This window comes from Lepus europaeus, chromosome 12, assembly GCF_033115175.1.
Source record: "Lepus europaeus isolate LE1 chromosome 12, mLepTim1.pri, whole genome shotgun sequence".
Lineage (NCBI taxonomy): Eukaryota > Metazoa > Chordata > Mammalia > Lagomorpha > Leporidae > Lepus > Lepus europaeus.
In genome coordinates, this window is record NC_084838.1 from 65,246,901 (window position 1) to 65,318,989 (window position 72,089).

Sequence of the window (72,089 nt, forward strand, 5' to 3'; positions counted from 1 at the left end):
AATAGCATCTACTTAAACATCTTCCAACAGTAACTCCTTCCCCAAATTGTATAGAAGACACTGCTTATCAAACCCAAGGAGACACACACACACACACACACAGTACTAAAGCAATGAACAATTCTTTAGTTCATTGAAGCCAAAATAAAATGTACTTGGGGCCCACACCTAGTAGGAAACAGCAAGTTAATATCAAAGAAGATCACGGTATGTTATATCCAGTTTTTAAATACACATTGTGCTTTGGTTTAGAATTACACTGAGAATGGTGAAATCCAAATTGTCAAATTTTGAAGTTATAAATGAACTAATCATGTGAAGGGCACATGCTATTTTCATGTAAATTCTAGCTATTAACTATACACTAAGAAAGAAGTGAAAATCTTTTTTTAACCTCAATCATAAAACAGACAGTTTCAAGCTTCCAATATAATTTTCTTGTCAATATCGATCCAACTGTCAGAAATTACTCTTGATCTCTAGGCTGTCTGAAACAAGATGAACTAGGAAACTCAAGCTGTTCTTCAACATTAAGCTGATCAGAACAACCCAAGAAGCAAGGAATTTTCCATCCCTTTAAGCTTTTTATCTCTTGATAGTATTTTATCTCAAAGATATCTTATCTCTTGATCTTGGAGCTTTTGTTCTCTTAATCAGAAAGCAGCCTTTCTCTTAAGTACCCCACCAACCTTATTGTGATGTAAAGAGGGAATTTGCAGTGTTGGCAAAGTTGTATAATTGTTGCAGTAACCAAATTACCTGTAAATTTAAATTTTAGTTCTCAAATTCAGGATTTAACTTGTTTTATTAATTTTCAAAAACAAAAGTTTGCTTACTCTAAGATACAAACTGTTTTTGTTTTTGTTTTTGTTTTTAATTGTTTGAAAGGCAGAGTTTCAGGGAGGGAAGAAGAGAGAGGGGGAGCACAGGAGAGAGAGAGAGAGAGATCTTGTATCTGCTGATTCACTCCCCAAATGGCCGCAATGGCTGGAGCTGAGCCAATCCAAAGCCAGGAGTTTGTTCAGGTTCTCACACTTGGGTGCATGAGCCCAAGTACTTAGGCCATCTTCCACTGCTCCCAGCACATTAGCAGGGAGCTGGATCAGAAGTGGCGCAGCCAGGACTCAAACCAGCTCCCAGATGGGATGCCAGCACTAAAGGCAACCGCTTTACCCACTACGCCAAAGAGCCAGCCCCAAACTATTTTTGAATTGAATGTTGTTGAAGTACAGTGTTGGGCTTGTATTTGGGGAGGGATGTTGCCACAAAGCATAATTGTCTGTATTTGGAGACAGTTTTCCTTGTCATAAGTGAGAGTGAGGTAAAACAGACTTCTAGTGGATAGAGATGGGAGTTGGAGATGCAACTAAACAATCTACAATTCCTAGGACAGCCCCTGATAACACAGATTCAGTCTCTCAAATGTTAATGCTGAAGAGGTTTAGAAATATTAGTATAAACGAAGAAGGTAAATACTGCTCACACCAGATTTTTTTTTAATTCCTTGATCTTATATATCTATGGAGAATGGAGACAAAGGCTAAATTACAAATTTACATTTAGAAAAGGACTTAATCATTATAGAACTGCAAAACAACATATAAAATATATTTAGAATGTAAAAGGTGGAGGCTAGGTAGAATATCTAAGGCAGTTGGAAAAAACAAACCTTACACATGCATTCAAAACCTATATTGAGCTATGTGATTGGGGAGTGAGGGGTGGATTTCATGTTATATAGGACACCAGTTATGCACAAAACCTATTATCAATGTGATGTTGATGAAGGGAGGATAAAGAGAAAGGAGAAATAAAGTGCCTTTTGGTCTCCATATTTTTCTGGTTGTAGAAATTCTAATAACACAAAAACCTTGAAAGTAGAGGAATGTGGGTAGAGGAAAAAGGAAGGAAGAATTAACAATTATGAGCAACATAATGTGTTACATTTGTATTACATGAAACAATTCTCACAATAGTCCTGTTTGAAAAGGAAGAAACAAACAAAAACTATTTTATTCAGAAATGTGGTGAAGACTTGCCTTGATAACCAGCACAAAGTTTTGTAGTTCTCTACTTTCTAAGTCTCATATTCAAGTTAATAGTCTGCAAATTTATCCACCTCTATCCTCTTTCACCTAGAAAATGCATATCCCTCCTTTAGGTTTCTACTTAGAGAACTCTATCCTGTAAGCTTTCTCTCCAAGTTTGGACTCTCCTGCAGTGTGCTCCTTCCAACTTTGGCCCACAGCTTATTGTTTTGTAGTGGACTGTGTCCCCTCATATTTCCACTGGAACATAAACTGTAGCTCGATTAAATTCTAAGTAACTGGAGAATTGGTAAACATTCACCCCTTGAATCTCAGAAATTGAAAAATTTTATTCAATGTCTTAGTAATTGCAGTTTCGAAAACACAGATTCAGATAACTGAATATTGTGAAAGTGAGAAAGTAGAAGTTTATATATTCAATAATTTATTTCAAAGCAGTAAAAATTCTTTGTGGTGAACTTCTACTGAATACTGAATAAAAATAGTGACTATAGTAAATTAAAGAATACATATATGGCAAAAATGTCCATAAAATCAGAATTCGATAACCTTTTGACACACATGAAGTCTCAAGACACAAAATAATTGTCTAGTAGTTTCAGATGCCTGTATTCAAAGGGTGAAAATGTCTAATAGCTCACATTCCTACAGTAATTTGAAGCATGAGTTTAGTCATATGCCTTTAATGGGCTCCTGACTCCATTTGGAAAGCTCTGTCAATATTGGTTTATTGTAATTTTTCTTTTATTTCCCACATAAAATATGGTACATAATAGTACCTGACGTATAATAGTTCTGTATGTTCCTGTGTGACTAAATTAACTTTCTGAAAGACATTTTCCATATATTTTAAAGAGTATATATTTCATAAGAATAAGCACAGCAAAACAAAGGTCACTCTTCATAAGGTAGTTACTTTTACCTAGGTGGCATGCTAAGAAGGAAGTGAAGATCTCCCTGAATACCACAGCTTGCAGAATTCTTTTTTCTCAAACCACTAATGAAATTATGCTAGAATTCTGGAGACTATTGGATGGGAGTAGTGGGAAAAGTAACCAAACATTCTTTCAGAGTTCTTTCACTTAATCGCATTTTAGAAAAATAAATTTGGATTATCTAAAAATCTACCCAATACCGTGTTCAAGAACTGTTAAGCCTAGATCAGAAAATATTCTTATTTCTCTTTTTTTCTGGGATTTCATCTTTTTTTTTTTTTGACAGGCAGAGTTAGACAGAAAGGTCTTCCTTCCATTGGTTCAACCCCCAAATGGCTGCTGTGGCCAGAGCACTGCGCCGATTCTAAGCCAGGAACCAGGTGCTTCCTCCTAGTATCCCATGCGGGCGCAGGGCCCAAGCACTTGAGCCATCCTCCACTGCCTTCCCGGGCCACAGCAGAGAGCTGGACTGTAAGAGGAGCAACCAGGACAGAATCTGGCGCCCCAACTGGGACCAGAACCTGGGGTGCCAGCGCCACAGGCAGAGGACTAGCCAAGTGAGCCGTGGCCCAGTGGGATTTGTTCTTAAAGACACATAAAGAATTTCAACCTTGGTGTAGTGCTCCCAATATATCATCCTCAGGTTGCTTATTTTATCATTATTCGAATTTCAAATGAAAATTTCTCCAAGATAATAGTGAAGGGGAAATGAGCTTTGACGTCTTTGCATCAAAAGTCCCTCATCTACTTGAAGCTAATAATTATTTTTCCCCCAAGAGTTTCTGTATTGTCTGTGCTGTACAAGAGAAAAATTAACATGAATTATAGTCACTTGGAAGATGCATAACTGTGTAGTTAACCAAGTTTATATTCAGGGATTATCATTACATCCTAAATATTACCATGCAATTCAAATGATAGACTATCTATTATAATTAGATCTTCATAGTGATTGAATTATGTAGAACTTTTACATGTAGATTGAGCAATGTAACTATAAACTTAAATTTTACCAAGGGTAACTAGTTACTTAATTTTTACCAAGCAGAACTTACTCATGCAACCTATGTTTTCTTGTTTTTAAAAGTAGTGTATTTAAATTAAATCTTTGTGATACAAATGAGCAAAACAGTTATAATTTTCTAGGATGACAGCTTGTCATGAAAACATAAGTTAGTCATCCTTAATAGAAGTAATTCCAGCACTTATTTTCTTTTTTTTTCCCCAAAGAAACCTTTTATTTAATGAGTACAAATTTCATAATTATAACATTGGGAATATAATTATTCTTCCCACTATACCTGTTCTCCTACCCCCACTCCCATCCTGCCTTCTCCTCCCTCTCCCATTCCCAGCCCCACTCATTTTCAATTAACTTTATACACAGAGGACAAACTCTATACTAAGATTTCAACAATTTGTGTGTGTATACACACACACACAAAACTGAGAACAAGTTTTAAAGTTAATTCTCATAATGCAATTCATTGAGGACAGAGGCCCTGCAAGGAAAGTAAGTGCACACTGAATCCTGTTGTTATTTTAACAATTAATACTCTAATGTATGATATCAGTGATCACCCAAGGCTCTTGACATGAGCTGCCAAGGCTATGGAAGCCTTTTGAATCCAGTCTCTGTCAGTATTTGGACAGGGCCATAAGCAAAGTGGAAGTTCTCTCCCCTCTTCAGAGAAAAGTGCATCCTTCTTTGATGGCTCATCTTCCCACTGGGGTCTCACTCTCAGAGTTCCTTCATGTAGGATATTTTTTTTTTGCCACAGTGTCTTGGCTTTCCCTGCCTGAAATTCTCTCGTATACTTTTCAGCCAGAGCAGAATGCCTTAAGGGCTGATTTTGAGGCCAGAGCCAGCATTTATTCTCAATTTTTAACTTGAGCAGGGTTGTGTTGCCACAATCACATAAGATAGTTTTATGATATCTCATGGTTCCAATACAGAATTTTTGTAAAGCAAATTTGAGGGATCTACCAAAACTACAAATATATGTAAAGAAAATATCATCAAGTGCAAATATTTTCCAAAATTAGTGTCATTGCACTGATTCTCATCTAATATGCCTTTAGAAATGCAATGATCTCATATTTGTCTTATTGTTAAAAATGCGGAGGTGGTTTAACAAGTGTTTTCACATCATGTGTGCTTTGTTAGATGTTAAAACAGTTTTCTCCCCCCAGTGGCATCATTAAAATAGAATAGTAGGTGCCCTGGGGAGACATTCACAACTCTGTTTAAATATAAGTGAAATTTCACAGATGTTACCCAAATTTCTAAATGTATGCTGGCTTCTGACGTCCTACTTTAAAAACAGATTTTCAAAGTATTTTCTGAGTTTTTAGTGATTGTTTCACTGAAGGAAGGGGGGGTAGTTAAGGGAAGGGTGGAAGTATAATTATCTTCTTAGAATTTTATCTATGCAATTGTTTTTATGTTAATAAAAATTTTAAAAACATGTAGAATTAAACATTTTTTTTTTTAAGATTTATTTATTTGAAAGGCACAGTTAGAGACAGAGGTCATCCATCCTCTGGTTCACTCCACAGATGGCTGCACTGGCTGGATCAACACCAATCCAAGGCCAGGAGCTTTTTCTTGGTCTCTTACATGGGTACAGGGGACCAAGAACTTGGGCCATCTTCTGCTTTCCCAGGCCATAGCAGAGAGGTGGATTGGAAGTGGAGCAGCTGGTACTCAAATCGGTGCCCATATGGGATGCCGGCACTGTAAGTGGCAGCTTTACCTGCTATACCACTGTGCTGTCCCCTAATTAAACATTTTTAATGAAGCAAGAGAAGTCTGATTTTTCAAAACTAAATGCAAAATTATCTACACTCAAGGTGAATTCTGACTCCCCCATCTATGCCATCAAATTTGGAACTCTCATGTGCAGAACTGTATTGATAATTCTTCTAACACAGTTGTTGTTACTGTCACTGGAGATAAGGCCTTGGATGCCTTGGGGTTCTTGTCTTCATGCAAGAAAGAATTCAGGCATGAGACAGAGAGCGAAGTGTTAAGGTTTTATTGGAGATAGGGCATCCGTCAGAACAGAAGGGACACATAGAGTGCGCCTAGTCACTCAGACTGGCAGAGAGTGGGGTTACATGGTTGAATAGAGAGAATACACCTGGACGAGTCAGGTGGGCAGCCCAGCAGAGCAGAGGCCTGAGAGTCCATCTGTTTGGACCCCCTAGGGTCTATAAGGGAGTCTGTTTACCCACCTCCTCCAGGGCAAAGGATGGGAGTCCTAGTGGATGGAAGGGCTCATTGAGTGTAAATTAGCAAATTCCTCCCCAGATTTGCTGGCAGAGTAGAGGGGCTTCCCTTAGGGCATCTGTGAAGATTTTATTGCCCTATGTTATCAGGTCCTTAGGAGAGAATTCTCCTGGTAGCTTTCCTTGGGGGAAGGGCTGGGACCACCTGGGAGGTTATCAGGGTCTGGGCAGGACTTTGAAGTGCAAAATGCTGGGCTTCTGGAGCTTCTGCAGTAGGTGCTGGTCTTCAGGCCTTTCTCACACACACACAGGCTAAATTTGATTTCCTAGTAGGCCTGCGCTGAGGTGTAACATGTAAAGTTGTCACCTTTAGTGCCTACCTAACAGTACATGCAGGATGCATCTTCTTTTCTTTCCTTCTTCCCTCCTTCCTTCTCCTATATTAATAAAATGAGCACCTGCAAACCCTTCATAAAAAAGGCAGAATTTGTACATTATCCTGACTGATTCATGTACTCTTAACCAATTTCCTTTCATCCACTGGAGAAAATGGTTATCTTGGATGCTGTATTCATCAATTCCTGGGTTTTCTCCTTAAATATAAATTGGTACTCCAACTTTTTATCACAATTAAGATTAGCTGGTGGCATGAACTTTTTTAATCTGTAGGTTTTCAGTTAATAAGGTTTTAATATTCCAAAGTTTCAGTTTTTAGGTTAGCTGTCTGGAGTGTAGATCCTTAGAATGTATTGTTAGTGATCACAAGGTTTCAGTCTATGTTTCCAAACTGATGAAGTATTATGAACACATTGTCACTTGCCTAATTTGGTAGTTCTAGAGGTAGAGCATATGCAAATTACAATAAGAAGGGAGTATAAATGTGTCACATAATCTTTGGTTTGAATATTTTTTGTTATTAGTATGTATTCAGCCCTTCCAAAATTATTCATCTGTTTAAAAAATAATTTTTTCTAAACAATTTAATAACATAAATATTTAACTTTGACCAGGAATGCTTTGTTTTTCTCTCATAGAACATAAAGATTAGGAATCTCAAAAGCTGTAGCATTTTAAGAAATTAACATAATTCACAAATATTTGGAGAACTTGAGGGGAAAAGGGGCCAGAGAGAATGCAGGATATCTGTAAAAGCAAAATACTGAAGAATTATAATACCTAACAATTACAACCTCAATTAGTTACATAAACTTAAAATTTAATAATTTTGCTTAATTGTGTTTAATGATTGTCTGAATTCTTTATGGCCAAAAGCATAAAATTCTTTTTGTGTATTGGAATCATAATCTTTTATACAAGGAACTATTTTTTTTTTTAAGATTTATTTTAATTGGAAGTCAGTTCAGCAGAGAGAAGGAGAGGCAGAAAGAGAGGTCTTCCATCTGCTGGTTCACTCCCCAGTTGGCTGGAGCTGCAACCATCAGGAGCCAGGAGCCAGGAGCTTCCTCCAGGTCTCCACGTGGATGCAGGGACCCAAGGACTTGGGCCATCTTCTGCTGCTTTCCTAGGCCATAGCAGAGAGCTGGATTAGATGTGGAGCAGTCAGGACTCGAACTGGTGCCCATGTGGGATGCCAGAACTAAAGGTGGCAACTTTGCGTGTTACGCCACAGTGCTGGCCCATGAGGAACTATTTTAGATGTCTAAGCTACAAATTGCACCCCACTTACCTTGCCACTAATCACAAATTCCCTAGAAACAAGTATTAGGATTCAGATTCATCCTGCCTACCTTTCTGACTTTCTGGGAACTATATAAGAAGTATATGTGTATTAAGCATCAATTCTATGACCTTCCTGCTATGAGTAATTAAGAAAAAAGTCCCTTAATCTGTTGCTGGAGGAATAGGATACTTGATAGAAAACAAAATTTATTTCAGTGTTTCTTTTTTTTTAATTTTTTAAATTTTCTTTTTGCCAGGCAGTTAGACAGTGAGAGAGACAGAGTTATAGACAGAGACAGAGTTATAGACAATGAGAGAGAGAAAGGTCTTCCTTTCCGTTGCTTCACTCCCCTAATGGCTGCTATGGCAAGTACGCTGCGCTGATCTGAAGCCAGGAGCCTGGTACTTCCTCCCGGTCTTCCATGCGGGTGCAGGGACCAAGCACTTGGGCCATCCTCCACTGCCCTCTCGGGCCACAGCAGAGAGCTGGACTGGAAGAGGAGCAACTGGGACTAGAACCCGGCGCCCTAACCAGGACTAGAACCCAGGTGCTGGTGCCGCAGGCGGAGGATTAGCCAAGTGAGCCACGGTACCAGCCAGGGTTTCTTCTTTAAACTAGGAGAAAGATGAATTTGAGGAACTGGGATGATTTTTCTAATGTTGGTGTCTTGTAAAGTACCACTCCTGTGCAGTGGTTAGTTGTTGTCTACAGACATTCAGTGAAGATTTGGAGGTGATGGTTGGGAATTATTTCAGTTTCAAAACTGCAGGAGTTGATAATCCCCAACACGTGGTGTGCTTGCCTGATGAACAAGAGTCAATCACTGACCTGAGGTGGTAGGAGACAGAAGATGTATATTGCAAAATATAGATCAAGGAGCCAGAAAGCTATTGCTTGATTTCCAGGCTTGTCAGGGTATTGGGGCAAAGATTCTTATACACTGAAGCTGGGGTTGAGTGGTACATGCTCAGCTTGTATCCACATAACTGGCTGGTCTGCAGTGTTTGGTATCCTCCTTTGATTGTACAGTGATATCATGTTCTTGAATTTTGATGATGGGAAAGTGGGCTGTAGCCAGTTGGTAGTTAATGCTTGCTGGAGTTCCTGGAAAAGAAACTCTTCGATGCAAGTCTGAATATCAAGGCATTAGTGTAGGGAAGATAAATGATCTCATAAGTTTGATTTCACAGACTTGCCTGGTAGGACTTGCCACTCCCTCAGTTCAGGGAGGTAATTTTATTTGCAGTTTGATTTGCAGTCCTAAAGCATGGCAAGGAAGCATTATGGTAGGGTAGGAGTAGGGATCCTTGAAGACTAGGACCTGGGAGGCTACCTTGGATTTGCACCTAAGGCCCTGTAGAAAAGTTGGCTTTCGATTACATCATCAAGAGTAGTTAATTTAAAAAGTAATAGTACATAGGTTTCCCAATGGACTATTATTTCCTCCCCAGAATAAAACTCTGAACTGGTGTCCCCCTACAATATCTCTAACCCCCTTCCTCATCTATAGCCACCTTTGTCATACAACATAAACCACTGGGAGCTCTGATTGACAGATTTCTGTGGACTTACTAAATATAGTAATTTACCTTTCTGTTTTATCCTTGCTTGTCTAGACTACTCCTTAAAGGACTTTGCAGTGGTGGAATATTCAAGAAGCTATTTAAAAAAAAAAAAAAAAAGACTTTGTCGGGAGTGCCTGAATTCCAGTCCCAACCCCTTGTCTTTGCTTCAGCTTCCTGCTTGTGCACACCTTGGGAAGTAGAGGTGATGGCACAAATAACTAACAAATAATTAAGTTCCTGCCACCCTTGTGGGATACCTGGGTTGTACTCTAACTGTTGCAGGCTAATGTGGAATGAGCCAATATGTGACAGTTACCTCTTGCTCTATGCCTTTCAAAACCATTTTCAAATTTTTTTGTCCCTAGGAAGTCTCTACTTAATATTTTTCTTGCTATTTATGTATGTATGTATATATACACATTTGACACTACCATTTTAATATGTGCCAGTTATTTTAGTTTCAAACATATTTTTTTAAAGATTTATTTATTTGAAAAGCAGAGTTAGAGGTGAGACAGATCTTCCATCTGCTGGTTCACTCCCCCAAATGGCTGTAACAGCTGGGGCTGGGGCTGGGCTAGGCCAAAGCCAGGAGCCTCTTCTGGCTCTCCCAGTGAATGCAGAGGCATGGGCCACCTTCCATTGCTTTCCCAGGTGCATTAGCAGAAAGCTGTGTGGGAAGGAGTTTGGAGGAAATAAGGCCACAACCAGAGACAAAGTGAGAAAAGCAAACCCCTGACTCTATCCTTGAAACGTGGCTGCTCCCGATTATTTGGTGAAGCAGCTGTGCGTGGTTATCTTGTCTAGTGAGGAAACAGTCCTCAGCTCTTCCTTCTGTAACTGCAGTCATAAATCTGTCCTATAAATCTGCCCCAGGTATCTTTCACATTGTGGTGTTCAGTCACATAGGCTGCAATTTAAACCCACCAATGTTGTAACCGTTAAGGTATGATGCTAGTGAACCTAAAATACTGTAATAAACTTGGGTTTGATGCTCAGTTCTCAGGAAATGATTCCAGCTTAGCCTACTTGCATTAATAAACTGCTCTCTATTCTCCATATCTGTGGTGCATCTTTGAACAAAGGTAGTTTTCCCACCTCAGATTTCTATAACAGTAAAGCATCCAGGACTCATAGTGGCACCCATATGGGATGCTGACACTGCAGAGAGCAGCTTTACCCACTATGTATGACACAGTGCTGGCCTCAAAATTAATAGGATTTATTACATTCAAATAAGATTTCCCCCAGAAAACTCTAATCCATAGGACCATTTTAAACAAATAGGAAACATGAGTAAGCAGGTGTTTTTGTGTTTTAAAATACATAATAGAGACTGGGGCAGTGCTGTGGTGTAGCAGGTGGGGCCACCGCCTGCAATGCCAGCATCCTATGTGGGCACCAGTTCAAGTCTTCGCTGCGCCACTTCCAATCCAGCTCTCTGCTGTGGCCTGGGAAAGCAGTGGGGGATGGCCCAAATACTTGGGCCACTGCATCTGGGTGGGAGACCTGGAGGGAGCTTCTGGCTCCTGGTTTTGGATCTGCCTGACTCTGCCTGTTGTGGCCATTTTGGAGAGTAAACTGGAAGATGGAAGATCTCTCTCTCTCTGTGCTTCTGTCACTCTGTAATTCTGCCTTTCAAATACATCTTTAAAAAATACATAGTAGAGAGAATTTAACATGTCTAATAGAATTTACTAAATCTGTCACTATGGACATAATAGAAGAAACACATAAAATCATTTATTTTATAACCTGCTTTTTAAAGAGCTTAATTTTTATAAGTCTTCAAAGTATCAACTAGGCAATAAACTTTAATTTGAATAATACCTCCTGTATTGCAACATGCTTAGGAAGTGTATGTTAGTACATTTTTTAAAAATATTTTTTTATTGGCTGGCGCCGCAGCTCAATAAGCTAATCCTCCGCCTTGTGGCACCGGCACACCAGGTTCTAGTCCTGGTCGGGGCGCCAGATTCTGTCCCGGTTGCCCCTCTTCCAGGCCAGCTCTCTGCTGTGGCCAGAGAGTGCAGTGGAGGATGGCCCAAGTCCTTGGGCCCTGCACCCCATGGGAGACCAGGAGAAGCACCTGGCTCCTGGCTTCGGATCAGCACGGTGCACCGGCCGCAGCGCGCCAGCCATTGGAGGGTGAACCAATGGCAAAGGAAGACCTTTCTCTCTGTCTCTCTCTCTCACTGTCCACTCTGCCTGTCAAAAAAAAAAAAAAAAAGAAAAGAAAAAAAAGAAAAATATTTTTTTATCTATTCTTTGCAGGTCACAAATCTGTTAATAGATCCTAGATATTTCTTTCAGTTCCAGACCTCTCTGTTTACATCATGGCTATATCTATATATCCCACACGTCTTTTTAAACTTAAGGCCTCATGTAGAACTTTGGATTAATAAGATATTTTTGGCAAAGAACAAATGAATCAACTAAAATTCAGAGATAGGATGAGAATTAAATCATTTTTCTGCTCTTGATTTATGATTGCTTGTCTTGAGTGTAGATTGTTGACCAGAATAGGACTTCTTGACACCTTGTTTGTGTAGTGGAAGAGTGTCTAAGTTCTTTCATTGTACCTAAGATGTTTCTGTCTTAGATATCCCTCTATCCCCAAAAATCCTCTTATGAATGATTGACACAAAGGTTGCAAGTCCATTCTAAATAAATGTGTGAAGAGAAAGAATGCCCTGCTCTTAAGGTTTAGACTCTGCTCTTAAGCTTCTACTGTGGAAGGGAGAATGAGATGAGGTTTTCCGTTTAGATTGAGCATAACTACTTCTGGATAGGACATGAGGTCACTTCTCTCAGCTTGGTTGCTATTCAGTGGGGGAGACAGGCAGATATTGATTAGATACCCTCAACACTGAGTGTACGCAAATGTGCTCTTACCTTCTTGAACTTAAATTTAATCATGAGTGTTGATTGTGTCAAGTCAACATTAGATGATGTTAGAACACTTAGATTCATTGTGGCTTTTCACTTCTACCCCAACTATTGCCAAATTCTCTAAAATGCATCTTATTTATTAATCTTACCCTGTACTTCATCTACTCCATCATTTTTGTTTTGGTCTTTGCACTACTAATCTGCTTTGAACTTCCTCAATGGTCTTTAGTGGACTATTCTAAGCTTTTTTGAGGGAAGAGATCTAGCCTACTTTACTATTTTGTCCCATTTCAGCATTTTATAGACAAACATTTGAGTTGAAACACTCAAAATATTTTTGTTGACTGAAAAGGTCTAAAAGATCCTTTCACAAAACAGATGCAGAACACTTGTGTTCTCTATTGTTAAGTTTCGTGTTAGTGAATAAATGCTGAAAAGTTTATAAATTATTTCATGCAATAATGCTATAAGAAAACAAGATAAATTTAAATGTCTCTAAATTTTTTCCTACTGAAACATAACTAAAGACAAAAGGACACCTGAAATATAGAGGAATTTAAATAGAGGAATTTAAGAAAGTTGTTGATGGTTTCCTGATAAATTGAAAGCGTCTTTTGCTGAAGAGGGTTTGTACTGTAGAACCATCTCCTTAGTTTTAGTGGGAGCTCCTCTTGTACATAGAATGTACAGGAAGATATCTTCAGAAACAGAAACTTAGGAAATGAGGGTCCACATACCACAGCAAGCATTTGCAAAGGCAAATAATTTCTTCTTTGGCTGGCGCCGCGGCTCACTAGGCTAATCCTCCGCCTTGCGGCGCCGGCACACCGGGTTCTAGTCACGGTCGGGGCACCGATTCTGTCCCGGTTGCCCCTCTTCCAGGCCAGCTCTCTGCTGTGGCCAGGGAGTGCAGTGGAGGATGGCCCAAGTGCTTGGGCCCTGCACCCCATGGGAGACCAGGAGAAGCACCTGGCTTCTGCCATCGGATCAGTGCGGTGCGCCGGCCGCAGCACGCCTACCGCGGCGGCCATTGGAGGGTGAACCAACGGCAAAAAGAAGACCTTTCTCTCTCTCTCTCACTGTCCACTCTGCCTGTCAAAAAAAAAAATAATAATAATAATAATTTCTTCTTTGAGGAGAGGTTTCTTACACTCAGAAGCAGGTTTGAGCAACCTTTCTATATCCCCTTCCATTTAAGAAAACTTAAGATGAGAAGGTATAGGGAAAATCTTTGAGAAACCTTTGAGTACAGAGATTGGATATCTTGCAACTAGTAAGACTGGAGCTAGCAGATGTGTCTGAGACATTACATAGCAGTAAGTGCCCACATTTTCATAGATGGGGATGGATTACTGCATTAACCTAACTTATCTTGCAAGTTTTCAAATCTTTTAAGAAATCTTTTAAGATTTGAAAACTTGGATTAAAAAAAAAGTTTTCTTTTAAATTGATGTATAGACATTAATTTTATCTAAATATATCTACCTTCCAAAATGATAAAGATGTAACTTGGTTCAAAGATGGTTCTCAATAAAAGAAGAGATCCCTTTATAACACTATTTATGGGAATAAACTGATGATGAAAAAAATTGAAGAACAATAAGTTGACAATGAGTATATAAGGAAATATTGACAGAAATTTAGCATCTGCCTCAAATTATTCAGCAAGATCAGCTGGTTTGTTTAAAAAATTATATGGCCAAAATACTATTATTTATAATCATAAAAAATTGGAAATTACCAAAATGTCCCCAAAGCTTGCCTGACATTCTTGAAACAAAGAAAATATTATAATTATGGTCAAAAGAAATAATGTAAAAATAACAGAGGATACATATACATACATGCATGTATAAATAATACATTGAGTTATGAAGATTTCAATGTGTTGCTTCCTCCTTGATTGTGGTTAATCAACTTGGTCTTTAGCAGATAATTTTATGAGCTGTTTTACTCTACTCTCTAAGTTTGTGTATATATAAGCTCAATGTATTAAGTTTCTTATGAAATATAAACAATATTACCTTTACAAATATATTATACTATATACCAATAATTGAAAAATCTAAACATTCTTCCCATGATTTTGAGAATTAGAACTTCTACAAGCTTAGCTATTCTCATCCATGAGAGTTTACTGGAATAATATAAAATTTATTTATCGAGACACATGCTTGATTGAAGTTGTAGGTATAATTTCCCATCAAAATTGGTCACCACCCCTTTCCTCCACTTGTTTGTGGTAATGATATTAATTCATCACATGTTAGTGTAAAACAGTAAAAGACCACATGAAAATCTGAAATGTTGAAAGGAGTAATGATAAATATTTTAAAAATCATTAATTTTCAGTTCTATACTACCAGTGTATCAACTTTGTAATAATAATGAAAGAAAATCACAACAAAACTAACAATGTTGACCTCTGTTGTAATGAAAGCCACAAAAGAAACTGATCAAGGAATACCACTGGGTAAAAAGGTTATTGTGGTATGAATAAGCAACTACAAATTCTGATTCTAGGGAAACTTCACATATGCATTTCAAAAGTGAGATGGTCTAGGTGACATTGATATACTCTGCTTCATGTTTTAATCCCTGCTTTTGCCTCTTTTCCTTCAGACTGTGAAATGTGGATATACTTGTCATTATCAGAAGCCAGTGTTCTTGGCAACTTAGATAAAAGAAGACAATAGAAATGGAAAATAGCAACTACCTGAGAACACCAGTAGCATACTCAATACCTCTGTTTTGTTAGAAATAAGCACAATAAATAAGAAATCATGAAACCTGATGTTGTCATTATCCTTAGCCCAGAAAAGGCAAATATGCCCACTTACATACAGACAACTGTACTCTTATCCAGGAAAGAAATGAAATTTCTCCAACTTGAACTGAAGCTATTTTTTAGTTTTCAAAAACAAATGGACAATTAATTGCTTCCCTAGTTGAGTTTGTAATCCCTTTCCTGTATTTGGATTTCCTAGTTGAATTTCAATTCCCTTTCCTGCATCTGTGTTGCCTTTAGAGGAATGAAAGTGGTTTTTTTTTTTAAATTTTTTAATTCTTTTTTTTAAATTTTTGACAGGCAGAGTGGACAGTGAGAGAGAGAGAGAAAGGTCTTCCTTTTGCCGTTGGTTCACCCTCCAATGGCCGCCGCGGTAGCGCGCTGTGGCCGGCGCACCGCGCTGATCCGATGGCAGGAGCCAGGTGCTTATCCTGGTCTCCCATGGGGTGCAGGGAGGAATGAAAGTGTTTTAATAATAACCATGATACTCTGAAAAGCAAATCTTGTAAAACACCATATATTCTTTAATGCTAGAAAATTACCAGGTATCTTCCTTTAGTTTTATATTAGATATTGTTCATGGACATGTGAATTTTATTAAGTCTATTTGTGTAACTGGAAGTTTTTATAAATAATTAGGGAGAATCAGATCTTAAATGTACCAATGGAGTTTGGTTTTATTAGAAACCTTACGGCACCGGCACACCAGGTTCTAGTCACGGTCAGGGCGCCGGATTCTGTCCCGGTTGCCCTTCTTCCAGGCCAGCTCTCTGCTATGACCCGGGAGTACAGTGGAGGATGGCCCAAGTGCTTGGGCCCTGTACCCCATGGGAGACCAGGAGAAGCACCTGGCTCCTGGTTTCAGATCAGCGCGATGTGCCGGCCGCAGCGCGCCAGCCATGGTGGCCATTGGAGGGTGAACCAATGGCAAAGGAAGACCTTTCTCTCTGTCTCTCCCTCTCACTATCCACTCTGCCTGTCAAAAAATAAAAAAAGAAATAAAAAAAGAAACCTTGTGATAAACACTTTCATAAAGTGAAATAATTTTCTAAGTTGTGATTTGCTATAGTGTTGATTAAAATTGCATAAAAATATATTAGATGAAAGTTGAAGAAAACAGTGCACAGCATTTGCAACAGATGCTTGTTAAAAGGAGAAAGCCGGGGACTGGCATTGAGGCAGAGTGGGTAAAGCCACCACCTGCAATGCCAGCATCCCGTATGAGTGCCAGTTTGTGTCCCAGCTGCTCTACTGCTAATCCAGCGCCATGCTAATGTCCTGGGAAAACAGTGGATAATTGCCCAAGTATCTGGTTCCCTGTCACCCTATGGAAGTCCTAGAAGAAGCTTGTGGGTCCTGGCTTCGGCTTGGCCCAATGCTGGCCGTAGTGGCCATCTGGGGAGTGAAGCAGCCAATAGAAAATCTCTCTCTCTTTCTCCTTCCCTCTCTCTCTCTGCAACTGACTTTCAAAATAAATAAATCCTTATAAAAGCTGGCTTTCTCCTCAAGGACTTTGCATTGCTTTGGTGATGCTACCATATTCCAGGGTCTAATCTTGAAACTTGCAGGCTCATGTATTTTGGGTTTGTCACCATGAAGACTAGATCTCAAGAGAACTAATTTCACAGAAAAGTTGTATTAAATAAGGATACCAATGTATTTATATCTGTTGAAAAAGACTGCATTCATGTGAATGAGACTATCTATAAACAATCATGATGAGCATTCTCTCATTGAATGTTGAAAGGTGTTATGTGATAATTGAAGTTGTCATGAAATTTTTTCAATAAGATTAGTTCAAAATAAAGAGGTTAAATAAGGCTTGCTATACAGAATGCTTTTCCTGCTTCTTTTACCTCCAAAGCTAGGAGACCTTGCTAATTGACCAAGGCACTCATTTCCAGTACGCTCAGATTCAACTCTAGAATCCCTCTCAACACAATGGTTTAGGAAGTAAGTTACCTGATTGGGGTTGATATGAGTTAGCACTTGATCTTGGAGAAATCTTGCTGCTCTGAGCCCTAGTTTTCTTACCTTTAAAATTAGTGGGTTAGATTAATTTTTCTTCCAAGATTCTTTTCTACTCTATGAATAACTCTGTTCATTTGGGAACATCACTTCACTGTTGCTAACCTCATTTTCTGCATCTATAGAATGAGGTTATACCACATAGCTATAAAAATAAATTTCCCATTATATCACTTTTAATTTTATCTGAAATCCTGTTTCGTCTTTTTGTGTTAACGATTCTGACACTGTGGCATTCATCGCTTGCTAGTCATTGCCTGGTATCCTTTTTTGAGTCACCTGAGTCCAAACATTGGCTTGGTGGAATAGGGCCATAATGAATTGTCTGTTCTTAGAGTAGTGTATGGGAGGGTTAGCACATCTCTAGGTGTTGGCCATTCTCTATGTATTAATAGCAGTTCCAAGTGTGTGTGTAAAGTCTGAGAGCAGCGAAAGCTGAAGTAAGTTTGTAGGCACAGGTCTGCTTTCTGGTGAAGCTTTTTACTCTGTAGAATCAAGCACGTGTCTATTATGCTGGCTAAATGCAGACAAAGCATAACTTTTGTGTCATCATATTTATTGTCCATATGTATCTACTAGTAGAAAATGTCTTTTAGTTATAAAGTCTCCAGAGCATCATGAAATAGTCTGTATTTTAATGATGAAAAAGACTTCTCATTACTGAAATGTGTTTTTGTAATTCAAGGCCTGTGGCTCTCTATTCACTGAATCGGTTGCAGAGACTATAGATCACATTTCCCGAGTGTCTGGTTAAGGGGAGAAGTGTAAAGTTCTGATTGGTGTTAAGGAGTGAATCCTTTGACATAGATAATGGTTCAACATAGGATGATAATGTGTTCTTCAAATCTTCACTTTCTTTTTGTTCATTTAAATGATTTCTTTCAGTTTGATTTTTTTTCATTTCCTTTAAGTATTCATCAGCTGTGCTCATTTAAAAGATATTCATGCTCTCTTTCTTCATCCAGACTTTTACTCTTGCACAAGACAGATACTAAATGTGATTAGAATGAATACTGCCATATTAGCTTCTTAATAAGTGTCTGTATGGCCCATGAGGAATGTTTGCCCTGAAATAGAAATTTCAGACAGCTCTGCTCAAAAAGTAGCCAACTTCTGTCTGCTGCCTAACTGAACTAAAATTTACATTTTGTATAATACAGGCAGAAAGCAATTTTAATTTAATACATAATGTAAAACTCCAGCTTCCACTAGCTGTTATATGAACTCCATGATTTTATTTATTTATTATCAGCAAAGCCTGCATCCTGTGAGCTTCTGTGAAGGAAATGTGCCGTGCTTCGGGAGTGACTCTATTAGGCTATGGGAGAGGATGAAAATGGTTTGAGATAAATAAAAAAAGCAATTACCCGGGCCTGGGAAAGAGATTCCGCACATTTATTGAGGAGGCATTTAACTCACTCAGGGCTCCATTTCAATGAATCGGTTGTTCTTTCTTTCTTTCTTTTTTTTTTTTCCTTCTTTATTTTTCCTGATATATGCCAAATCAAATGAGAAAAAGCAGAATGCAGCCTCACACCCTGGCAACAAGAAGTCAGAGAATTTTGAGAACTTGAGAATGCAGCCATTAGGAGAAAGACAAAAATATGAAGATGTCCTCCATTCAATTTTCAGTGCTAGGCACTGAGGGCTAAACATTTGAAACTGTGACATAACCAATTGCAGTAGCCACCAGGCAGATGGATTGGAGCTAAATACATTTTCCACAGATGATGATTAATGTGCATATAGTTCTGAGGGCTACAAAATTCCTTCTTCTAAGGCTAACAGCTGATATTGAGGAATTAAGAGAAAGAAGAAGACACAAGTTCTTTAGCAATTACTACTGTTTTCATTTTTCATTTGTATGTGACCTACTTAATGTTTTCTATTCTGTTTCCCCTAGTATCTCTCTTATGTATTTGGGCCCAGGATCATTCCTTTTTTTTCTTCACAGCTGACTTATCTAAAGGGCTCTTGTATTGCTATTAAGCAATGTCATTTTCCATAGAGGCATCCATTCAAGAAAGAATGGCAAACAGAAAAAAACTGAATGAAAAAAGAGTAAAGCTCATAGCAGGGTCTATCAGAAAATTGGAGCATTCTTCACCAACTCCATATAACCAGGTTCCCTCCAAGGGTTTTGAAAATTTTTCTTTTTGTTTACATTTTTTTCTTACAATTCATTTCCTCTGTGATGGCTAGGAATTGTCACTGGTTGTATTTTGTGCTTTAAGCTCACTTGTCCTCTCTTGCCATCAATTTTGCTAATGTTGGGGAAAAGAAGATTCCGTTTCTTTGTCTATAAACTAGATGCATTATTCTGATTTTTAAAGTAGATGTTATCTCTTTGTACTTGTAGTATTTCTGTGATGCCATCATTGCTTCTCTTTGTGCCTTGTGATCAGTGATGACAGGGCAAATTAGAGAGGGCCTCCCTGCAGTTTTACTAAGTATCACTGGTGAGGTGCAGGTGAGAAGTATGTGACAATTTGCTAAACAGTACATAGTTTTGCTTTAATGAAAGTCATAGTTTTACTAGCTTTGTTTTTGAAAACTGCCTTTTTGTAATGTTTCATTTTAGCTGATGTAATGTTGGCAATCAAACATCCTATACCCTTTGCTTTTGTAAAAGAAATGAAAGGCTGCCTTTACTTCAACTGCAAATCGTCATGGCATGAATGGATGATAGTGTGTTGACCATGATCACCCAAATCTTGAATCAGATGATTTATGAAGATATCACTAACAGCAGGAAAAATGAGCTAATTTTGTTATCGGACTTACATTGATGTGTAATTATTTGAGAAGCAGAAATAAGAAATATACTTTATTTCATTAACTGTAAATACTCATATTAAAGAGTTTTAAGATCCTCAGTGTGGTACAACTGTTGAAGCAAATAAAAAAAATGTTGATTCTAGTAACTTCTGGGATTTGAGTATTATTTTTGGATATGCCAAAAGATGCAATTACACGCAAGAACACTTGCTGTTTGACTTCATCTATCAAAATAGGCAAGGTCACATATTTTGTTTTTGTTTTCATGTGTTTGCTTTGAGTATTGGAAACGAGAGGACTTTGAAAAATGAATTAAATTCAGATAATGTATTCTAACTAAGAAAAATCAAACAAAAATGATAGGTATCATTTAAAGATTGAGGGAAAACAAGAATACACAAAATTAATTATGATAGTTAAATTTGTATGTAGAAAAAACTTCTGAGGAAAGGTTAGATACTGTTACTCAGGAATCTTGAAAGCTACCTTTATAGAATTTTCAAAAATTATCGGAATAAATATTGATATTCTCAAACTATTACTCTATCCAATGTATAAGAAATTCCCAAGACTTTTCTTCATTATATCAGGGCTGTGTTCAAACTATAATCTAGATGAATATAATTTTGTTTTAACTATTAGGAAAAAATGGGTTTATTTTTATATTACTATGTGGTGTTAAACTTGTGCAATTTGGATGTGACTACCAGATTCAATTTAAATATATATAAATACTAAGTTCAGACTTACTATTTAATGTAAATAAAGTACACAGTAATGCAAGATTTATGGATACTAGAGTGTTATAATCCACTCCCAATAAGAATTTAGTGGATGAGGTCAGTGCTTTGTCACAGTGAGCGAAGCCTCCACCTACAGTGCCGGCATCCCATATGGATGGCAGTTCATGTCCTGGTGGCTCCACTTTTTTTTTTTAAAGATTTATTTATTTATTTATTTGAAAGTCAGTGTTACACAGAGAGAGGAGAGATGGAGAGACAGAGAGAGGTCTTCCTTCTGATGGTTCACTCCCCAGTTGGCTGCAACAGCTGGAGCTGCGCCAATCTGAAGCCAGGAGCCAGGAGCTTCTTCTGGTCTCCCACACAGGTGCAGAGGCCCAAGGGCTTGGGCTGTTTTGTACTGCTTTCCCAGGCCATGGCAGAGCGCTGGATTGAAAGTGGAACAGCTGGGTCTTGAACCGGCGCCCATGTGGGATGCCAGTGCTTCAGGCCAGGGTGTTAACCCACTATGCCACAGCACCAGGCCCGGCTCCAATTCTGATACAGCTCTCTGCTATGGCCTAAGAAAGCAGTGGAAGATGGGACCCTGCACCCATGTGGGAGACCCAGAAGCTCCTGGCTTCAGATTGGCTCAGCTCTGGCCACTTGGGGAGCGAACCAGTGGATGGAACACCTTTGTCTCTCTCTCACTCTCTATGTAACTCTGCCTCTCAAATAAATGTTAACCCTGTGGTATAGGTCATCATAAAAAAAGTTAAAAAAATCTGTACAGCTGGCTTACTAGACTATGGCCAAATCAGGTCCATTATCTATTTTCATGTGTTCCTGGGTTAAGAATGACTTAGACATTTTTAAATGATTAAAGGAAAAAAAAAAGGGTTTGAGATTTTATTATCCAGAAAATAATTTAGTCTACACAAACATCTGTTTCCTTGTCAGTGGTTCCCTTTGTAATGTAATATCAAAGTTGAGCAGTTGCAACAGAGCTTGTCTTTCTTCAAAAGTCCGAGATATCAGTCCCTTTACATAGAATGGCAATTTTTTGTGGAAACTACAAGTCTCATGTGATAGGCTACCTTAAAATCATATGTGAGTTGAATAATGTGTGATAATGCCATGCATTGTATAGAATTAGATGGTGTAAAATGTCACACATAATGATGTAAGGGTTATGGGCATTAAAACCTTTCATGTTGGATTCCATTCAGTATCCACCTGATTCACTCAGGTCTAGCACAATAGTGGAGACACTCAGCCTTGGACTTACACTGTAGATTGATGTATTGCCTGTGTGACTAGAAAACTCACTAAACTCCCACACTCATGTCACATTATTTGAAGGATAGAAAAATAGTACCTATGTTCCAGGATTATCACTAATAATAAAGTTTGCCTTGTTTAGCACCACGTCTGATACATAAAAAATGGTCAAATTTGGTGATGACAATTGCTAAGTGTATAGACAGATAAAAGCACATGGAAGAGACTTTAACTCTTGAAGAAAACAGTTACATGAAACCTATCAAACTTATATAAATCCATGTGTTTTATGCAACTAATCCAAGCATATTTTATATAAAGTATAGTCACTACCAGAGATCTGATATTTAACTTGTTTTCATTAAAGATTTGTAAAAAGAAAAATTATTATAGTCTAAATTTCTTCTTTGCTCAATGTCTTAAGATTGATCTGTTGCTGTCATTTGTCCTAGCTCTACCCTCTTTTGTGCTTGGGTACCTTCATTACTATGAGAATAATAGGTACCAAAATTTTTCTTTCACTGATTTTGGAGGTACTGGTCCTATCTTTTCTAAGGAAGGTTCATTTGCTTTAATCTGTAAACATAACTTACACAGGAATTTTTTTTTATTGGGTTCACTTGGTCTTAGAGTTGTCTGTCCCTCTCTTGGAGCTTCATAACTCATTCGTCTTCATTTGTTGTTCATCTCTGGTCTATGATTAATGATATATAGGTGAAAAGAGCTATCTACTTGATTCCACTTAGTAGGAAGAAAAATTTTCAGAATGCATGTGAATTAAGGACTTCCTAAAACTTAAAAACTAGCATAATCACTTCATGGACTTTGGGGTTTCATTCTTCTATGACATTTTTTTTCAGTGTTAATAGTAAGAATGATTCTTGTTACTACAGTGATTTATTATAAGTACAGAAGCATATTTGACCAATAAAATCATAAGTGAGTACATATTATAGATCCTACAACAGCACCAGTACTAAACTGTTACTTTTGAAGTGATTCTAATTAAATATCACATTATCATGAAAATAATTGCTTGAAAAATATGAATCTTCAGGCTCAGTCATACCTGCAGTAAATTCAGTTGAACCAAAAAAACGCTTATTGTATACATTCAAAAAGATATGATTGACTCTCCATTAACTCTATGGAACAAATGAAAAAAAGGGCTTCAAGAAGCGCATGGAAAAACTTACTTTTTTTTTTTTTTAAGATTTATTTATTTGAAAAAGAGAGGTGTCTTCCATCCACTGGTTCACTCCCCAAATGGCAGCAACAGTTGGAGTTGAGCCGATCCAAAGCCAGGAGCTTCTTCTGGGTCTCCCACATGGTTGCAGGAGCCTAAGAACCTGGGCCATCTTCCACTGCTTTCCCAGGCCATAGCAGAGAGCTGGATTGGAAGTGGAGCAGCCGGGTCACAAACCAGTGTCCATATTGGATGCTGGTGCTGCAGGCCAGGGCTTTAACCTGGTAGGCCACAGCACCTGTCCCATATATTATCTTTTAATCTCATTTCCCTTGAGCTTTTTGAAGCCACCTAACAGTTATGTTTAACTAAAAGCGGTTATGCCAAGGATGGCACAATAACAGCATTTTACCTTAAACTTTATATCTCATAGCAGCATAATACTCCAATAATCAACAAAAGGTTTCATACCAAGCTACTTGGCAGTATCCGCAATACTAATTCCACTTCTTACCAGTTGTAGTGTAATATTATAGACAAATTATGGAAGATGTACTGTATGCTAATTAGTACACTTTAATTTTTGTCTTAAACTAAGCTCAAGAGTTAGGTATTTAGTCAATGTACAGATGATGAATTCTACACTAAATAGTATTTTGTAAAATCCACATAGCTAGTGAATGGCACTTAAATTCTTCATAATTCCAAAGACAAGGTTTTTTATTTGTTCTTTGTTCATTTTAAACCTCTCCAAAAACTTTTGCTGCAGACTGAATTTCCCTTTAATCAAAGAATGTTGAACTCAAAGAAGCAGAGAGTACAATGGTGGTTATTAAGGGTTTCAGATGGAGATGGTTTGGGGCAATATTGGTCAAAAATAAAATTTTAGACAAGAGGAATAAGTTCAAGAGACTTGCTGTACAACATGGTAATTATTTAATAACAAGCTGTATACTTGAAAATTGCTAATATTTTAAGCATTCTCATAACCAGAAAATAAGTATATACAATTATTTTTATGTTAATTAGCTTGATTTAGCCATTGCATGTTATATACATGGTTTGAAACATGCTGTCTACTGTCAATAAATGCTATTTTTGTCAACTTAAGTAAGCAGATGAAGTTCTCTGGTTTTCTCATCCATTTAATTATTTTAGTTATGGGTTATCTAAAATTCATCACATGACTCTAGAATATATTGGTAAGTCCTTGTGTGTCTGGTATTTCAATCATTGATTAACTGAGTAGAAATGTAGGAAGAGAGCAATGCTGATAATAAAAAACTTAAATGTTCTACTGTTTGTATCATAGGTTAAAGGGAAAAAAATTTTTTTTGCCTTCAGCATGAATACTGATCTTTTAAGTTTTGAGGCTTATAATGCATCTAAATACTGCAAAAATCAATAAAAGATCAAAGTGTGAGTGTCTAGAGGTTAAGAACCAACTCGTACGCCCTTGAAGAATTATATACATCTCAGAGGTAACTTGATGTTACAGAGTTAAATCTTAAATGGTTTTGGAGCTGGGATGGGCAGGGCTGGCAATTGCTGGTTTGTGTTTTCTGGATAACTTCCCTACTAATAAGTTCACAACACAATCATGCTCTAGCACTGGTTTATCAATGCCATCTGTCTGTACATTTATCTTTACATTATATTTATGGCTGAATTTGGGTGCTGAGTTGAGTGCTGGGCAGATTTTTATTTCTTTGCAAGACCAAGCTGTTTTCTAAATTGACTGGATTAAGTGCTAAAGGTAATCTACCACTCAGTTCTGATGAGTTGCTGGGTTTAGAAAAAGCATTGGAAGGTCTTGGTTCTTAGAGATTAGCTTATTTTGAGTAGAACATCAACTGGATACAAAAAGCAGATCTTTAATTTGTGCAGGACTAGTATTTCAGCTAATTTTGATTCACTGGGGACTGACTTTTAAAGATCATGAACTAAAATATTAAAATGCTAGTCAAGAGCTTAGCAGTCATACCTGAAACAAATGTGCTTGTCCTTGAAATTTGGAAAGATTCACAGTGGTTCAGTACATTCAACCTGGAAAGGATTTTTCTTCCCTGCTTCATCACCATTCTTTTAAAATACCAGAATGGACAATAATATCACAGTCAGACTCCCATATATAAATAAAAGAAGACGTTAGTATCTTGATTCTCTGTTCTAATTTAGCCAAACAGCACATGTAACAACAATCAGCAGCTTTTGTGTAACAGCTGAAAGAGGTCATTGCTAATCATAATCTTTCCAATTTGGATTTCTCTCTAATGCTGAGGTTGTTTGATCTGTTTATGTGTATTCTATTATAACTCATGTATGTTTCTTCCCTCAGTCCTTTATGAAAAAGTTTGTTGATTCTACCTACACAACTTGTTTTTTGGGATCTGATGGAATTCTCTGAGTAGTCCAGGGAACCAATTTTCACTGTAAATTTAGCTTCTTTCTCTATTGCAAAGTTTTCCAGAGTTCATCAATAACTTCCTCCTCTATGTGACCACCCATGAGTGCATAGACACACTGTTTTTCAGCTTAGTGTATGTACTCGGACAATTCTGGATTTGAATTTAGAAAATACTTTGTTTGCCCACGAGAATCAGTTATTGATTAGAAATTTAAAAAGTGAGTGCTTTTGATTGATTTTCAGAGATAAATCAGTTGCTTGGATAAGCTGCTGAATTTATCTGTAGTACATGGGAACCTTGAAGACAAACTAGCCATTTCTCATAAGAGAATATTTCTATTTACTATTTCTCATAAGAGAATATTTCTATTCACTATTTCTCATAAGAGAAATAGGATTGCTTCCATATCAGTTTTGTCCACTTGAATACCAAAATGACAAACACTTTATTGAAATAGGTGAAGACATAAGAATGTTTATTTAATATATTGGCTTTATATGATAGATTAAAAAAAACTCTTCAGATGGTAACAAAAGATATTGTTTGATAACATACCCCACTAAGGTAGAAAAGTGAAGTGTGAAGTTTGTTCCATTTTGAGGTGTCATATTGGACAAGGCTTAGAATTCCATAAGCCTCAGTCTTGCCTCTTAAATTATTGTGATAACCAAATAATCCACATAAATACTTGTTAATGTGACATCTGAGCATTTACAATCACATCTTACATAATTTGTATTCTTTCAAAATGTATCTCTAGCCCTTAAGGAGCTTATGGTCTATTGGTCATCATTTCTATATTCTTATACAACCCCCAAGCCAAGATGAGGGTTTAATGGGATATATGTTGATATCAATGAGCATAACAGAAAAGGCGCTGCAGGATTTTTGGCATTACAGCTAGTGCCTTTGAAAATTATAATGTAAAATTGTGGCTGGCTTGCTGGTTGTGATGCAGCAAGTTAAGCCAATGCTTGAGATCATAGCATCCCATATGAGTCCTGGTTCTTGTCCTGGCTGCTCCATTTCCAATCCAGCTCCCTGCTAATGTACCTGGAAAAGCAGCAGAAGATAGCATAAGTATCTGGGCCTCTTGCAGCCCATATGGGTGACTCAAATGGAGTTTCAGGCTCCTAGCTTTGGTCTGCCTCAGTCCCAGCCATTGCAGCCATTTAGGGAATGAACCAATGGAGAGAAAATCCCCCTCTCCCCCTTCCTCCTTTTTTCTCATTTCATCTCCCTCCTCTTCTCTCCCTTTATCTCCCTCCCTTCCTCTCCCTACCCCCCTCCCTCCCCTCTCCCTACCCCCCTCCCTCTCCTCTCCTCTCCTCTCCTCTCCTCTCCTCTCCTCTCCTCTCTCTCCCTTTCCCTCTCTCTCCATCTTCTCCTTCTCCCTTCCCTCCCTCTCCCTGTAACTCTGCTTTCAAATTAATAAAACTCCTTTTTTTAAAAAAAGGAAATTGTAAAATCCATGGTTTAATTCCTGAGGTTAGGATACAGATCAGATTAAAAACAGAAGACTGACGAGGGGTGTGGTTTCTCAAATGGCCCTGAAAAGTTTCTTCCCCTTCGCACTGCTCTCAATTTGGCATCCCAGCTCATCTGACTTGTTCACAAGTCCTTCCATATGAGAAAAGTCCTCAGTGCTGATTGTGAATCACGTGGGCTGCTGCCATCCTTGTGTGATTCTGTTTTCTGGCACTTCTTCCTGGGGGCTGCTCTAGCAGGATGTAGCTGTGTCACGTGGAGCTGCCTCTTTTAAAAGTGTGATGTTCATCACCTAAAGGCAGGTATCTCAGCTGGTTCAGTGCAAAGGCAAAGCATTTTCATTGCCCTGCCTGGCCCAAGGGCTCAGCACCACAGACAGCCATATCAGCTCTTCTTTTAATGCTCCAAGATAGCTTCACAAGCACCAGACGTTTCTGGTAAGTCCGGGGCAATTAGGAGCCTTCCTGGTCAAGAGCAGCATCCTGGCAAGTGGACTTGACTCTGCCTGGGAAGCTCCCATATAACGATAGAAAGAATGGAATAGTGATGACAGAGGACACAGCTATTATGTGAAAAGACCATGATCATCTCTGTAATTTACCTTAAATGACAGATGCCCAAGAAACACCATCGATAAGGGGAAATCCTACTCTAGATGATCTGTGGGGTTGGTTTTGTTTTCCTGTAACATGGCAGGAATGTGGAGCAACTGGGAGCACTGGTGAAGAAGTGGGGTGACTGTATTTTCAGGAGTTAATGGAAGTTAAACTGGGCAGATATTTCACAGTTGTTACAACAATTCTCAGAAAAAATATAGCATCAATTATAAAAACTTCCCTGAAGCATCAGAGTATTTTGCATGCTTGAAATCCTGCAGATGGTGCTCACAAGTAAAAATGCATTGCATTTATTTTCAAAATATAGAAGACATTACTAACGTATTGTGGGTAGCACATATGTGTCCCATTGAAATGAAAATGACAAAGTAACCACTTTGGGTGTGTAGAGTCAAATATGCTTTGGTTATTTATTTCTAATTGTGCATGGGGACAGAAAAATAGGACTTTACTCTGAAAGGAAATTGGGCTACATTTAGAGTTTTCTGCTTAAGAGCTAAGTTAAAGGCAGTTTTTCTTTGGCAGTTTAAAAATATGTTAACTTGACAACTGTTTAGAAAAACAACCTAATTACTTGAATGTCTGGATGCCTTATTTTTCATCATACCTGGGAATTTTTGTGTTTTATCATATGATATTCTGTTAGTTTCACACATCATGCACTGTCACTCCATCAGTGTTGCCCAAGATAAAAGTTTTATCACAACCCCTCCCCCCCCTACCGTGGGTATAAACCGTGTCTTGCTTCAAGATGATTTTGACAGTTTTTAGTCAATCAAAAGGAAATCCTTCTCAGTCCAACCCTCAGATTCCATTTCTGCTGTCCAAACAATGTCAGCACTAACACCTTTCAGATTCATTTTTCTTTCATCTTCAGTTTACTTGCTGTTAGGCAGAGTGATGATCTTGTGACTTGCTTAAAAACAAGTTTCCAGTATCTATCTTCAAACTCCGAAATTGGAACTCCTCGACTTGAAGTCCAGAAGTCTTAAAACTCCTCTGGTGACTATTAGGTACAGTACGTGTTTAGACCCTATGTCCTAGATGTTGAAATAATTGTGGCCCCACGAGCCAAATTAACTAAAAGGAATTTAATTAAGAGCCTTATTGGAACACTTACATTGAGCAAAAATTTAGACTATTTAAGGACAATTTCTGTAATAGTGAAGTCTCAAGAGAACATAGTTTGTGTTTCCTCTATCAACATCATAAAAAAGTGGCTCAAACACTTGTCTACAGTCTGCTTCCTTATCTTAAATTTTGAATAAACCCTGTGAAAACTTTTAGTAAAACAATGGCAAACAAGAGCAATTTTTTATTACAAATTATGCTGGAAACCAAGGCTGTAAAATATCTGTCTCTGCAGTGCTTTTATACATAAGTCTAAAGATCTGCAATCTGGGGATAAGTTGAGTGAAACAAAATATTCTTAGAATGACAAAATAGCTGGACTGGCTGGGGAGAGGGGTTGGTATCCTCTTTTTAACACGAAGACAATTTCTAAATAACAAATTTTAAAAATAAGTTTCTATACCCACCTACATAATTTCTGTAGTATTGGGAATTAGTCATGAGACATAAGTTTTTTTGTTTTTTTTTTTCTGTCTTAATCCCAGCCCATTGTGGTACTGTGGCTTTTGCCTCACCTTCTCTTGTTGATTTCCTACACCATGAATAGCATATGTGATGCCTCCTCCCTTAAATGGAGCTGGCAGTATCTGTGTACTTGACAACCAGGTTACCTGCTTCATGGTAGCCTTCTGCTAACCATTGTTAGATTTGCTAGCCAACCTGTAAGATTGGCGTTATGACTTTCCTTGTCTTGGCTCAGGATCTTAGATTCTGTTTTATGGCTGATTGATAACTTTCTCAGCTAGAGTATACACACACTTGTGCTTAGATTATTTTTTACCTCAAGTTTATCATTTAACCCTGCCTCAATTCAGCATGTCATGGGGAATAAGACATGATTTTCAGTATCACCACTGACTGAAGACCCCAACATTCAGACCATGAAGCCATGTTAGAAGTTCTTGGATATCTAAAAGGAACCAATTAAACTTGAATCTACCCCTTCCTAACACACCCACCCACTCTAAGATTCTGTAATTTACCCTGAGAGAAATCCTCACTAGTTCAGATGGTCCATCTCCTATCTGTGCCTTCACATTTGTGCTTTGGAGTCACCACTGCTGTTTCTTGAGGACAAGATCACTCTTGTTGTGACAAATAAGAGCTTTTGACTTTGAAATATTTCAATTCCTCTTTTGGAAATACTGGAATGGTTCTAAGTGATTATTATGATTATCAATGAAAGCAATAGAAGGGAAAAAGATACCAATATATTACTGGTTTATTTAAAAGTATGTTAAAAGTTGATAATGTGAATACTTATCTTAAAAGGTAATTATTCAAATCATAATATATGCATTATAGATTTTCCATGCTAACAAGCCTTTATTTTTGTAATTTATGTATTCAGATGGCACAGATTCTGAAACTTTCTATATTAATTATTCCAGATTATAGGAATTGGCCTTGAGTAATTAAACACTGGATTTTTTTTTTACCAAGACTTGAATTTTGTAAGAATTCTAGTTACTGGGATTTGTATATAACCTTGAAAATACAAGACAAATATTGCATAGCTCTATCAATACAAAATGTTATCAATTCCAGTCATGTGTAGTTCTTAGGAGAGATTCATTTTGTTCTCCCTCACACTGCTTCTAATTACCATCTCATAAAAATCCCTTTTATTTTTCATTCATCTATATACATTTATGAAGAACCTAATGTTTTCTAGTCACTTTGTTTGATTATTAGGACATAAAGATAAAGAGCCATGGTTCCTGATGATCTACCTCTTCCTATATCCCCTATCCATTAGACCCTGACAACCACTATTTTATTCTGTTTCTATGAGTTCAACTTTTGTAGATTGCACTTAAAAGTAAGATAATGCAGTGCTATACTATATTTCTGTATCTGGCTTTTTCCATTGAGCCTGACGTCCCACAGCTCCATCCAATGTATAGCATGAGTGGTGAAAGATGTTTTAATTAGATTGTGCTATTCCTTACATTTTCTACATATATATATATATATATATATATATATATATATAAAATCACATTATGTACCTTGAACAAAATTCTTATTTTTCAATTTTTAAAAGACATTGAACAAAAAGGTAAAACAAATCTAAATGCATGGCAATAAAAAAAAATCCATGGTATTACCCGTTGAGAGTATAGATTCTAAATAATGAAGTTCAGAATCTTTGAAGGCTCAGAGGAACTTGATTAAATAAACATATAGCATTAGAATACACATATTTAATGACATCTACCAATTAATGTTTCTATTAAAATCATGAACGGTGGTAAAGCTTTTTTCTGTTGAAATGTTAAGCCCCAAATCTGAGTCTACTTGCTGTTACCTAACAAATGAGATTATTTTCCAAACCTGGCAAAACTCATCAGTCAACACCCAGCAAAGATCAACCATGGTTTTTCTGAGCTTTGTATTTCTGTTCTCATGTTAATGTTAACCAGTAACTTCTATATTTTGTGCATTGAGTACCTTGACTATTTAGATACATGATTTTTTTTCAAAACTTTTATTTAATGAATGTAAATTTCCAAAGTACAGCTTATGGATTAAAATGGCTTCCCCCCTGTTATAAATTCCCTCCCACCTGCAACCCTCCCCTTTCCTGTTCCCTCTCCCCTTCCATTCACATCAAGATTCATTTTCGGCCAGCGCCATGGCTTAACAGGCTAATCCTCCGCCTTGCGGCACTGGCACACCGGGTTCTAGTCCCGGTCGGGGCGCCGGATTCTATCCCGGTTGCCCTTCTTCCAGGCCAGCTCTCTGCTATGGCCCGGGAAGGCAGTGGAGGATGGCCCAAGTCCTTGGGCCCTGCACCTGCATGGGAGACCAGGAGAAGCACCTGGCTCCTGGCTTCAGATCAGTGAGATGTGCCGGCCACAGCGGCCATTGGAGGGTGAACCAACGGCAAAAATGGAAGACCTTTCTCTCTGTCTCTCTCTCTCTCACTATCCACTCTGCCTGTCAAAAAAAAAAAAATCTAAAAAAAAAAAAAGATTCATTCTCAATTCTCTTTATATACAGAAGATCAGTTTAGTATATATTAAGTAAAGATTTCAACAGTTGCACCCACATAGCAACACAAAGTGAAAAAATACTGTTGGAGTACTAGTTATAGCATTAAATAACAGTGTACAGCACATTAAAGACAGAGATCCTGTATGATATTTTTTAAAAATTGATTAATTTTCTATGCAATTTCCAATTTAACACCAGGTTTTTTTTTTTTCATTTTCAATTATCTTTATATACAGAAGATTGATTCAGTATATACTAAGTAAAGATTTCATCAGTTTGCACCCACACAGAAACACAAAGTGTAAAAATACTGTTTCAGTACTAGTTATAGCATCACTTCACATTGGACAACACATTAAGGACAGATCCCACGTGAGACATAAGTACACAGTGACTCCTGTTGTTGATTTAACAATTTGACACTCTTGTTTATGGCGTCAGTAATCTCCCTAGGCTCTAGTCATGAGTTGCCAAGGCTATGGAAGCCTTTAGGGTTCGCCGACTTTGATCTTATTTCGATAGGGTCATAGTCAAAGTGGAAGTTCTCTCCTCCCTTCAGAGAAAAGTACCTCCTTCATTGATGGCCCTGTTCTTTCCACTGGGATCTCACACGCAGAGTGAATTAAGCCAGTCCCAAAGAGACAAATATCATTTGTTTTCCCTGATTGGCGACAACTAACTGAGCACCAAAGGGAAAACCTGTTGAAGTGAAATGGACACTATAAGAAACAATGACCTGATCAGCTCTTATCCTGACTGTTGATGTACAATATAATACTTTATCCTTTTTAGTATTTTGTTGTTGTTTTTGTTCTAGTACTAGTGGTTGAACTCTATAATTAACACACAATTATTCTTAGGTGTTTAAATTTTAACTGAAAAGTGAGTGGGAAAAAGAGAGGGAGGAGATGTACAATTTGGGACATGCTCAAATGAACTTGCCCCAAATGGTGGAGTTAGAAACGTGCCAGGGGATTCCAATACAATCCCATGAAGGTGGCATGTACCAATGCCATCTCACTAGTCCAAGTGATCAATTTCTGTTCACAACTGATGACTCCGATAGGTCTAAGAGTCAAAGGGATCATACAAACAAGACAAGTGTCTGCTAATACTAACTGATAGAATCATAAAGGGAAAAAATTATCTAACATGGGAAGTGGGATACACAGCAGACTCATAGAATGGCAGATGTCCTAAACAGCACTCTGGCCTCAGAATCAGCCCTTAAGGCATTTGGATCTAGCTCAAGAGCCCATGAGAGTATTGTAGGCATGGAAAGCCAAGACACTCTGGGGGGGAAAAAAAAAAAGACCTAAATGATAGATACATGATTTTTATAAAGACGCTTAATGTATATGAAGGTACTTCAAAAGTTCATGGAAAATGAAAATATTGTGGTGTGAAAAACTTATTCATGCATATGAGAAGTCTTTAAAACATTTAAGGAAAATCTGTATTGTGAAAAAGTTGTGTGTAGATTACCAAAATTCTTAAACCAAAATGAACCTATCATCATTGACCATGAAATATTTGAAAGAATTAATTATTTGAAAGTCAGTTACAGGGAGACACAGAGATTGTCAATCTTCTGGTTCACTCCCCAGGTAGCCAAAACGGCCAGGGCTAGGCCATGCTAGGCCACGTGGAAGCTAGGAGCTTTTTCCAGGTCTGCCATGTGGGTTGCAGATGCCAAAACACTTGGACCATCTTCTGCTTTTCCCAGGCCATTAACAGGGAGCTAGATTGGAAGTGGAGTAGCCTTGACACAATTGGCACCCATATGGGATGTCAGTATTGCAGGCAGTGGCTTTACCTGCAGTACCACAATGCCAGCCCCGTTTCCCATGAAACTTTTTGAAGTCCCCTTGTAAAGTTTTAAGGATCTATATGTATTTATCTATTGCTATTATTTTATTGTATTAACCTACAGTGAGATATATTCTGTCAAAACGTGTAAATAGAAGCAATTATCATTTACTGAGAGCTCGTTTGCCAGACAAAAGTCTTAGGTACATATCATAATCCTTACCGAAAATATGAATTTATGTTCTTTAGTTATCTTATATAGGTAAATTGAGGCTTAGTTGTTTTAAGTAATTTGGCCAAGGTCACTTTATTTAACAATAGCAAAAAGGCCTAGTTTGAAGAATCATATAAGGTGTACTTAGCATTTATGGTAAAAAAAAAAAAAGGTGATACACTGACACCTTTTTTCTGTTAGCTGAGAAAATTTCAAGGTGTGACAGCTATTTATAAACTTGGGAAGCAAGTCTCTAAAGACATTCAAGTTTCTTCCTGGTCTACAACTTTGACCAGAATTCTGTTTTTTAAAAATATTTACTTGAAAGCATACAGTTGGACATACAGAAACAGATCTTGGATCTGCTGGTTCATTCTACAAGTGTCACAATAGCCAGGACTGGGCCAGGCCAAAGCTAGGAGACAAGAACCCAGTTCTGGTCTTCCTTTTGGAAGGCAGAGGCCCTGGTGCTTGAACATGTTGCCTCCCAGAGTGTGCATTAGCAGGCAGCTGGAATGCAAAACAGAGCCATGACTCAAACACAGGCTCTCTGATCTGGGATGTAGATGTCCCAGTTAGCTCCTTGGTCTGAATTCCTTTCTTGTTTCTCTAGCGTGTAGCTACATAAACTTTTTCCATGACTATCCAGAAAATGAATATTTTAGGCCTCATGAACCATACAGTTTTATTGTAAATCCTTAACTCTATTACAGCACAAAAGCAATCATAGATACTATATAAATATATCTGTATTCCAATACAACCTTTACAAAAACAAGTGTTGGGCTGCATTTGTCCCAAGAACCATTGTTAGCTAATTTCTGCCTGGCAGTTAAGGCTATAGCAATCCAAAGAATTTTGCTCACATACATAATCATTTAAACAGTTTCATGATACATCATTTTACTTATATATAGAATATTACAAGTTCCACTGCTCTAATACATTACTTTTAGTGTGAAATATTAAAATATTGACTAATAATAATAAATATTGACTAATAATAATAAAATACAGAAGTAAAAATTCAATTTTCCTTCACATTGTGTGGACTGCCTTGCCTACTACCTGATATGTGAAGCACTGCTTTGAGAAACACTGCCTTAGGTCCGGCCAAAGAGACAGTGATTTGAAAAAATGAATAGTTGGTTAGCTTTTAGTTGGTATTTTATTTAAAACGTGTAGTTTTCAGGCCAGTGCTATGGCGCAGTAGGTTAAGCCTGTTGCACTGGCATTCCCTGTGGATGCCCAGTTCCTGTCCCAGCAGCTGCTCTTCTGATCCAGCCCTCTGCTTATGGCCTGGGAAAGCTGTAAAAGGTGGCCCAAGAGCTTGGGGCCCTGCACTCACGTTGAAGACCTGGAAGAAACTCCTGGCTTTGGATAGGCCCAGCTCTAGCAGTTGTCGATCTTTTGTGGCAAATTGTCATTCACCAATGGCAGTGGTCAGGTGAGCTGTACTGAGAGAAAGTTCAAGCTCTTACTACTACTGCCATGGCCACATGGTTAATGAGCCCATTCAATATGCATTGTCAGGTACATTAGCAGAGAACTGGATCAGAAGTGAAGCAGCCAGCATTGCAGGAGGCAGTTTTGCCTGCTACCTCACAATACCAGTGCTAAAAATCTTAGAAAATCTAGCTAGTTCTGATATTCCTGTATATAGATTTTTCTTGAGAGACTCTACTACCTGCTGACATATACCCTCTGGCTCTTCTGTTTCATTAATTACTTTTTTACTATACCAGGGTTATCCATTCCTATTAAAATCAAGATTCCCTTTTCAACTACATTGTGTCACTGGCATACGAATCTAAAAACTACACATCACAATACTGGCAATGCTCACCTATGTTTCTCAGTATTTTGTTGTAACATGTTGGGATGTAACAACACAGAACATTTAGAAGTGGTTGTCTAGTAACTATGTGGATGACTGACTTTTTCTTGCATGTCAACTCCTACGGAAAAAGTGAGAATATTTTCAATCTAAACCGTGCCTTCACAGGTACTTTTTACAAAGGCTACTTGTCTGTCATGGGGGAAGAGAAGCATTAGATGTTAAGATTATGTCCATTTCAATTGTGGATAAAATCTAGACAGCTTAGTGTTTTAACTCTCAAATGTGGTAATTCTGTTAATTCAATTAATGTTGCAAATTACTAGTCATGCAATTCAGTGTTTTTTGTATTTTGCCTATTGAACCTGAGATTACAAGAGATACATAATACTTCAAACAGTATCACAAAATGCCTCTGGGTTGCAGTTTGTTCCTTTCACTGAGTAGTTAGAAATGTGAACTTGTCACTCTTTGACTTTTTTTTTTTTTTTCTTAACTGTTCAATGCATTTAAAATATCTAGTCATCCCTACAGTCATTGAATTACTCCTAACCTTCACAATACTTAATGACTTCCTCAGTACTACACCCTGAAGCTTTGCCTCTAGTGGGTGACCACAGGCTGTAATAAGACCTTTATGCCTTTGGTACTAAAACGCCTGCAGTTTTGGATTCCTTCTTAAAATGCTAGGGACATTTTTCCTGTCCTCAGCCACAATGTAGTCAGTGAATGAAGCTTCGAGTTCTTAGATGTACTTAAAGGTCTAGTACAATGCATTTTTTGTTAGATAATTTTGGTTGCAAGCAAGAATAAAAATAATTGAGCTAAAGAAACATATTGGAAAGATCTTGATTGCAAAACTAGAACTGAAATAATGGGCAACAAAAATGCAGCTAAAATATGCCTCAAAATTCTGCTTGATGCTATATTTCTGATACCACACTTTACATTATTTCTGCTGCCAGTCTTTAAATACTGTAATATATTGATTGATTTTTGTGTCAGTTTATCAACAGAAATTGTTACCTGCTCTGTACAAACTAACTTGCATCCTATCTGCCAGTACTTAGGAACCAGCTCTGATCCCTTATGGTTACCGTGGATTGAGGTAGGCTCTATTCCTTAGTAGATTAATAACATTAATAAATATTATATAGATGTTAGAATGCTAGAAGCTATAAATGATGCATTTATATTACTAGGATCACACTTTATGTGATTTATAAACTGCTTCCTTTTTAACCTCATTAGACATATGTCAAGCATATTTTCTATACTGATAGTGAGCTGTACAATAATTTTAAAATAAAATATAAACTAAGCAAAAAAGGGAAACAAAGGATGAGGTCATGAACATGAAAGTTAAAAATGGAATAATACGTATATGTGTTAATTCCTCTAAATCGTAATGTAGCTTTAAATAATTTGATTTTAGTTTGATAATTTGCAAAAGCCAAACAAATGATCTTAAAGATTTAAGAAAGGAGGTGCTTACACATTTTTAAAATGGGGATGTAAATCTAAATTTTCTTATAAATTACTGCCAAGAAATGACTAGCATTAAAGGAAATTTTGAAGTTCTTGGCTGATGCCATATGGGACTATTAACCAAATGCTGCATGTTAATAGATAAGTACATGAAAGAAACAGTCTACACTGTTGTAGACACTCAATATGTATTTGTTAAATGAATATGAATTCATAATTACTGCTTTGTCCTTAGGCATGTACTTTTTATAAATGTGATGGAAATAGTAACATGGTTGATATAAAAAAAATCCTTTCAAAACAGTGACTCCTTAATAATAATGAAATGGTAATAATTATAATAATTACATGATAAGTTTCTAGAATTGAAATTAATTTCCAAGTCTGTAGTGTGCCCAGGTAACTTTCTGAGCTAAGAATGAGAGAGTTAGAATTTTAACATGCAACTGAAATATTTAGTTTACAAATCTTACAGCTTTTATGTCATGGATTTGCCTAACATTATTTATCATAGATAAGGGAAAACATGTCAAATTAAGTTTTTGGCTAATTTCTTGTCAAAATGAAAGCAATGTATCCCACATAGCCATCTATAAAAATGTTTCTAAGACATAGTTTATAAATAATCTTAGTTTGTTCTCCCAGAATATGATTTGACCATACTAGCCTCAAAGGGAATTAGGTTTTAAAAGCACAGTAACACAATTATTCAGCACCTGTATCTTTATGCGTTTACTGCAGATTTTGTGGTTAATGCTTAATATCTAATGGATAGTAGTTCTTATCTTTAGCATATCTGTTCTCAGAGATGAGTAGAAATAAGATTGTGATTTTATTTTTATATTGGCTGGAAATATTTTAAAAAGGAACACCATCATATATACTATTATATAAATGAGTGCCATCTTTTTATAGAAATATGTAGTATAGAAAATGTTGACCGCAATTTGAAATGATCTTTCTTAATGTTTTTCTTTTTAACATTTATTTGGAAGGCAGGCAGAGTTAGAGAAAGGGAGAGATAGAAATGTTGCAACCATTGGTTAAGTGTCAGGAGTACACCAGGCCAAAGTCAGGAGCTGCTTCCTGGTCTCCTAAGTGGGTAGTAGGGGCCCAAGCACTTGAGCCATCTTCCCCTACTTTCCCAGGATCATTAGCAGGGACTTGAACTAATGCTCACATGAGATGCCTTTAGTGTAGGTGGTAGCTTACCCTGCTACGCCGGCATGTGGTCCCCTCTGTTCCCTAATTTTTAATACAGTGTTCTAAATAATCTCTAAACATTAAAACAGTGACATTAATAAATACAATTTTTACTAGCTTTACTCCATCCTATACTCTCCCATAAACATTATAATACCTCAATGATAAAATTCTCCAATCATTCTTCCTGACTTGGTTTCAGTGTATTAAAGATAGCAGGAAACTGGCCGGCGCCGCGGCTCAATAGGCTAATCCTCCACCTTGCGGCGCCGGCACACCGGGTTCTAGTCCCGGTCGGGGCACCGATCCTGTCCCGGTTGCCCCTCTTCCAGGCCAGCTCTCTGCTGTGGCCAGGGAGTGCAGTGGAGGATGGTCCAAGTCCTTGGGCCCTGCACCCCATGGGAGACCAGGAGAAGCACCTGGCTCCTGCCAGCGGATCAGCACGGTGCGCTGGCCGCAGCGCGCCTACCGTGGCGGCCATTGGAGGGTGAACCAGCGGCAAAAAGGAAGACCTTTCTCTCTATCTCTCTCGCTCACTGTCCACTCTGCCTGTTAAAAAATAAAAAAAAATAAATAAAAATTAAAAAAAAATAAAGATAGCAGGAAATAATATGAAAAACTATTTTCATAATTTTTGTTGCTGCAAATATTATAACGAAACCATCAGTTGCAACAAAAATATACTTCAGAACAAAATTAAAATACAGAAATGTACATCATCAACTACATTGAGATTGCTTATCTCCTTTCTAGGACCCATGTACTTTAAATTACCAATAACTAGATGATGATAGAAGCCCTATTTTCAGTAGTTGTGTTATTTCCAGCAGATGGGGCTAATAGTGAAAATGATGTACAAAACCTTCCTAAGTTCCTACAGTTATACTTTCATTAGAAGGTCGGTTAATAGATCCTTTTTAAAATGCAAAATTCATGAATTGCTTTAAGTTTTTCCATGCTGGGGCCGGCGCCATGGTGCACTAGGTTAATCCACCTGCGCAGCTGGCATTCCGTATGGGGACTGGTTCTAGTCCTGGCTGCTCCTATTCCAATCCAGCTTTCTGCTATGGCCTGGGAAAGCAGATGATGTCCCAAGTGCTTTGGCCCCTGTACCTATGTTGGGAGACCCAGAAGAAACTTCTGGCTCCTAGCTTCGGATCAGCACAACTTCGGCCACTGCGGCCACCTGGGGAGTGAGCGAATGGAAGGAAAAACTTTCTGTCTCTCTCTCTCACTGTCTGTAACTCTACCTCTCAAATAAATAAAAAAATCTTAAAAAAAAAAGTTTTTCCATGCTATCAGAACTCTAAGCATACTGCAAGTACTAAGTAATAGAATATTTGCACACCTTTTCATAATTTTATAGCCAATTATTTGCATGGTTAAAAATCTGTTTTTGAGGAATTACTTTGTGAATAGCATTTAGCTAATTTTTCTTAAAATAACCCTCTAACAGAAAACTTGCAAGAAAAACATGCCCACAGAATGGTTGAAAATTATAATATGCTATTTGAGAATAATATAAAATTGGGGTGATTACATAACTGTATTTAGTTTAGATAATCTCAGAAATGAGATGTCAGGTCAGGAGAGAAGTCAAAATACCAGTATAAGCAAATAATGAAGGATAGAATTAAAAGGGAGAGAATGATCCTGTGGGGGAAGCAGGGCACACAGCAGACTCATAGAATGGCAAATGCCCAAAACAGCACTCCTGCCTCAGAATCAACCCTTGGGACATTCGGATCTGGCTAAAAGGTCCATGAGAGTCTCACAGGCAAGGAAAGCCATGACACGGTGGAAAAAAACAATCTAAATGAAAGACCCTGGTGACCAAGACCCCAGCAGAAGGAACAGGCCATCAAGGAGAGAGGAACTTCCACTGTGACACGGCCTTGACTAAACAAGTTCAGAGTCGGTGAACTCAAGGGACTTCCGTAGCCTAGACAGCTCATAGCAAGAGTCTCGGGTGATTGCTGTCGTCATAAATAAGAGTGCCAATTGTTAAATCAACAAGGGGAGTCACTGGGTACATGCTCCCCACGTAGGATCTCTGTCCTTAATGTGTTTTACTATGAAACTTAAAAACACTACTAGTTGAAAAATACCCTATACCTTGTGCAGCTGTGTGAGTGCAGCCTGTTGAAATCCTTGCTTAGTATATACTAAGTTGATCTTCAGTATATGAAGGTAATTGAAAATGAAACTCGATAAAGGGCAGGATGGGAGAGGGAGCAGGAGAGGGGAGGGCCATGGGAGGGAGGGAGGTTGAGGGGGGGGAGCCACAACAATACAAAAGTTGCACTTTGTAAATTCACATTTATGAAATAGAAAAAAGAAAAAAAAGTCAAAATAGAGAATAAGCATTTCTGTTAATAGGCAGAAACTAGAAAGAACACAAGAGCAAATATAATTAAAATAAATCATTAAGGACAAATTGAAGGCATATATTTTAAATTTACAAAGAATGAGATAGGCCGGCACTGTGGCTCAATAGGCTAATCCTCCGCCTTGTGGTGCCAGCACACCGGGTTCTAGTCCTGGTCGGGGCACTGGATTCTGTCCCGGTTGCCCCTCTTCTAGGCCAGCTCTCTGCTGTAGCCCAGGAGTGCAGTGGAGGATGGCCCAAGTGCTTGGGCCCTGCACCCCATGGGAGACCAGGAGAAGCACCTGGCTTCTGCCTTCAGATCAGTGCGGCGCCGGCCATGGCGGCCATTGGAGGGTGAACCAACGGCAAAAGGAAGACTTTTCTCTCTGTCTCTCTCTCTCTCTCACTGTCCACTCTGCCTGTCAAAAAAAAAAAAAGAATGAAATATTTGAGAAAAATTAATATAAATTGGAGATACTCAAAGAAGATACAACATAATAAAAATAGGAATCCTTGATAAGAAAAGGAAGTTTCAATTAGATATTAAATATTTAAAATTTAAACAATTGATAAAAATATTGTTACTAATTTGGGAATAGACTGAGAATAATATGTTTATATAAATTGGGATCATTTGCCATCATATGAACATGCATTTTAGTTGCTCACTAAATATTTTAAAATTACAAGAATATCTTTTAAAAATTAAGTGTTTAAAAATTGTGTTTACACAATTTAATAAAAAAACAAATGGGTGATTTGGTGCCATTTATAGTAGACTATTTAAATTACATTTTTAAGGCCCATCTTCAAGTAAGTGACAAATTTACAGTTATAGTAGGTTCAGCATGGTTGCCTTTTGGCTTATGTGCATGTAAGATGACTATTACAAGAGCTGAGTGATTTGATACTGGACTCAAATTTGAGCTATCTTAGCCTACAAATTGAAGATGTGTATAAGTTAGGCATTTATGTACATGTACACAAGTGTGTTCACATGAAAATCCTTTTTTTTTCAAATCTTAAATGAAAACTTGTGAACATATATAAATTGAAATATTGGTTCTACTGTTTCTTATGTGATTTTGACCACTGCTTGAAGTCATCAATAAAACAGAAGAAGCTTGTTAGGTACACTTACTAGATGTGACATTATTAAGAATTCATGTGTATAGCACTCTAACCTCAGAATCAGCCCTTAAAGCACTCTGGACTGGCTAATAAGCCCATGAGAGCATTTCAGGCATGGAAAGCCAAGACACACACACACATATCCTACATGAAGGATCTCTGTGAGTCAGACCCCAGTGGAAAGAAGGTGCCACCAAAGAAGGATGTACTTTTCTCTGAAGGGAGGAGGGAACTTCCACTTTGCTTATGGCCCTGTCCAAATACTGACAGTTTGTGGTCTAAAAAAGGTTTCCATAGCCTTGGCAGCTCATGGCAAGAGACTCCGATGATCACTGACATCATAAATAAGAGTGTTAATTGTTAAATTAACAACAGGAGTCACTGTGTACTTACTCCCCATGTAGGACCTCTGTCTTTAATGAATTGTACTATGAGAATTAACTGCAAAACTTGTTCTGAAATAGTACTTTATACTTTGCATGTGTGTGTGGGTGTAAATTGTTGAAATCTCTACTTAGTATAGAGTTGGTCTTCTGTATACAAAGTAAATGAAAAACTAATCTTAATGAAGAATGGGATGGGAGAGGGAATAGAAGGTGGGAGAAGAGTGAGGGTGGGAGGGTGGGTAAGGAGGAAAAACCACTATATTCCTAAAGCTATACCTATGAAATTTGCATTCATTAAATAAAAGCTTAAAAAGTTCATGTTATAATTTTTTATACCTAGAAAAACATGTTACAATCAGGGAGCATAGTCAGTTTACCATCACTGCATGATGGGTAATGAACACTTTTTCTTCAGCTTATTATTCTGGATATCGTATATGGTTACATTGCAGAGCAATTTCAAAAGCCTCCAAAATACAGTGGATGCATTGGTTCAGGAAGACTATGGCTAGGTGAAAAGGAACTGCAAACAGATACGTGTATAAACCCTTCACCCTCATTTCCACCCCACATGCCACTCACATAATGGAGATGAATTATACTTGAGATTTACTTGCCTAAAATCCTCTTAAAACTTTTAACAGAGGCCGGCGACGCGTCTCACTTGGCTAATCCTCCGCCTGTGGCGCTGGCACCCCAGGTTCCGGTTAGGGTGCCGGATTCTGTCCCGGTTGCTCTTCTTCCAGTCCAGCTCTCTGCTGTGGCCTGGGAGGGCTGTGGAAGATGGTCCAAGTGCTTGGTCCCTGCACCCACACGGGAGACCAGGAGGAAGCACCTGGCTTCGGATCGGTGCAGTGCGCAGGCCGTAGCGGCCATTTGGGGGGTGAACCAACGGAAAAGGAACACCTTTCTCTCTCTCTCTCTCTCTCTCTCTCTCTCTCTCTCTCTCTCTCTCTCTCTCTCTCTCACACACACACACACACACACTGTCTAACTCTGCCTGTCAAGAAAGAATAACTTTTAACAGAAGTTATAAAATATGCAATAGCAATGTATACAGTAGGAATTGGTGATCAGTTGGTCTAAGTCCTTAAGCCTAGTGTAGAATCCTGTCAGTTCTGCAATGTCCAATTCTTGATTGAACTTGGGCTAATTTGATTTAGGACTTCTTCAGCCTTCTGGAGGATTTTGTACCATGAAAGCCTTTAAAATGAAAGTTATAAACATTTGATTTCTGTTGACTCTCCAACCAAACTCATCTCCAACAAAGACTCTTCCTCACATGAGAGAGAAGACACAAGGGACATAGAGGGCAGAGTAAATGTCTGGATGTCCCTTACTAAATGTTTGCCTGTAGCCTCCCAGTACCCTAGCAAGCTTATGTGACCAATATGTGCAACTGCATTGTTCAAATCTGTGTTACCTGTCAAACAACATTTTGTCATTTTCAGCACTGTGATGAGTGTTAAGATTAGTTATGGTGAAGTGCTCTGAGGGTAAATGAGTATATTATAATCTAATATTACAAGGAAAAAAACCCAAAAGAACGCATCTATTTGTGTTTTCATTTCTTGGAAAGTAATGTTTGAAGCTATTCTTCAATAGGCAATCACAATTACAACCTAGTCTCACAACATTAATGATCTCACTACACCCTCCATCTGTCTTCCCTACCTACATAGCCATTTATGTATTCTGATAGCATCAACATTACCTATACAGCTAAATAATCCTTACTTTCCTAAGTAGGAATAGAGAGTCAAACTGTTCATACCAGTTTGGTTAATGAGCAAGTAAAACACATGGCTTGATGACTCAGTGATTAGACAGTTACCTCCAATACCAAGCTTTAGAAAAGGCTGAGCTTACATGTTTGTAGCTATATAATGTTGCCTTAGGGATAATCTCGCTTTGTATACTATATTCCACAATAATGTGGACATTCCACTGTTTTTTTTTTTTTTTTGACAGAGTTAGACAGTGAGAGACAGAGAGAATGGTTTTTCTTCCGTTGGTTCACCCCTCAATGGTCACTACGGCCGGCGCACTGCGCTGATCTGAAGCCAGGAGCTAGGTGCTTCTTCCTGGTCTCCCACACAGGTGCAGGGGCTCAAGCACTTGGGCCATCCTCCACTGCCCTCCCAGGCCACAGCAGAGAGCTGGACTGGAAGAGGAGCAACCGGAACCAGAACCCGGCACCCATATGGGATGCCAGTGCCTCAGGCAGAGGATTAACCAAGTGAGCCATGGCACTGGTCCCCATCCCACTGTTTAACATACCATTTCTTTGTCTAAATGACATTTTGTTGGTGTCTGTCTTCTTAAATTCTTGTCATTCATCACTTTGTTGAAAGAGTAAAGTTGGATGAGATGAATAGCTATAGAGTAGATAAAAGAAAAGCCCAATGCAAACCAGTAAGAAACAGAACTGATTAAATGCAATATGCTAGTTTTTCTCCCACATCAACCCTTGAAATTAGATTTAAAAAAAATAAAAAATTTAAGTCCATGTTTGAAATATCCATACAATACCTGAAAGTGGTAAATTATCCTATACAGTAATTTTTTCTTAATGAGTTTCAAACCAGAAAAGGCTAAGCTTTTCTGGTTTCAGTGTGATATTGATTATTACATTTAAATTTGTTTAACCACTTATGGAATCCTTGGCTTTTTCACTCTGATGGAGATACTCTTGTATCTGAAAGATTTTTTTTCTTTACATACTATTTACAGAAGTTCTTCTAAGCCCTTAGATCATTGGTTTTACTGTCTATGGATAAAAGACAGACTAATATAAATAGTAATATGGGCAAAAATGTGTAATTAACTATTTTCGGTATTGTAATTTCAGTTTAGTCATACATGTATCTATGTAAACAGGACAAACTAACCCTGACAGGATGAGAATAAATATTCCTTTTAGGTTCGGTATCTACATACATTCTTGAATCACATGTTTTGAGTAGTTAGCTAAAGTAGCATTCGACAATGTACTTGTAGATTGGTGAGTAAACATTAGTTAGCAAGTTGCTTTTATCCAGTTTTCATGTTCAGAATCACCCTTTCATCCAACCTATAACACAGACATGTAGGCTGACCTCTCAGGTATTATATAATTTATGTTAATCTAATGGTAACAAATAAGCCATTGAGAAATATGTCTGTGTTACAGTATTCAGCCATGTTTGCAATTATTTTAAGAAATTTTAGAAATGAGTTTTAAGGTTTTCAAGTTAGTCTACACAGATTGAATTCATTTAAAATCTGCTTTATTTATGTGCCTTGTCTCTCATTAATTTTTGAGCTGGCCTTCAGGCAAAAGCAATATTAGATTGCCTGAGGGAAACTCATTTAATTTGATAGTGATAATTTTTTTGACAGCTGGTAATGTGCTTATTTACAGTTTCTTGATTAAGTTTTCTAATGCTGTAGTTACTCATATAAGAGAATCTGCAGTTAAGGTTTTTTTTTTTTTTATTTTCCATGAATTGTCCCACTAAAAACAAACTTCAACTTTTTCTTCATTATCATTTATAACTGTAATTCCCCTTAACAGTGATTATCACTTCATATGTAATATAAGACACCTCTTCTTGTGATATTCTTTTCCAGATTGTTCGCTTTTACTATAGGAATATACCTTACTTTTTCCCCTGCTCATACATTTTTTTTATATTCTGTATTTGTTAAAACAGGCATAACATGAAATTTGTATTTTGGGGACTGGCTTATTTTGCTAAGCGTACTGGTCTCCAATTGCATCCTTTTTGTGAAAGATAGGGTTTCATGCTTTTTTTGACAGCTGAATAGTATTCCATGGTGTGTATATACCACATTTTATTTTTCCAGTCATCAGTTGATGGACATCTGGGTTGATTCTATTTCTTAGCTATTTTGAATTGAGCTACTATAAATATGGGAATACAAATAACTCTTTACTATTGCTGATTTCTTTTCCTTTGGGTAAATTCCCAGGACTGAAATAGCTGGATCATAAGGTAGAACTAATTTTAGCTTTCTAAGGAATCTCCACTCTATCTTCCCTGATGGTTGTACTTGTTTACATACCCACCAATGGTGCATTAGAGTACCTTTTATTCTCCACATCCTCACCAGCATTTATTTGTTGATTTTTGGATGATAGTTATTCTAACTGAGATGAGGTCGAATCTCATCGTGGTTTTTGGTTTGTGTTTCCCTGATGGCTAATAATCCTGAGCATTTTTCATGTTTCTGTTGGCAATTTATATTTCTCTTTTTGAAAAATGCCTGTTCATATTCTTTCCCATTTTTTTAAAGGTTATTTTTTATTTACTTGACAGCCAGAATTAGAGAGAGAATGAATCTTCCACCCACTGGTTGACTCCTCAAATGGCCACAATGGCCAGGGCTGGGCTGGGCCAAAGCCAGCATCTGGGATCTTATTTTGGGTCCCCCAGGTGGGTGCATGAGCCCAGGAATTTGCACCATCTTCCGCTGCTATCTCAGGTGCATTAGCAGGGAGTTGGATCAGAAGTGGAACAGCCAGGATGGAACTGCTGCCCATTTGGGATGCCAGCATCACAGGCAGAGGCTTAACCTACTATGCCAAAATGCCAGCCACAGCCCATTTCTTAACTGGAATGTTTATTTTGTTGTTGTTGAGTTTATAGAGCTCCTTATTTCCTCTGGATATTAATTCTTTGTAAGATGTGTAGTTTGCAAGTTGTTTTGTCTTTTCTCCCATTCTGTTATTTACCTCTGAGTGTTTCCTTTGTTGTGCTTCTGCTTCTTAGCTTGATGTAATCCAGTTAGTCTATTTTTGCCTTTATTGCCTGTGCTACAGGAGTCTTATCCATGAAGTATTTGCCTATGACAACATCATGCAATATTTATCTTTACTAATTTGATGGTTCTGGGTCTTAAGTTTAGATTCCTGACTTGCTGTGAGTTGATTTTTGTACAGGGTGTATGGTAGGAGTCTTATTTCATATTTCTGCATGCAGAGATCCAGTTTTCTCAATGTTGTTCATTGAAGAGACTGTCCTTTCTCCAGGGAGTGATTTTAGCTCATTTGTCAAAGATTAGGTGGTTGTGGACTTGTAATGGTGGTGATGACTTAGCAACTGGTAATATCTTGGAAAGAGGCAATCTGGAGAGGATGAAGCAATGTGTTAAGCCTCAGAATGTACAAAAGGTCATAACATTTTGTTTCAGCATTTTAAGGGAAATATTTCTTTAAATATGTTAATAGGAAAGCACATTATTGTTCAGATAGTCATATAAATGTACCAAAGCACGTTAGTAATTATGATGCATTAGAAAGCTCATTTGCGGTAAAACATAAGGCTATTTATTAAATATGTAAATTGGTTGATTCAGATGAAGATGTTTCCAATAAAAGATTAATTTTGTTTGTTTTAATGTGGCAATTTCCACTAATAAGTCTTTATGATAACCAATTCCCTAAATTTAAGTATATTGATTCCAATTTTTTCAATGGAAGTTTTGTTCAGTATAAAATACTCTAGATTATTAGACATAAAATTTACTCGTTTCAGATTGGCCAAGGAAGGAAATGTTTTCATGCTTTATTGAAGTATAATTGACAAATTGAATTTGTGCACACTCATTTAAGGTATATAATATGATTTGATACAGGCATAGTAAAGTGATTATCACAATAAAACTCATTGAATCATCTGTGACTTCACATCATTATCATTTGTGTGCATGTATATGTGGAGTTTGTAGTGTTGAATCATATTTAAGGTCTATTTAGCAAAATTTTTAGTATGATTTGAATAAACACAGTATTAAGTATAATCATCACACTATATGGCATATTCCCGAAATTCCCTTCTCTTATATCTGTAAACTTTGAGAAACATTTCCCTATTCATCTCCACCTCCTTCTAGGCACTGGCAACAACCCTCCTATTCTCTGCCTCTAAAAGTTCAACTGTTTGTTTCACATATAAGTGAGATCATGCAGTATGTCAATATGTCTGTTTCTATGCAAGGCTTATTTCATTCTGTATTATGACTTCCAGGTTCATCCTTGTTGCAAATGTCAGGATTTTCTTCTTTTGTTCCCATGGCTAAAAATCTTTATCTAAAGTATATTCCCTACAAGAGATATATCCTACTTTCTTTTTAAAGATTTATTTATGGGGCCGGCCCTGTGGTGCAGCAGTTTAATGCCCTGGCCTGAAGTGCCGGCATTCCATATGGGTGCCAGTTTGAGACCCGGCTGCTCCACTTCCAATCCAGCTCTCTGCTATGGCCTGGGAATGCAGTAGAAGATGGCCCAAGCCCTTGGGTCCCTGCACCCATGTGAAAGACCCAGAGGAAGCTCCTGGCTTTAGATCAGCACAGCTCCGGCCATTGTGGCCAATTGGGGAGTGAACCAGTGGATGGAAGACCTCTCTCTCTGCCTCTGCTTCTCCTTCTCTCTCTGTGTAACTCTGACTTTCAAATAAATAAATAAGTCTTTAAAAAAGACATTTACTTGCCAGAGTTAGAGAAACAGATGAGCCAGTACTGTTTGACTCCCCAGATGGCTACAATGGCCACATCATAGCCAGGAACTTTATCTGGGTCTCCTCTGTGGGTGGTAGGGACCCAAGCACTTGGGCCATTTTCCCCTGCCGTTCCCAGGCCATAAGCAGGTAACTGGATCAGAAGTGGAGCAGCTGGTACATGAAGAAGCCCCCATGTGGGATGCTGGCTTTGCAGGCAGCAGCTTTATCTGCTATGCCACAATGCTGGCCCCTGCATTTTTCATAGTAATCTTTTGTAATACTTTCTATTTCCACATCATCTATGCTAATACATCCTTTTTTGTTTCCGATTTTGAGTCTTTTTTGTTTTTTGTTTGTTTTTTGTTTTTTTGGCAGGCAGTTTTATCAATTTTGTCTATCTCTAAGAAAAAAAATTCTGAGGGTCAGTATTGTGGTACTGCAGATAAATCAACCACATGCAACACCAGCACCCCATATGGATGCTGGTTGGAGTCCCAGCTGCTCCACTTCTATTCCAGCTCCCTGCTAATGGCCTAGGGAAAAGCAAAAGATGGCCCGAGTATTTGGCCCCCTGCCACCCTCATGAGAAACCCAGATGAAGCTCCTGGCTTCATCCTGGCGCATTCCTGGCAATTGTGGCCATCTAGGGAGTGAACCAGCAGTGGAGGATTTCTCTGTCCACTCTGATATTAAAATAAGTCTTTTAAAGAAAAAAAACACAGCTCTTACTGTGTTGGTCTTTTCCTTTGTCTTTGTAATCTCCATTTCAATTTTTTCTCTTATAACTTTTATTCCTTTTTGATTACTTTAATGTTTCAAGGGGGTAAAGTTTAGGTTGTTTATTTGGCATATTTATAATGAAGGTAGGCATTTATCATTATATACTTGGCCCTTAAAACTATTGGCGATGTCCCATATTTTTTTAGTTTCATTTTCAGTGTTCTTAAGATACTTTTTTTTTTAAAGATTCATTTGAAAGGCAAAGTGACAGAGAGCAAGTGAGCTTCCATCTGCTGGTTCACTTCCCAGATGGCTACTACAGCTGGAGTTAGACCAAATTGAAATCAGGAGTCTAGAATTCCATCACATGGATGGCATGGATGGCAGGAGCCTAAGTATTTGGCTTATCTTCCACTACATTCCCAGCTGCATTAATAAGGAGCTAGATCGGAAGTGGAGCAGCTGGGACGGTTATGGTATGCTGGAATCACAAGTGGTGGATTAACCCACTGTGCAGCAACAACTGTCCCTGAACATACTTCCTTATTTCCCTTTTGGTGTCTTCTTTGGCCATTCGTTTTTTAGGAGCATATTGTTTAATTTCCATACATTTTTAAATTTTTAAATTTCCCCCTTATTGGTTACTTAGTTGACATTACAGTCAGAAAAAATTCTTGATATTTCAGTCCCTTTATATCAGCTGAAACTTGTGTTGTCTGACATAATCTAGGGAGTGGTGCATCAATACTGGAGAATATGTATTCTACACTTGGATGGAATGTTGTGTATGTCTCTTAAGTCCTTTTGGTCTGCAGTATTTAAGTCTGCTTCCTCAATGACTTCTTGGTTGCATGATCTATGCATTATTGAAAACACAGCATTGAGATTCTCTGTTAGTACTGTCTTTTTCTTCAGTCCTATTAATATTTGCTTTATATACTTTTTTATTGGCAATTGTTACATCTTCTTGAAAACAGATCCCTTCATCATTGTAGGTTGACTTTGTTCTCTTCTACAGGTTTTGACTGAAGTTCTATTTTGTCCCTTATAAATAGTCTTCTCTACTCTTTGGCATATAAAATTTTCATGCAACATCCTTTGTCATCCTTTTCTGTTAAGCCTTTGTATATATTTAAAGATAAAGTCTGTCTCCTCCAGAGTATGTTGCTGGAACTTATTTTTTGTTCACTTTATCCTGTAGGTTTGCACCTCTCTATTGGAATATTTAATCCATTTACACTTGAAGTAATTAGGTGAGGACTTAAGCTTACCACCTTGTTTTATTAATTGTTTTCTGAATTTATTTTCCCCTTCAAAGTCTCTTCCTTTCTTTGTGTATTGTTGACTTTTTAAACTGATGCTCTTATTCATTTCTCTTTATCTTTTGTGTATCTTGTGAAATATTTTTTTGTGGTTGCCATAAAGCTTATATAAAACATATATAATATCTGAACTTTAATCATATGCACAAACTATACACATTACCTCTCACATTTTAAGCTATTGATACCACGTTATATCTTCTTAATTATTTTAATCAATATGGGCTTTTGATCTAGTGGCTAATTTGCTGATTAGGATTTCCCTGTCCCATACCAGAGTAACTGGGTTTAGATCCCAGCTCTGCCCTTGCTTTTAGCTACTTGCTAATGCAGACCCTGGGAAGCAGTTGTGATGGCTCAAGTAACTTGATTCCTGCCATCCAGTAGGAAGATCTGGATTAAGTTCTCAGCTTCAGTCTATGCTGAGGGCTGTTCGAGGAGAGAACCAGTGGTTGATTTTTTCTTTCTCTCTCCTCTACCCTACCCTGTTCTTTTATAAATAGAAGATAAAACATTGTACAAAAAATTTATACTTGAATTAAGGAGTGGATGTTTGGTACAACAGTTAAACCAACTAGTTGAGATGCCTACATTCTATATTGGAGTGCCTAGGTTCCAAGTCTTGGTTCCACTTCCAATACTAGCTTCTTGATAACGTGCACCATAAGAGGAAGCAAGTGATGACTCAAGTGCTTAGGCTTCTTATCCATGTGGAAGATCTTGGTTAAGTTTCTGGCTCCTGGCTTCAGCCCCAACTCTGGGCTATTGTAGGCATTTGGGGAAGGAACTGGTGAATGGGTGCATGGAATCTCTGTCTCTCCATCTTCCTCTTCTTCCTGTTCCTCCTCCTCCTTATGTTCTATAATAAATAAAAATCAGTGTAGAAATTTTTCTGTAACTTTCAAAAATATTTGAAAAAGTTACAGAGAGATGGGAAGAGATGGATGTCTTCCATCTGCTGGTTTACTCTCCAAATGACTGCCATGCTGGAGGCTAGGCAGCATGAAGCCAAGAGTCTGAAACTCCATCTGGATTTTCCACATGGGTGCAGGGGACCAAGTACCTGGACCATCATCTGCTGCTTTCCCAGACTCATTATCAGGGAGCTCAATCTGAAGCTGACAGCAGCTGGGACTTGAACTAGCTTTCATATTAGATGCCAGTGTTGGAAGTTGCACTTTAACCTCTTGTACCGAATTCTGGCCCCTTTCTGTAATGTTGAAGTGAAAATTAAGCAACAGGCATTTAGTGCAATGGGGAAGGAACTGCCTGGGATTCCTGAATTTCTTATTGAATTGCCATGATTCAAGTCCCAGCTCCATATCCAATTCCAATTTCTTGGTAATGTATACCCTGGTAGATAGCAGACAAAGGATCAAATACTTGGGTCCCTGCTACCCATATTGGGGGCCCAAGTTGATTAGTAGGCTGCAGGTTTTGGCTTGGACCAACCTAGGCTGTTGAGGATATTGGGAAAGTAATCCAGTGAACAGAAGAGTTCTATCTCCACTTCTTTTTACTGTGTGTGTCTCCCATTCAAACATTTCTTCTTTAAAATAGGAATTAAAATATCTTAAATATCATCATTAAAGTATTAGAGTATTCTGAATTTGGCTACATACTTATTAGTAAGTTTTATACTATCATTTGTTTAATGTTAGCATCCTTTCATTTCAACATGAAGAACTGTGTGTGTGTGTGTGTGTGAAGGTTTAACAATGATGAAATCTGCTTTGATTACCTGAGAATGCCTTTACTTCTCCCTGAAGGATAGTTTTGATAATTAAAAAAATTTTTCATTGACAGTTTTTTTTTTTCCTTTAAACAAATACTCTATTTCCTTTTGGCCTGCATCCTTTCTACTGAGAAATCCACAGAAAGCCTTATATTCCTTGTGTGTGACAGTTCTTTTTCTCTTAGTGACTTTAAAATTCACTTTGCTTTTGACTTGTGACAATTTGATTATAATATGTCTTGGAGTAAGCTTTTCTTTGTATGTTCTTGGAGCTCATTAAACTTCATGAATGTGTATATTTATTTCCTGCCCAAGAATTGGGACATTTTTAGTCATTTTTCCGTACTTTCCTCTGTCTTTTCCTTTTGAAACTTTAATAATATACATATGCATTCATTTTATGGCATCCTGTGTATCTTGTATGATTCCTTCACTCTTTATTACTCCTGTTAGAACAGCAAAATTTCAAATAATTTGTATTTCAGTTCCCTAACTCTTCTGCATGATGCTGTGGTTGAAGTTGTCTGCTGAATTTTTCATTCTAGTCTTGTACTCTACAGTTGCATTATTTGAGGTTCTTGTTATTTTACACTTTTCATTTTGTACATGAGTTGTGTGATTTTGTTTTTTGGTGTTTCTTAACCTCCTTGAACATTCTTAATATGAAGGAATATGGAAAACTTCATGGAGCCATAACTAAAAGATAAAAGTAAATGTATAAGCTTGGTCACTCAACATAGCCTGCAGTAAGTTCAAGATAGTCTTATAAGTGCTGCAGCAAGCCACTTAGGCCATCCCTAATGAAGTGAGGGTCCTAAGGATATAATCTGTCAATGTAGTTTTTTAAACATTATTTGCTTAAATGCTAGTGCCCTTTAAGGATTTTTTAGATTAGAAAACTAAAGAAGTTAGAGGATTTAAAAAGATGCCTAACAATGTCCCAGTGAAACCTTTATTGAATTGCCCTTTACAAGGTAGAAGAATAGGCAGGAGCATTGTTACAGTGGAAAAGAACTTTCTGGTGAAGTTTTCTTGGGTGTTTCACTACTAACCCTTTAAAATTCAAAGAACTCTCCTACCATGTATATGTTACTATCTGTTGGCTCAACAAAAAAATCAACATACAAAATGCCTGAGCATGTCGTAAAACTTCTGTCCTTTGCTTTTGACAAATCTGCTTTGGTTTCCACTCGAGCACTTCCACATCTTGGTAGCCATTATTTTGATTGTACCTTGTCTTCAGTATCATAATGGCAAAGCCACATTTCATGTCCTGTTAGAATTGTTTGAAGAAATGATCAGAAACTTTATTTCACTTTTTAAATATTTCCATTTAAAGCTCTGCTTATTTCTTCAGCTGATCTGGGCAAAATGGTTTTGGAATCCATTGATCAGAAAGTTTGTTCCACTTTAGTCTTTCAGGCAGAATTGTGTAAGCTCAACTAATTGAGATGTCTGTTTATTATTGTTAACTTCTAGTCTTCTTCAATTAAGGCACAATGAGATTTTCTTTTTCCTTGCAAATCTATGTGGATGGTCTGCCATTGTGGACTTAATTTTCAACATCATATAATCCCTCCTTAAAATGAGACATACATTTGTAAGCTGCTGCTATCTTTGGGGAATTAGCCTCATAAACTTTTTGTAAGGCATCATTGATTTTACTATTCTTCCATTCAAGCTTCAATATAAGGTTTGATGTTTGTTCAATTTTAGTAAAACTTCTGTAGCTTTAATAAAGGGTCATTTCAAACTGATGTCTTTGTTGTCTGTCTGTCACAAGATAACATTCTGACATGTTGAGACAAGTTAGAGGTTTTATTTTTGTGTAACTTTTTATAAAATCCATGTGTATTTTTTCCATAATAAATATTTTCCATTAATATTTGGAAGTGCCCTTCCATTTAGGCTGAAAGGGATCCTTCCTCCAAGGTTTTAATAAAACTATGTCTCCTTGGAAGTTAAGCTGTTTATGATTTTTTAGGATCTGGCACCGGGAGAATTTTATCACCATACTCCATAAGAGTATTATAAACGGATATATTTCATCTGATCTTAAGTCTGTGAATCAAGGAAGATTTCAGAGATGAGGAAGGATCTTCAACATAGTATTTCATATAGACTAAGTTTTAAAGCAGACTTAAGCACCATTCTCATCCTGATGAGGGCAATAGGCAATAATTAAAGCCAGGCTTCTGAGATCTCTTGGCAAAGCTTAGCCAGAATTTTCTCAAGAGTATGATAAGCCTTTTAAACTTTAGCAGATGATTGAGGTCTCCCAGAAGCATGGAGATAATAAGTACCACACTTGATCTTAGCCAAAAGGCTGAGAAACAATAAAAGATAAGTACCTATAGCAGTTGCCACCTGTTCAGGTACTTTAGACACAAATATGGGTCCATTATCACTCTGAGGTGACCTTGGAAGTCCAGAGCATGGAATTATGTCCTTGAATAGGGCTTTGTATGCCTCTAGTGCCTTTTCTGTTTGAGTTGGAAAAGTTTCCACATATACTGTGAAGCATCAATAAAGACCAGGAGATATCTGCAGTTACTTGCTGGGGCCGTTAGTGACATTGGTCTGCCAACATTGACCTGGATATGTTCTACCCCATTGTGTAGGAGGTGGTTATATTGCAGGGTTATATTGCAAATGGAGTGGACAAGAATGAGTCACTTCTCTTAAGACAGCGTGCAGTCCTTTCCCTGTAAATACTCAAGAAACTACATTAAAACTCATCTTGACGGATGGGTAGAGTATTTCTTTTAATCTTCCAGTGAGAAGCCATTGGAAGCATGAACTTCTGATAACAAAAGAGCCTGATACCATGAGCCCCTCTCTTGTTATTGATGTCCTTTAATTTTTGGAACCCCTTGTACCTGATGTGGAGTTTAAATTTCAAGTAGCAGGCTTAAAGTCAACTTGTTGGTTTATCTCACTAAGGGTTCTCTGACAGCAGCATCCCTTTAAGCATGTAAGCCATCATGTAGCCAGTGACTCGAGCTGTTTAGAAATATAGGCCACTGACCCTGGGAGTGGACCAAATTTTTGAGTAAGTATTCCTAGAACTACCCTCTCATTCTCTGCTACAGAATAAATGCTTGTCTAGGTTGGGGATTCCTAGTGCTGGAGCTTCTGTTAATCTCTAATTTTTTTTGACAGGCTTCCTATTGTTCTCCTATCTAGTGAAGTGGTTCTGTATTAGGATCCTTTAAAACTTCATATAAAGGTTTGGCTATCAGCCCAAATCCTATAATCTATATTCTACAAAATCCCACCATTCCCAAGAATATCCTTAGAGGTTTGATCACTTGTGGTGGCCCTATACACAATATAGCTTGCTTTTTCTCTTGAGTGAAAAGGAATGCTCTTCTGGCATCAGGATATATTCTAAGTAGTTTGTTGTCCAGAAATCTGAGTTTTGCTGGGGACACTGTATATCCTTATTTTCCTCAGAAGTTAAGACTTGAATGGTCTTTTTATCTGAGTCTTACTTGGAAGGCTGCAAATGAGAATATCATCTACATATTATAGAATTTCATCCCTCTTTTAACTGAAATTCTCTGAACTGCTTTGCAAGAATATTATGGAATGAATGTAGACTATCTTTGAAAATTGGAGGGAGGACTGTCCATGTATATTGCTGAGTTAAATTTGAGGATGAATGAGTCCATTCAAAGGCAAACAAAAACTGAGATTCAGGGTTTAATAGGATGCAAAAGAAAGCATCCTTTAGGACTAGGACTATGCACCATGAAAAGCCCTCAGCTGTCTGTGTCAATACAGTAGAAGTGTTTGGCACAATAGCAGGAATTGGAATCACTGCCTCATTAATAGCTCTAAGTCTTAAAATATCCTGTATTCCCCATTTGGTTTTAAAACAAGCAGAATAGAGGTATTATAGGGAGACTGACATGATACTAAGAGTCCATGTTGAGAAACTTGCCAATTAAGGGGGTGAAGTCCCCTTCTAACTTCAGGTTTTATGAGATTTACACTGATGAGGAAATGCAGTTTTATCTTTGTAGAAAACTCTGACAGGCACATCATGTGTAACCAGGCAAAGTATTCCTGACCTCAAACTTGAGAATCTACTCTATCCTTCATATCAGTGGGAAGATGATCCAAACTGGAGTCTGCCTCAGTACTTGTGAACATCATAACAAATGAGTTAGACTTAGGAGGAATTAACTTCAGGGAAGCATCTAGGGTTTACAACAAATCCTTTCTAAGTTAGGAGTTGATATTAAGACATAACCAAAAATTGGTGAGTGATAAGAATATCCTATGATACATTAAAGGTAAAGTAAATTTTTGAGACTGAGGTTTATCATCAACTCCCACAATAGTACACCTCTTTTAGGACAGGGGTCCAACATGGGAAGGTAGCACAAAATAAGTGGCCCCAGTGTTGACTAAGAAATTAATATGGTCACCTGCAACCTCAATAATCAGCCAAGCCTCTTGGTATGAGATGTTGATTTCCTAGGGGGCAGCTTGAGTCATCAGGCCCCATCTGTCTTCAGATAAGGCTGTGAGTAGAGTAGGAGTCCCTCCTCCATTCAGAGAAAGGGATAGCTATTCTTTCAGTGAACACTTTTCAACTGGTGGCATGGACCATAGATATCCTTCATTTAGTGACACTCCTTTCATGAGTGTCATGCCTTTCAGCTCCTGAAATGCTGTCTTGTGGTATTTTCATCCAGACCAGAATGACTTGTTGACTGATTCTGGGGTCACTGAGTGCTAGTTATATCAAATTAGCCTACTGTTTGTACTCTTTCCCATGCTGGAGCCTTTCCTCTTTAACCTGTCTATATTACTACTAAACACTTAAAATGCTATATTTGCCATCTGAGTCATGGGGATTTGGAGTCCCATGGCCAGTTTATGAAACCGTACCCTTATGAGCGAGTCCATTGGAATGAATGTGGAGTCATGCATCTGAACAGTCTAAAGAACCTTGGAAGACAAAAGTAGACATGGCTCTCCATGACCCTCATTATGCTTAAAGATGTAACTTAAATCCCTTATATTAGGTGTAATTTGGTACCTTAAAATCTTTTTGTACCCCGAAGTGGGTTCCCTGTTTTAACCAGCTTGGGGCTCCCTACAGATTGACTTGAGGCATTATTCATTGCTACACACACACACACACACACACACACCACACCAGGGGAAGCTGGCCTCCAGGTGGTATACTGCCATTACAAAGTTGTCATTCCACATGGAGGCAAAAACATGTAAAACCAGGGCATTTGCACAGTATCCAAAATTTGTTTGGGGGCTGTTACCACTGCTACTGGAGATTGCAAGCCTATGTGGCATAACCTCATGCCAGTAGAATAAGTTAAAATCCCAGCATATGACTGAAACTAGTTGTCAGTGTACTGAGTGAACTTCTGCACCATGAAAATTTTCTGAGGACTTGCACTATCGTGCCTAAAGTTGTAACCATAGGAGGCACCAGCATGGCTAAGGTTTTAATGAACCAGAGGAGACATTGAACATGTACCTTAGATGAATCCTAAATACTGAGAACATTTTCCTGTTGCTGCAGTGGAATCTAGCCCTAAGAGGAGGCACCATCATTGCTAAGGTTCGAGTAAACCAGAGGAGGCCTGGTGACACTATGACTGGAGTGTATTTCAGAGCGGTAGAAACCACCATACAGTTGAGAAAAATTATAGCACTACTGATCAAGAATGCAGCATGTGACTGGCTATGAGGGCAAAAATCTCCCGGGACACCACCATCTTGGAGTTGGAAGTCCCCATGGGGTCTGCCATCTTGGAAGCCATGTGTCTCATAGGGTCTGCATCTTGATGACCATGTGCTTCACTGGGAGCTGCCATTTTGAGGCAGAACTCACTACCCCTAACCCCACAGTGGATGTGGAACTTCTCTACCAAGTTGGAGACAGAAGTTGTACCTCTTGCCAAGGGATGTGGTTGCTAGGCAACAGAACTTGCTCCAGTAACTTTTGAAAAGAAGAAATTAGCAAGGGGAGAACTGCAGGTACTGATCTTAATAATGAAAACACCATGATTCACAAAACTTAAAGAACTTTTTCAGCCATGTGTAGTCAGCCTATGGACTAGCAGTTTGTACTGATTTTTCCTTTTAGCTATCAAAATTAAGAACAAAAGCATTCATCTTTGCATCTAAAGAGTCCTAATTGCACTGCAAGAACAGTAAGACTTGGGGAGAGAGACCATTTGACTTTTACTAGGAGGTAAAAAGAGTACAGCCAAGACAGAAACATTTCATTCCACTTAGCGCTGGTGCTTTGGGGATTAACTTTTTGGCTTTCTCAGTGTCTTGGCTGGCTTGTAAATATGAAGTGGGAGAGGTGAGGTCTGATTTTATTCCAGGTCCCTGGCTTCTACTTAAAAAATGTTCCAAGTACAGGCACATGTATGGTGCATAAGGTGGTAAAGATTACTTAAAAGGTAAGAAAGCAGACATATTGGTGGGCCACAGAAGAGTGGAGTGGTGACAAGGAGGGAATGAGAGAGTTTGCCTTTAATACCATCTCTCATCTTGATCTCTGATGAAGGAGCATCCAATCCTAATTTCTACTCACTTTTATGAAGTTGGAAGGGGACTGGCAGTTCAGATGCTATCTCCCTTCCTATTTCCCAGTTATAAGAGACATACCTGGGTAGGGGAAGTTTGACAAGCAGGCAGGTAGAATTATGTGGGGCAGCGGCATATGCCTAGCAGACATTTCAGCTCAACATACCTACCTAGTTATCCCATATTACCTTGGTGGTCATGAGTGCTTTTGTACTGCATCTGGAAAGATAGTAGTCAAGTCAGAAGCTACACAAGGGCTGATATTGTGGGTAAGTGGGTAAAACCACCACGTGTGATTTCTGACATCCCATATGGGTACTGGTCCAAGCTGTTCTGTTTTGCATGAAGCTTACTACTAATGGCCTGGGAAAAGCAGCAGAAGATGGCCAAGTGCTTGCTACCCACTTGGAAGACCTGGATGTAGCTCCTGGCTTTGACCAGTGCTGGCCATTGTGACCATCTTTGGAATGAACTGGCAAATGGAAGATTTGTTCTCTCTCTCTCTCTCCCCCCTCCCCCCTTTCTCTCTCTCTATATCCCTCTCTACTTCCCTCCCTCCCTCCTTCCCTCCATCCCTCCCTCCCTTCCTCCCTCTCTCCGTGTGTGTGTGTGTGTCCGTGTGTCCCTCTCTATGTAACCCTTTAAAAAGCTTTTTTTTTTTTTTTTTAAAAAAAAAGCTAGAGGATTCTTCAGGACTGTAGCTGGGACTGAGATTGGTGAATTGAGTTATCTGAAGCATTGGGCCATATGTTTCCTTCTGGATCCCTTGATCAATGGTGCTTCCCCAAGGACCATGGACAAATAAGGCTGTGTAGCTGAATCCACAGACTAGGACTGCTTCTAATTCTAAAACTGGTCCTATGGTTGTAAAGCCATAGTGTTGGTTTGCATTTTTCAGAACCATCCTACCAATTTCTTGGTTCTGGTGAACCTGCCTTACTCCATTTTTCAGTCCTCATTTTTTTTTTTTTTTACTTTTCTGATGCATTTACTGAGTTTATCATACCTTGTGTTTTCTTCTGAATGCTTAATCCAATTGTTAACATTTTAATTATGTAATAAAATGTCTAGGGTAAAATGTGGCATTTCTTTGAATGTGTGCATGTAAATAATTTCTCTGTGATGGAAACATTTAAAATCTTTCCTGTGAGCTATTTTGAAATTGTTTTCAACTGGTTATCCCAGTGTGGTATGACATTAGAAATTACTTCTCCCACCCAACTGCACCTCTGTCTCCATTAACTGTGCTCTCTCCATCTCCCCTACCCTACTCCTGCTGTGCCTTTCCCAGGCTCTCATAACCTCTTATTCTATTCTCTATTTCTTTGAGATCAACTTGAGCATATAAAGAACCACCAGCAATCATCTCTTATTTCTAAACTCTTGGCATTCTTTTACTTCCATGACATTCCATCATCTCCTATTAGTCATTATGTGACAAAAGAATGTAGATTAAAGGATTCATCAAAGCCCTCATAGGATATTTGAATGATTCTACCTGGGAATGTTCAGAAATCTTTAATTTTACCTTGTTTATTTCCAAGGATACTTTCATACTAAATTTACTGCAATCTGTGATTGAAAAATTGTCTTTTGGTTGAGTAAAATATCTATTCCTTTTTCATGATAAAGTGGGAAGAACATTACTTTCAAATCAGAAAAGATCTGAATGAATTTGCTATTTCCATGCGTCATTTTCTTTGACATTAGAAAAGTTACCAACCTCTTTATACCATGGTTTCCCATGCACAAAATGTGGTAACACATCTTTTTTATGCAAATAATATTAAACGAATACATAGTACAGAATCTGGCATGTGATAACTGGGGAAGAAGAGCAGTAGTATTCTTTTTTCATCTATTAGATTCCTGACCATTTATCTTAGCTCTCTTATGTGAGGAGACTAATTTTTTGGGATCTTTTCTTTCATCCTCCTATTTGTGAACCTCCTAATGACTTCAAACTTCTAAGACAATTTTTTATTAATTTGTTTCAATATTCCTAACTTAAAGTGGGACTTAGAGTACACTATTTCATGTTTTTTCTTTTTAAGCAATAAAATACAGCAATATCTTCTGCTCTCTTCCCCCAGCCTGTAGGTTTAATGACAAATTCAAAGTGGTCTAAAACTACAATTCCTAGTTGGGCAGCCACTGTCCATTGTCTGATCTGTTTTTCTTGCTCTTTAGCTGACTTTTCTATTTAGTCTCCAAATGCTGAAAGTTGCCAAGGCCTTTGACACTCTTATTTTGCTTCTTTCTTCTGTCTACTTGCAGATACTTAATTCAATTTGCTGTTGAATTCTGCCTAAATACTGCATTGTTTACCTGCCTCAATATATATTTTATACTTGTTAGGAAATAGGTGCAGAACAGAGAGGAGGCAGAATGTGAACTTACAGACAGACTGAATTTATTCAGAGAAAATTCTGCAGAGGTGGGTGACTGCCAGTGTGTACAATGATGGAACAGGAGACAGGAGGCCCCAATCCCAGGGGCAGGGCCTTTTATATCATAGGTAAGCTAGGATTGGGGATGAATTCCTCCATACTGGTGTTTCATGTGGCTGCTGTGCTCTGAACCTGGGGAAGAATGCAGGGGTGGGACATAAAGACAATAAGATGTGAGACTGAATTGAGATTCAAGGACAAGGAATAAGTTCTATCTTTGGGCATTGAGCAAGAATGACTGAGCTTTATGTCTTTGTTCTATCAATACTTGCCAACTTCCTGATTATTCTAATATAGCCTCAGACTTGTCCATCTTCCCTTCTGATTTGCTATTTCTCATCATGGAATGTCAAACTCCTTGGTCAAACACATTTTGGCTGAGTTAGCTTCATATTTCTCTTTTCCTTATCTCTTATTTAGACAGCTTTTTGAAAAATTCAACTCATGTTATATGCTTCCCATTTATATTTTCATTTTTCCTTCAATGAACAACTGACAAGAGTCATAGAAACTTGTCTTTTACTCTGTACAAGCCATTGTCCAATCACTTAACCCTTCAATCTACTTTTAAACTTCATTACTTATAAACCATGGTATTGATAGAGTATGGGATAGTTTTGATGAATTTCAAACATATGAAATAGAGAGCATGGTTAACAGCAACTTAAACACATAGGAAATTACTTGAGTATGAGGTTTTGTCATAAGAATACTATGAGGGGCAAGCACTGAGGCGTAGTGGGTAAAACTGCTGCCTGCAATGCCAGCATCCCATAAGTGCACTGGTATGAGTCCTGGCTTCTCCACTTCTAACTCAGCTCTCTGCTATGGCCTGGGAAAGCAGTAGAGAATGGCCCAAGTCCTTGGGCCTCTGCACCCACGTGAGAGACCTGGAAGAAGCTCCTAGCTTCCGATCGGCTGAGCTCCAGCCATTGTGGCCATCTGGGGAGTGAACCAAAAGATGGAAGAACTCTTTCTGCCTCTGCTTCTGCCTCTCTGTAACTCTGCCTTTCAAATAAATAAGTATTTTTTAAAAAAGAATACATTGAATATTAGCAAAACAGCAGATCAGAGCAGACAGAATCTATCTTCTCTTAGCACTCTTGCATGCTCACTGAGATTTTCCCACAAACTTCCTAGCAAATGCTTCATCTTATTTCATTTACTGCATGTGAAACTCCTGTTTACCTGTTTGTTAAAATTAGAGGATTATCCTTATCTGAACATAAGTGGGGCTGTGTTAGCAAGAAGATGACAGAGAGTGGGGCCAGTGTTGTGGCACAGTTGGTAGAGCTGATGCCAGCATCCCATATGGGCGTGGATTCTGTCCTGGCTGCTCTACTTGAAATCAAGCTCCTTGCTAATGTGCCTGAAAAACAGTAGAGGATAGCCTAAGTGCTTTGGCCCCTGCTCCCCAATTAGGTAGACTTAAAAGAAGCACCTGGCTTCAGCCTGGCTGTTACAGCCATTTGGGGGAATGATGGAGGATCTGTCTCTCCCTCTGACTTTCAAATAAATCCTACAAAAAAAGAGTAAGAAACATATAGTGGGAAAGTAAGTATGTGTGTAGGACATCTTCCACCTCTCTGAGAGATTGTTATCTCTCTGCTCAAAAGGTTTTAGTAACTCCTTGCTAAATGATACATTTTTTTTATTAAACTTTTATTTAATGAATATAAATTTACAAAGTACAGCTTATGGGTTACAATGGCTTCCCCCCTCCCATAACTTCCCTCCCGCCCGCAACCCTCCCCTTTCCCGCTCCCTTTCCCCTTCCATTCATGTAAAGATTCATTTTCAATTCTCTTTGTATACAGAAGATCAGTTTAGTATATATTAGGTAAAGATTTCAACATTTTGCCCATATAGCAACATAAATTGAAAAAAACTACCATTGGATTACTAATTATAGCATTAAATAGCAATGTACAGCACATTAAACACAGAGAACCTACATAATTTTTTTTCAAATTAATTAATTTTCTATGCCATTTCCATTTTAACACCAGGTTGTTTTTTTTTTTTTTTCATTTCCAATTCTCTTTGTATACAGAAGATCACTTCAATATATAATTAGTAAAGACCTCATCAGTTTGTGCCCACACAGAAACACAAAGTATAAAAATACTGTTTCAGTACTAGTTATAGCATCACTTCGCTTTAGACGACACATTAGGGACAGATCCCACATGGGGTGTAAGTACACAGTGACTCCTGTTGTTGACTTAACAATTTGACACTCTTGTTTATGGCGTCAGTAATCTCCCTAGGCTCTAGTCATGAGTTGCCAGGGCTATGGAAGCCTTTAGAGTTCGCTGACTTTGATCTTATTCCGACAGGGTCATAGTCAAAGTGGAAGTTCTCTCCTCCCTTCGGAGAAGGGTACCTCCTTCTTTGATGGCCCCGTTCTTTCCACTGGGATCTCACTCACAGAGATCATTCATTTAGGTCTTTTTTTTTTTTCCATGATATCTTGGCTTTCCATACCTGCTATACTCTCATGGGCTCTTCAGCCAGATCCGAATGCCTTGAGGGCTGATTCTGAGGCCAGAGTGTTGTTTAGGACATCTGCCATTCTATGAGTCTGCTGTGTTTCCCACTTCCCATGTTGGATCTTTCTCTCCCTTTTTGATTCTATCAGTTAGTATTAGCAGATACTTGTCTTGTTTGTGTGATCTCTTTGACTCTTAGACCTATCAGAGCTATCAATTGTGAGCTGAAATTGATCACTTGGACTAGTGAGATGGCATTGGTACATGCCACCTTGATGGGATTGTGTTGGAATCCCCTGGCACATTTCTAACTCGACCATTTGCGGCCAGTCCGATTGAGCATGTTCCAAATTGTTCATCTCCTCCCTCTCTTTTTCCACTCTTAGATTTAACAGGGATCACTTTTCAGTTAAAATTTAAACACCTAAGAATAATTGTGTGTTAATTACTGAGTTCAACCAATAGTACTAGAACAACAACAACAACAACAAATACTAAAAAGGATAAAGTATTACATTGTACATCTAAAGTCAGGACAGGAGCTGATCAGTTCATTGTTGCTTATAGTGTCCATTTCACTTAACAGGTTTCCCCTTTGGCGCTCAGTTGTCACCGATCAGGGAAAACAAATGATATTTGTCTCTTTGGGACTGGCTTAATTCACTCAGCATGATGTTTTCCAGATTGCTCCATCTTGTTGCAAATGACTGGGTTTCGTTGTTTCTTACTGCTGTATAGTATTCTATAGAGTACATGTCCCATAATTTCTTTATCCAGTCTACTGTTGATGGGCATTTGGGCTGGTTCCAGGTCTTAGCTATTGTGAATTGAGCTGCAATAAACATTAATGTGCAGATGGCTTTTTTATTTGCCAAATTAATTTCCTTTGGGCTAAATGATACATTCTATCATTCTTACACTTCTGCATAAGCCTGTCTCCTTTTAATCTTTCCTTCAGTGATACTTTTTATCTAAAATTGATTGTCTTACAAGTCTGAGGTCAGGATCATGGTTCCTTTTGAGTTAGTTCTGGGCCAGTGAACACATTATTGAATTAAAATATTAATTTTGCTCACTTTTTTTAAGCAGAAAGCATGCTAATCAAGTTTATTGAAGAAAACAAACTAGGCAGGCATTTCAGGGAAAAACTAAGAGCTTAGTCCATTTTGTACAGGAGTTTTTATTTTATTTTATTTTGTTTTATTTTATGGGTATGAGTATATATGCTCTGTTTCTCCTCCCTACTAGGATATTGCTAGATGGAAGGTTTCCTGGGTATCAAATTCCTGAAATTGCTCTCAGAATTTACTAATAAGCTAAAGAGCTACTTTGGTTTTGGCAGGGAAGATTCCCTTAAGCTGCCTCTAGGAGAGGGCAGGGACCCATAACAAGGTTATGGAGCAGAGGTGAATTTTATGATATGCAAATACTGGTCTGCTACCAAGGCTTGCTTTCCTCATTCAACCACACAGACATTCCCACTTGCTTTATAAAATTCCCATTTTCTTTGTCCCCTGTTAGACACATAGGCTAATATTATCTTGCTATGTTACGCCCTGCCCCTTCCAAGAGAAGTAATCTATAATCTAAGGGAGTAGAATGGGTAACAGTCCATTTTCTGTATTTTCTTCTAGCTGGCACATAGGCATAGATATGCCTATGGATCTTCTCTTGCTGTCTTTCCTGTGGTTTGAGGGTAGCTTTGGCAAATATTGTCCTCCATTTAGTCCAGAGGGCTGGTCATGTTTTCTGGACTAAATGGGATAAGATGGAAGACCCACCTCACAACCATCTGGAGTTGGATGGTTTTTATTCTGTTGGAGACAAAACCTATGAATTCGTTAAAGACACATGGCATAGTGAGAAGCAATGAGAACGTGGGATCTCTAAAGCAGAGAGACAACAGCCAAAATTTTCACAACCCAATGCTGGTCCAAAAAGTTCCAATCCTATTAGCCTTATGTTGGATATGGTTTTTACCTAGCCATTTTGACACAAAATGATATACTTGGAGCTTGGAACAGACACCCCATTAGGCAACAATTAGTATGTCTAAGGCCTGTCATCAGGCTCAATTGAAAGTTTGCTTTTTATAAGTTTCCTTCCTACATTGTGTGTTTTCTTGTTCTTGTTTCTCTTGCAGAAGTCCTATGATGTTGGTGCTCCTAAGCTCTCTCTTTCAGTCACTAAAAGAGTATTTCTCTAACTTAACGAGTACTATTAATGCTCATGAGCAAGGGACTGATAAGCACTCATTTAAAAGGTCATTCTTCCCATGTGAATAAAGTCATTAGACACCATTTTAACCAAAGTGCTTTTTAAGCTGAGAAAGTTACTATCTTGTTTTCACTGAAGAGTAGATTTTCTAACACAAATAATGATTGCATTAAAGTGTACTTGAAATCTGTGTGTATAAATCCTGTGTTGTAATAGATGAAAAGGGCTTTGTATATTCAAATCCACTCTTCTTTATAAGAATTAATCTTTTCCTTCAGATACAAACTTTTTGTATTATTTGATTCCTATTTAAATAAGCTTGTGTAGTACAGATCTAAGAACAAACTCTTTGACATCAAACCCCCTTAAGCTTCAACTCTGCTTCTGTTCTCCACTGTTGTTTCCTAACAAGTCACAAAATTGACAGTCCAATACCTTATTAATAACAATACCACTATGCTCATAAATATTGCTACTACTCATGAAATAATTATTTAGGAGAATGCTTGCTGGGTGAAGCCACTGGGCTAATCACTTCATGCTTTATTTCTTCTAATATTAAAAGATTATTGTAAGGTTGTTTATATCATTCATCTGGAGCTTAGAGATGTTAACACTTCCTCAGTCACAGATTAAATGACAATTACTGTGTAGATTCATGTAAGCCTGGCTCTCCACTTCTCCCAACTATGGTGGTATTTATTAATCCTCACTAAAATGGGAATTTTTCTATCTAACTGCAGAGTTGTTGTGAGGCTCAATTCAGATGGTTACATAAAGACACTCTATGATATGTATCATCTTACAAATGTAAGATATTATTTTTGGGGCCGGTGCTGTGGCTCACTTGGTTAATTTTCTGCCTGCAGTGCTGGCATCCCAAATGGCCACCGGTTGTAGTCTCGGTTGCTCCTCTTCTAGTCCAACTCTCTGCTGTGGCCTGGGAGGGCAGTGGAGGATGGCCCAGGTGCTGGGAAAAATTATTTGCAATCTATGCAACTGATAAAGGATTAATAATCAAAATCTACAAAGAGATTGAGAATCTCTACAACAACAAACCAATTCTTTTAAATAGCCATGTGCCCTGTAATTAGGTGCATATACATTTATAATAGTCACATCTTCCTGTTGAATTGATCCTTTAATCATTATGTAGTGTCCTTCTTTGTCTCTTAATAATTTTTATATTAAAGTCTATTTTGTCTGATGTTAGGATGGCCACACCAGCTCTTTTTTGTTTGTTTGTTTTTGTTTTTTGTTTCTGTTAGCATCAATTATTTTTCCCATCCTTTCACTTTCAGTATGCATGTGTCTTTTTTGGTGAGGTATGTTTCTTGCAGGCAGCAAATAGGTGGTTTTACTTTTTTAATCCATTCAGCCAGTTTATTTCTTTGAACTGGGGAGTTGAGACCATTTACATTCAGTGTGACTATTGTTAAATATCGTCTTTGCCCTGCCATGTTTCCTTAAATAGTCCTGTTTATGTATTTTGGATTTCATTTGTACTTTTGCTGGGTCATTTTCTATGTTCATCTTTTGAGGTGATGTTCCTGTTTCTGTGTGTAGCACATCCTTGAGCATCTTTTGTAGGGCTGAGTGAGTAGTTTCAAATTCTTTCAATATCTGCTTGTTGTGGAAGATCCTTATTTCTCCTTCATTCATAAATGAGAGTGTTTGCAGGGTACAGTATTCTGGGTTGACAGTTTTTTTCTCTTAGGACTTGAAATATGCCTCACCGTTATCTCCTTGACTGTAGTGTTTGCAATGAGAAGTCCAGAGTGAGTCTATTTGCGTTTCCTCTGAATAGGATTTGTCTTTCCTCTCATGCACGTTTTAAGATCTGTTCTTTGTGCTTCACTGAGGTAAGTTTTGCTACTGGGTGTTGTGGTGAAGTTCTTTTCTAGTCCTGTCTATTGGGAGTTCTGTGTATTTCTTGTACTTGGATGTCTCTTTCTCCAAATTGTGGAAAATTTCTGTTATCTCATTAAGAAGGCTTCCTAATCCCTTCTCTCTTTCCACACCTTCTGGAATTCCTAGGATCTGTAAGTTTGGTCATTTGATAGAATCTTGTATTTCTCCAACTGTGAGTTTTAATTTTCTAATTTCTTCTTGTATTTGGTCTGGCTGTATGATTTCCAGAAGTTTTTCTTCTAGTTCAGATACTTTTTCTTCTGTTTCATCTATTCTATTGCTAAGATTTTCCACTGCATTTTTTAATTTATTCTTCATTTCGAATATTTCATTCTGGCTTCTCTTTAAAATCTCAATTTCTTTTTTTTTAAATTTTTAAAAAGATTTTATTTATTTGACAGGCAGAGTTACAGACAGTATGAGAGAGAGAGACAAAGAGAAAGGTCTTCCTTCTGTTGGTTCACTCCCCAAGTGGCCTCAACATCTGGAGCTGCTCCCATCTGAAGCTAGGATCCAGGTGCTTCCCCCTGGTCTCCCATGCAGGTGCAGGGGACCAAGCACTTGGGCCATCCTCCACTGCCCTCTCGGTCCACAGCAGAGAGCTGGACTGGAAGAGGTACAACCGGGACTAGAACCTGGAACCCATATGGGATGCCGGCGCTTCAGGTGGAGGATTAACCTAGTGTGCCACGGCACCAGCCCCTAAAATTTCATTTAGATCATGAAATTGTTTCTGATTGCTTCTAAGTAATGTTACTATTAGTTTTCTCAGTTCCTTTTCTGGCATATCCTCTATCCCTTCTCAGCCTCCATTATTGAGGATTTGTATTGCTCCTCTAGTCAATTAATAAATTCTTCCTTATTCAGGATTTTTCCTTTGTTCCTCAGCATTTCTGGTTGATTTTTAAATTGATTTCCCTCTGCAATGAGTCTGTGCATTGAAAGTGGAAGCCCACAGCCCTGCCTCTGGGAGCTCTGTTCAGTTCTGAATCATGATGGAAGTGGGTACCAGGGCTTTGGTGCACTAAGCCCCACCTACTGGTGGCCAGGCAGCTTCTCACTGGTGCATAAAATGAGCTCAGGTTTTCACTGTTTAGGACTACTCTTTTTTGTACAGCTTGTATGGTGGGGAGGAAATCACTCTGAAATGTTGTGATCCTTGTCCCCCAGTGGGGCATGTTGTGAGGTGGCCCCTGCAATTGATGGGTGTGTGTATATGGGAGGCAGATGCAATAGTCCCTTTACACTTGAAAATGTAAACAATCAATATGGTTACTCCACGCCGGTGTATGTCTGGTTGAGGAAGGGGGGTGATATACAGAAGGTCCATGGTGTGCCCAACCTCTCTGCCCATTACCTTACAATTTCTCCTCCTTCCTGCTTGGAGTTGCAAATGCAGTGTGGTTTGACAAGCCCTCTCACCTGGTTCGTTGGGGGTGGTGGTGCCAGTCTCTTCCCTCATTCCCTGCATTGTCCTTTGCTGCATGTCCACCACCTCTCCCTCCTCTTTGCTCCCCTAGCATGGACCTGAGCAGTCTCTGGTGGACTCCTCAGCCACTCTGCACAAATTTCTTGTGATTCTGCCACTGGCTTATACCTCCTCTTGCTAACTATCCATTTTTCCCTGCATGACTCAGAATCTCCTGCCTCTCTACCACCATCTTGTCCCTGGATTTTTATATTATAGAATTTTATAATAACTTCATGAATTCATAGTATCTGAAGAAATGGAATTTGCCCTTAACATTTTTATTAATCAGCTACATGTGATTCAGTGTTCACTATCATATGATTCTTGGGCTATATTGACCCACATTCCCACAGGTGGGCTTCTGGAGTAGGAAAGGCAGTGTGTACAATGCTATAACATGAAATATTTCACAATTGAATAATTATCTTTTCCTATCTCAGGGATGAGCCTACTTTCAGAAAAAAAAATGCTCTATGGGAATGAGAGATACAAATGTAGAGGGATAAAACTAGACATAGATTGCTGTTGTTTAATTCTAGTGGAAAACAATTCTTCCTAAGGTTAGGAGTTGATCACACATGACCAACAGTTTTTGTACATTTCATAACTTCATTTTTGATGAACAAAATTAGAAAAATTGAGGGACAGTAAAATTGCAAGTGAGCATGCTCCCACCCCCTGATTTATTCCCTAAATATCTATGTTAACAGAGATTGGGCCAGGGCTATGTTGGATCCAAAGACAGGAAGTTGGAGCTCAATCTAGGTCTCCTACATGGGTGGCAGGAATCCAGTTACTGGAGCCATCACCTGCAGGACTGTCATGTGCATTAGCAGGAAGCTGGAGTCAGGAACCAAAGCCAATAATTGAACCCACGTCCTTGAATGTGGTATATGCTTATAAATGCCACCTTGTGAGGATGTAACTTTTTATATTGGAATATAATAGGCATTTGTATATGTCCTTTTCTTAGTTCCATTCATTGCTGAGATAAGAGATCAGTTAAGGTAGGTGTCCCAAAATCTCTTATGATCTAGCTCTTCTGTCTTCTCTTTTGAAGACTTCATGTTCTTTCTCATATTAAGAGGCTTCAAGTTCATGATTTTAATATCAAACAACATTCCTTTAAATAATTCCTTTTTTCCTCATTTGTTATGTGCTTTTTCAATTGTCAGTCATTTCCCTTATGTCTGAAAGAAATAAAAAGCCACTTTTGTATTTTAAACTTCTGTTTTCCCCTTAGATATCATTGGTACACTCTGCAGAGATCCTAGACATTACAAAGAATCCTCTTATATTAGTTGTAAGCTACCTGAATAAAATAGTGCCAATTTGATTGCCTTGAGATTTCATTTATTTGGGAACATTACTATAATGAGTGAAAATTTCACTGATGTATTTAAAATGAGGAAATACAGAAATGCAATTGCTATCCAAGTTAAATCACATTAAATCAAGGAACTAAAGACAATCATTTCTAGATTGTCAATATTAGGCAATTCAATGAAAAAATAATTTGATTTTGCTATTACATTGAAATGATGCAAAATTTGGTTTCTTATAAAAGTTTGATATTTTTACAATTAATGAAAACTATCTCTGAACATTTTACTGACTTGCCTTGTGTATCAGGATGCCCAGTTAAGTGTGATGGTAACATTAGTATTACAAGTCACTCCCTTAGTAACCTTGCGACATTTCAAGTGTTTTAGCATATATGTCTATATCTATATCTATATCTATATAGTACTTGCATAATTCTTGCATGTCTGGCAACATCACTTCCTGGATAGATGCTGAGATTTATAAACAGTAAAAATATATAATAAAAAGTTAGATATGCAGAAAATTATTTTTGCTTGATGGGAATAAATACCCCATGAAAGTAGGTTGTCTCAATAAATCCATGTGCTTCAATAATAATATAGGAGAAAACTTTGAAAAATTCATATTTCATTATCTTAAATCATGATCTGTGCAATCTTTGATTCTCTTACATGTAGCCTGCATTCAATGCATTATTGATCTGGTGCAAAAGATATTGAAGTTTTGTCCATTACATTAGAGATCTGAGGTGGGGAAGATCAGGCTTGGTTGGAAACCTGTGCTAAAGGTGCCAAGATAATATTTTCAGTAGGGCTGATGAGGTAGTCATTCAACAAACACTTATTGGGAAACAGTTATAAGACAGAGAACCTGTTTTGAATGTTGGGTTGCTGACTTGAACAGTCTATATTTTTGTGAGGTATGTTGCTATACAGTTAGGCTTTCCTATAGGAAAGTTTTAAGGTATACATACAGAAGGTGTCCCTAATATATACAACAAAGCTGTAAATACACAGAGATGGCCCAAGTGATAGAACAATTAGATTTCCACATGTGGAACCCAGAGATTAGAGTTACATTACAAAATAGGAGGCAAAATTACTGTCTTAGCTAGCAAATTGACTACAAATTGCAAAGACACAGGAAGCAAG